Source organism: Nicotiana tabacum, chromosome 16, assembly GCF_000715075.1.
Source record: "Nicotiana tabacum cultivar K326 chromosome 16, ASM71507v2, whole genome shotgun sequence".
Classification (NCBI taxonomy): Eukaryota; Viridiplantae; Streptophyta; class Magnoliopsida; order Solanales; family Solanaceae; genus Nicotiana; species Nicotiana tabacum.
In genome coordinates this window covers 110,181,044-110,253,132 of record NC_134095.1, presented here as the reverse complement: position 1 = coordinate 110,253,132, position 72,089 = coordinate 110,181,044, and the positions used below count along the sequence as shown (strand labels likewise).

At 38.9% G+C, this 72,089-nt stretch overlaps 1 protein-coding gene and 1 long non-coding RNA gene across 2 annotated transcripts; both read right to left on the bottom strand.

Moving 5' to 3' along the window:
* Positions 1-36,433: 36,433 nt before the first annotated feature.
* LOC107764448 (F-box protein PP2-B10-like) lies at positions 36,434-40,390 on the bottom strand. The gene is made up of 3 exons (XM_016583010.2): positions 40,035-40,390; positions 37,486-37,604; positions 36,434-37,384 (listed from the first exon to the last, which is right to left on the bottom strand). The coding sequence occupies exons 1-3, from the start codon at positions 40,281-40,283 to the stop codon at positions 36,847-36,849; spliced, it is 906 nt and encodes a 301-aa protein (XP_016438496.2). The 5' UTR covers positions 40,284-40,390; the 3' UTR covers positions 36,434-36,846.
* Positions 40,391-51,075: 10,685 nt separating this feature from the next.
* LOC107799212 (uncharacterized) lies at positions 51,076-58,930 on the bottom strand. Its single transcript, XR_001651085.2, has 2 exons — positions 58,463-58,930; positions 51,076-51,834 (listed from the first exon to the last, which is right to left on the bottom strand). It is a non-coding gene; the product is annotated as an uncharacterized LOC107799212 (long non-coding RNA).
* Between the last annotated feature and the right edge of the window lie 13,159 nt (positions 58,931-72,089).

The window sequence follows — 72,089 nt, the reverse complement described above, 5'->3', positions numbered from 1 at the left end:
AATTCCTTCCTTGAGGATCATACAGGAAGAAGAACTCGACAATGCAGAATGGGTGAAGAATCATTATGAGCAACTAGCTCTTATAGATGGAAAGAGAATGGATGTAGTTTGCCACGGTAAACTTTATCAGAACAGGATGTCCAGAGCCTTCAACAAAAGAGTCAAGCCGAGACAGTTCTCACCGGGGCAGCTGGTGTTAAAGAAAAACTTTCCACATCAAGATGAAGCCAAAGGGAAATTCTCTCCCAACTGGCAGGGTTTGTACATGGTTCACCAGGTTCTAACAGGAGGAGCCCTCATACTCATAGAAATGGACGGAGAAGTCTGGACAAAGTCGATCAATTCAGACGCAATCAAGCGATACTATGTGTCACCTTTATGCTTTCTTTTATGATGTAATTTGAACTATGCCTAACCTGATTCCCGTTTAAGAGAGGATACGTAGGCAGCCCTATGGGTTCAGTCATAATTCAATAAAATTTCCATTTCCCCCGCTATTTGAAACTGGGGCAGAATTTTAAGGAGGACCCTCAAAATTCTGAAGTCGATTCCAGCCATTTATCATTAACAGCCGTCAGGAGCAGCAGCCCAGTAAACTAGGGCAGAATTTTGTGGAGGACCCTCAAAATTCCGGAGTAAGCGAAGTTGCAATGTCGCAGTCGTCGGTTCATCAAAAGAAAATTATTCTTAATTATGCACTTATATTATGCTTTTACTAAATCATGCATGTTCATTACTAAAATTGCCTTGTTTAGCAATGCTACCCCAATGATAAACACAGTATCACCGCAACAGAGGTAAGCAAGTCAAGCAGAGCCAACGGGAATACGAACTAACCTCCCCCTTTTACAAAACTCACGATTTACTTTGGTTGCGGGCACTCGAGTTGCAAAATCATCAAATATACTATTTACTCACAAGACTCACATTACTCGGAAATACTACTCTCAGAAATGTTGCACTTACTCACAGCTGCTATCCGCACATAGTGTCCCTAGTAGACATAGTATCCCCAGAAGTCGCAATATCGCAATCCGCTATCAGCTAAGAAAACTCTATTGCCATTTGCTATTTTACTTCCTGCATAAGGCTACCATTCTGCCTTCCGAGGTTAAGCTCTACCTCCATCTGCATTCTCTGCATTGCATAAGGCTACCATTCTGCCTTCCGAGACTAAGCTTTGTCTCCATCTGCATTCTCTGTATTGCATAAGGCTACCATTCTGCCTTCTGAGACTAAGCTTTGCCTCCATATGCATTCTCTACATTGCATATGGCTACCATTCTGCCTTCCGAGGTTAAGCTCTACCTCCATCTGCATTTTCTGCATTGCATAAGGCTACCATTCTGCCTTCCGAGACTAAGCTCTGTCTTCATCTACATTCTCTGCATTGCATAAGGCTACCATTCTGCCTTCCGAGGTTAAGCTCTACCTCCATCTGCATACTTTGCATCGTATAAGGCTACCATTCTGCCTTCTGAGGTTAAGCTCTACCTCCATCTGTATTCTCTGCATTGTATAAGGCTATCATTCTGCCTTCCGAGACTAAGCTCTGTCTCCATCTACATTCTCTGCATTGCATAAGGCTACCATTCTGCCTTCCGAGACTAAGCTATGTCTCCATATGCATTCTCTGCATTGCATAAGGCTACCATTCTTCCCTCCGAGACTAAGCTCTGTCTCCATCTGCATTCTCTGCATTGCATAAGGCTACCATTCTGCCTTCCAAGACTAAGCTTTGTCTCCATCTGCATTCTCTGCATTCCATAAGGCTACAATTCTGCCATCAGAGACTAAGCTCTGTCTCCATCTGCATTCTCTGCATTGCATAAGGCTACCATTTTGTCTTCCGAGGTTAAGCTCTACCTCCATCTGCTTGGCTGAAATATTGCCACTTCATTTACACCTTGCATCGGCTGAAAGATCGCCACTTCATTTACATCAGTATGGTTGAAATATCGCCTCTTAATTTATACCTTGCATCGGCTGAAAGATCGCTGCTTTATTTACATCTGCATGGCTGAAAGATCGCCGCTTTATTTACATCTGCATGGCTGAAATATCGCCGCTTCATTTATACCTTGCATCGGCTGAAAGATCGCCGCTTTATTTGCATTTGCATGGCTGAAATATTGCCGCTTCATTTATACCTTGCATCGGCTGAAAGATCGCCACTTACTGCATTTCATCGGCTGATAGACCGCCCCTTTATTTATACCTTGCATCGGCTGAAAGATCGCCACTTATTGCATTTCATTGGCTGAAAGATTGCCACCTAATGCATCTCATGCGCGGAAAGATCTCCAAATTGTCCAAAGGCATCATTATTCAGAGTCTCCATTTTCATAGCCCGAGAACGCTATTTCATGGCCAGAGGACCCCTTTTATCTTTTGCATATCATTATTCAAAGGCATCATGGTTCGGAGGCATCATTCTCATAGCCCGAGAACATCATTTCATGGCCTGCGAATCCTTATCATACGCTTCATGGCCCAGGACGTCATGGTCTCAGGATGTCATCCTAACCGTCCAAAGACAGCATTCATTTTCCGACGGGAACCTGCATCATGTTTAATTCTTCGCACAACATACACTTGTGTTGCTTATTTGTAGGTAAACCAGCTAGAAACAGTCGTTTCAGCAGGATCGATCTCGCTCCAGTTCCCGCAGCCCTGTTAGACTTTAAACATCCATCCCAACCTAAATATCGCGTCTGTCTTTGAAGAAATCTCCATCGGCATATTCTGCCGACGGATCCTGAACTACATATGGCCTGATTCCTATAAGACCATGGATATGTAGGCAGCTGAGGAACAAAATCACGGTCAAGTTCTTCAAACCGATTCGTTCGGTCAAATTGGTCATCATATCTTTACCCAACAACTCGTTCATCTTTCCCGGGCAAAGATGGGCAGTTGTTGATACCCAATTTTTTCTATGTATTTTTACATGCAAATACTTTCAAAATAGCATATATGTGCATATATAAGTATGTCCAAGTGTTTCAATAATTTTCCTAATTTCTAAAATATTTTTAAACTGATTTATTGCCCATTTTAGCAGTACCAAAACCAATAATTATTCCCAAAATTATCATTTTGGTGAAAACTTACTTTATTCTCATATTTATATCAAAATATAGCTAGGTTAATTTTTATACATGTTTTACAAATTTATTTGGTATTTTAAAAGCTAAATTGCATATAATTGCAATTTTAGCCTATTTTAAGATTAATAACGTTTTATAATTATGAAATTGGTTCCAATATTTTAAAACTAATATTTATACATCATTAATAGACTCAGAACCTTTAATTTATTTTCAGAAGTCATTTTACTATTTTTAACAAAATAAAAAGGGAAAAGAGGCTATTTAAAATCTGGCCCATTTTGTTTCAATTATAGCCAAAAATTGGTTCTCCTAATTGACCCAATTTCAAACCCAATTTTGGACCATCCCAATTCCATTTAACCCAACCCTTAATCCATTTAAAACTACCCGACCCAAACCCCTTTTAATTTAGGTCGTTGATCAATCTGATCAATGGCCACGATTTCCCCTTTCCTTTTTTAATCTGTCCACATCCCTAACCATAATTCATTTCATTCTATCAGCCGCCTCTGAATACCCCCCCCCCTTCAAACTCTCTTGAAGGTTGTTGAAACCCTAATCATCTTCTACTGTCTTCTACCGTCAGCTCACCAGAATCCATAGCCTCTCAGGCCATGGATGGCTTAAACTCATCTCCCTTTGCTCTGAAAAACTTGGTGTTCGAAGTTTCGAGGTCTGACCTCAATGGTGTCCGTTCAGATCCTCTCTAATTCAAGGTTTTATGGCCTCTCCGGCCTTGCTCCGGCATATCCAAGCATTATGAGCCTAATTCTGACTTATCCGACTGGGGTCGGACCTTTTCCAAGCCTTTCTCGCTTTAGGGTTCCTCAAAAACCCTAGCTATTCGAGGTTTTCTCTGATTGTTTTCTTAAATATGTTCTATATTTGTGATCTACTTGAGTTTTTAAAAGTTTTCCCTAATTTTTCTTTCAGAAATTACTTCTTTCCGATTTAGGGTTTTTCTGAAAAGCTTAAAATGTTTCTCTGACTTTTTTTCTTCTTTTCTTTGTGTGTATTTGTCTATACTATATTCTTATGTTTTCTTTTCTACCACACATGTTCTTCTACTATGTTCTTATGTTTTCCTTTATCATGCATGTTCTTCTGTGCTTTGTTTTTCTACTGTGTTTTGTACCATGCTCGCATGTTTATCTTGCTGTATTTTCCTATATGCTCTTTTGCTATGCTTTTCCGGTATTTTTGTGTTATTCTACTATATGTATTTTCTACTAAGTTCTTAAGTTTTGTTTGCCTTCTACTGAACTCTGTTTAAGTCCCTTCTAAAAGGTTTTCTTAAACACGTTTCTTTTACTGTCGTGACTATTCTCTCATTATGCTCCTACGCTCTGTCTGCTTTGAATATTATTTGTATTTTCCTGTCTTCTCATGAGATTCTGAAAGGAAATCTCTGAGCTTGTTGCCTCCTCATATTTGTATTTGACTCGACTCGGAAACCCTAGAATTTGGGATTTTCCTCCGAGTTTGGTCATATGATCAAACTAGGGTTCTGTTTGAGGACCCTTGACTCTTTCAGACTTTTTTCTGGGTCTATGAACTAAGTGTGAACTTCTTTTGTTTGCACACAATTCTAATTTTCCTACAATAGACTCTTCTATTGAATAGCATGACAAATTTCTTCATGTTTAACGTGTCTGTGTGCTTTTATATATGAGGAATCTTTCTTCAAAATGGTTTTCCAACTTGTGATTGATTCAGAATTCTTTTAAATAAGTTTAATTGATTGGTACTGATTTTCCTTAAGTCGAAATACTTCCCATCTTTCTGACCTGGTTCATTCATACGAAATCCTCAATTTCTGATTTACTAGCTGTTAACTCGTTTCCTTTCCTTATTTGCACAAACCGTGTACTATCAAGACTTTGTCCTTAAATAAACCTCTATGTATTTACCCCTCTTGTAATGCTCTAGAAAACTATTTGATTGACCCTTTTCCTTAATTATTTTGCCCGTTTGAAATCAGAATCCCTTAATTAATGGGAGACTTTGTGTAATTGATTTCCAAACTATTTTTCTTACCTATTTCTACTTGCTTTCTGCAGTATAAAAAGGCACGACCCTTCTGCACTTTATGACACCTTCAATTCAATACTTCTACACTTCACACTTCACAATTCTCTTCTAAACTCATAGCATTCTGATTGCTCGTTTGCACTTTGGCTTTACAAGACTACTAGTTTCTCTTTGTTTGTTTTCTCTAAAACAGGTATGTCCTAATTTTAGTTTCAGCATCACCCTAATGTGTTTACTTAAAGTTTTTATATCCATGGCTACCTTACTGCTTATGTAGAGTTTAATATTTAACTTAATATGCCTATGTTCTACTGCCTGCTTCTACTGTGAATCTGCTCCCTACCCTATTACCCCTAAGTGTTTGTAAGTGGTGACTTAGGGCATGGCAATATGAATTGTTGCCCATGACTTGAGTTCTGAACCAGTGAGGTCCTAACCTCTAACAGGCTGGAGGGTGTGCCAGCATATCCCATTGCTGAGTATGCCCATCAGCCTGCTTCTCTTGTGTTCTTGCAAATTCCCTACTCCTCTATACCCCTATATGCACTGATTTTTAAGTTGTTCCCTTTTCCCCCCTTTCCCCTTTCAGAATTTCACTTCTGCACTTGCACTCTGTCCTAGCATCTAGGTTATGCCCCCCTCTTGTGAGCCTTGCCTTGGGACCTTGAGTTCCCTCTGAACTTGGACACTTGAGGGCTGGCCTTTCCACACTGCACTATATTGTTAATCTGGTACATCTGAGTGTGAGCACTGCCAGGGTCCATATAAGGCTCTTAGGGAATTCTGACACATCCAAAGATGAGAGAAAGGCTTTGGATCATGATCTTCAGAGTTGGTTCATCTCATATTTCAGACATGGAGTCTGAATTAGGCTCCCCTTGGTTGTACTTTTAATTTTGCTTTTCTTATTTCATTCCGGGCTGTAATAAATTGTAATAACTATTGGGGATGGCTAGTGAAAAGGGAGGGAATCATGCCTGCAAAGGGGTAGATATCATGTTCATGGGGAATCATTATACTTCTGCACTTCTGCATTTCATATAGATATCATGTTCATAGGGAATCATTATACTTCTGCACTTCTGCATTTCATATAGATATCATGTTCATAGGGAATTATTATACTTCTGCACTTCTGCATTTCATATAGATACTATGTTTATAGGTTTCTGCACTTCCGCATTATATAGAGACCATGTCTATAGGTTTATGCACTTCTGTATTATATAGAGACCATGTCCATAAGTCATTTCTGAAATTCTACATATCATATAGATAATATGCCTATAGGACTTCCTACAATTTGCATGTGCATCTGTCATTAGGCAAACCTGTTTATCGGAGTTAAATAACTAATTGTATATAGATGACTTGCCTATAGGATTTCTGCATGTCAATAACAATGTTTTTAAAGTCAACATCGCCTAGAAAGCATACCTATAGGAATTAACAAACTAGTATGAAACGTTTTCGTTCACCTATAAGTCTAAAATCAGCAATATCATTGTCCAACATCTGCAGAATCTTTTGTCAGAACTTGTCTTCCCTAAATAACTGACGACCTCTTCTAAAATTAGTACACTTCATCTTTTCTGAAACCAGTAGATATCATGCCTATAGGTTTCGTCTAATACTTAATCAAGCCTTAGGATAAAAGTTATGACTGCACCAGTTTTTTTGTTAATTATGACCAGTGGGCAGGTCTAATTCGGACTTCTTATCTGAAAATATGTGATAAATCAGCCTGCTTTCCCCTTTTAAGTTTTAATCAGACCCTAATAAGTACATGCAAGACATGCTAAACTAGATGTTTTTCTTTGATTTGAGGAGGTTTATTTGAGTCGTACCTGTTTATGTGTTTTCCCAATACTTGCTATACATATTTTGTTTGTCGCCTTAGTATTTTTACCTTTTGAAACCACAAATAAGCAAACTTTTCCACCATTATAGGATTAGTAATCCCAAGCAGCTCCGGAGCTGATAGAATTGGGGCGGGTAATAACATGCAATAAGTAAATGAGACTATTCCGCACTTTAACACCTTAACGGGATGGGAAAGGGTAGATATGGATGTGATGACCACGCGATAATGTCACATGTAACCCCTCGTCGAGGAGCGATTACCGGACATTGTGTGGGGTGATCCATATTATTTATAAACTTAGGACCCCCTTCCCCCTTTCCTTTACTTGTTTATTTCGTTGTTTACCTTTCAAAATTTTAAACCGTTTTTCTCAAATTTCAGCTTGCCTTTCACTTCTTTTAATTTTATCTATTTGCAACCCTTATGTGAAAACCCCCTCATATTTGAAACTCTTATTTGCTTACTTAAAGTCACAATAATAGTATGACCGGGAACCACACTAGTGGATCCTGAGAGGTGCCTAACACCTTCCCTTCGGGATAATTTCAAGCCCTTACTCGATCTCTGGTTTTCCTAAATCAAATTCTTCTTAGTGTCCTAATTCACTTTAATTATTAGGTGGCGACTCTTCTCTTTTAATACCCATTAAAAGAGTTGTCAATGTCATAAACCCTATTCCGCGAGAAAAAAAGGGGGCGCAATAGTTGGGCATTGCGTGAGATCACATCCAGGAGGATTGGCTCTGGTGCATCCTCAGAGTTTTGCGGTGGTACAGCGATTCCTAAGACAGCTACGCCATTCTCTCCATGGTCCTCAAGACCGTTGTTTTCATGTGCAATCACTGAGTTAGACATTTTGACCTGAAATTAAAGATTCTTGGACAAGAAAAAGTGTGAAGAATAACTTAAGTTTTTCAGTAAACCAGCACTAAAATAATCACTATTATTTTTAGCTCCACGGCGTTGTAGATAGATCCCGGATGAGGGACTCCCCGGGTTTAGATGGTACCTTGAGGCCAAGCCCATATGAGTGGAGTTTTAAGTGCTTGTCTTCTTCTTGACAGGAGCCCTCGAAATCAGGTATCATCCCGAGTCTTGTAATGACATCGATAGCCCCTTAGAGAGATCCCCGAAATCAGGTACCATCTTGGGACTGGCGATGATGCCAAAGGCTTCCTGGAGCCTAACTTCTTTTTTATGGAGGTCCTCGAGATCGGGTACCATCTCGGGAATTGTAGTGATAATAATGGCTTCTTGGAGCTTTTTTTCTTTTTGGTGGAGGTCCTTGAGATCGGGTACCATCTTGGGACTGGCAATGATGCCAAAGGCTTCGTAGAGCCTAACTTCTTTTTTATGGAGGTCCTCGAGATCGGGTACCATCTTGGGACTAGTGATGATGCCAAAGGCTTTCTGGAACCTAACTTCTTTTTTATGGAGGTCCTCGAGATCGGGTACCATCTCGGGATTTGTTTGGTACGGGGGTCTCCGACCCTGAAACGTCATACGACGTTCGTCAAATGGATGACACGGCTACAAAGTGACCGAGGCGATCCCACCGAAGGTCTCTGAGGTAGGCGGATCTTCGCCGCTTTTTCCATATATAGGGTTGCTTCAGCCCTTTTGGAGATTCCACCATTCTGAGAAGTTACCCTTTTTTCTTGCATTAGGCCTTTCATTATTTCAGTATTGATGCTTTGGCCTAAATTCCTGTTCTAGCTCCCTAATTTTGTTGTAGTCATGATTGTTACACCAGGATCCATTCGGCAGAGAGGATAGAGTTCCGCCTCCGGTTCTTGCCTTGTTGGCTCGGGGTATTTTGCTTCGAGAGGGGACTTTTCATCAAAAAAGTGCCTCGATGCTCAAGACCAATGAGAGCATACCTTGATGTTGAATTCTATGATAGGAGAGGGAAACCTTGAGTCGGTGAGGAAAGATTGTGGATGGGGGAAAAGGTAGTACTGCAGGTACCCTCCCCGGATGAGAATATTACTGATCGTGCCAAGGGGTTTCTGAATGTGTACACGTTCCTTTCACACTGGGCCCCATTGATGGGGTTGTGCTCAACCTCTGTCAAAAATACCAGGTTACCTTGGCGCAGATTCACCCGACATTTTGGCGGATAGTGTTGATGATGAGGTTTTTTGTGGAGAAGGCAGGGCTTGAATTTATGCTTAGCCATCTTATTAGGCTATACCGGACTTTTCATCATCGAGGCCTGCTAACCTTACGATGTCGGTCGACTACGCCTTTCATCGTTGATGATGAAGAAGACGAAGATCGAGAGTGGATGAGTTGGTTCGTCTGAGTACAGACCGTTAATATTATCCCCATGGAGTTTATGTCATTCCCTGATGAATGGAATTATATACGTAAGTGGTACACTTGTTCCTTCTTAGTTTTGTTTATGGTGAAGGCTAGCTTAGTAAATGGGCTTTCTTTTATTTTTCTGCAGCAACCTCGTGGATGCCAGGTGAGGCTCCCGATCTACCAGATTGGGTTTGGAAGTTGGTGACCCACTCGACTTACAATGAGCGTAAGTGGTCAGCTTTATCTAAGGATAGGTGGGAGGCAAAACACCACGGTACGTGCTATGTGATTCACTCCCCCTTTTTCCTCTCAGAAGGGAACTTTTTCTTTTTGCATACTAACTTTGTCATCGTAGGAATTGGGGAGAAAGCAAAGTCGTGCCCTTTAGGAGAGGGAGAAAGATTGCCAGCTTCTGGGACAAAGAATGATATCAATAAGCAAGAGGTACCTTTGTAGGGCGACGGTGCTCAAAATAAAGCGAACCTGGACCGGGGCCCGGAGTGGAAGTATTGATTGAACCCGATCTGCCGGATTGGGTTCGGAAGTTGGCGACCCACTCGATTTACAATGAGCATAAGTGGCGATCTTTATCTAAGGATAGGTGGGAGGCGAAACACTACAGTACGTGCTATGTGATTCGCTCCCCCCCCCCTCTCTTTTTCCTCTCGGAAGGGCACTTTTTCTTTCTGCATACTAACTTTGTCAGCGCAGGCATTGGGGAGTCCCGCAAAGCAAAGTCGCGCCCTTTAGGAGAGGGAGAAAGATTTCCATCTTTCGGGCCAAAGAATGATATCAATAAGCAAGAGGTACCTTTGCAGGGCAACGAAGCTCAAAATAAAGCGAACCTGGACTGGGGCCCGGAGTGGAAGTATTTACTAAACCTACCGTGCTCGTGATTCCTGGTCTCGGAAAGGCAGTTTTTGTTCCACTGCCATCTTCTTTTCCCGTCGAAGGTACTTGGATAGATACTCGAAATGCGGGGTTGTATGCACCGAGCGATCGTGCCTCGGTCGGGGTCGACTCTTTTGGAGCCGAAGGAGATAGGTTAGAAGATGTGCCCTCGACCTTCGAGGAAGCACAACGGCTTCATTTTGTGGTGAGTTTTTGGCACAGGCCTTTCGAGTTTCGCGTATTCCCTTCCTTACTGAGTTTTCTTCTGCAGGCCTTTGACAAACTTAAGTCCGAGCTGCTTCGTCGTGAGGCTAGGCTGCGGAATGCTCTGCATAAGGAGAAATCCCTGAGGCTCATTTGCGATGAAAGGTAAGTCGAGTTGGCATAATTACGGTATAAGGCGAGTCGGAGCTCAAATTATGAGAGCTACTTGAAGGAGTAGGTAGTTTTTGTTACGAGCGAGTGTGCATTCCAACTTCTAGCTCCTAAGGCTAACATTTTGTTTATTTCAGTTGTAGAAAAAAGAAGAGGGCTGAGAGCACCTTCGGGACGAGGTTGACTGAGCCAAGCGTAAACATGATGAGTTAAAGGCTCAGGCGGACGCTTAGGCTTCGACGGAGAAGGATGCTTTGGCTAAAGCTTCCGCCCTTTAGGTTCACCTTTGCTTAGCTCGTGATAATAGCTTGGTTCAAACAAATATGATTAAGAAGCTCGAGACTGAGCTCTTGAAGATAAAGGCCGAGGTTGTGGATGCCCGAGCCGAAGCCGTAATAAGCCGAACTAAGGCTGACCAGAAAGTGACGGTCTATTTGAAGGACGTTATAAATGCTCAAGCTAAACTAAGAAAGATCCTCGATCGTGAATATAGGATCAAAGAATATGCTCGATGTAAGTCTTGGAGGAAAACCCTCGAGGAGATCCGTGCTCAAGGATTTGACCTCTCGGAAGAGTTGGCACAGGCTAAGGCGGACAAGCGTGGTGCTTGGTTACTTCTGTCCAACGCCGAGAATAGCGAAGATGAGGCCGAAGGGCCATATCCCCAGGGGGGATGTAGATTTTTCTTTCTGAATCTGTATATAGCATTTTTAAAGCACGTTTGTAAATGGAGCTTGTATATTTCCGCATATATGTATAAAGAGGAAACCTCGCGGTTTTGTTTTTCCTGCATTTCTTTTTGCCTTGATTTTAGCCAGGTAAACTGGTCTTTGAGTTGAGGGGAATCCTTAGATTCACAGTATGGCTTTGAGGCTCATCGGGCTAGTCCGTAGGCTTTTACGCGCTTGGTCGATGCAACCTTTACGTATAAGCTGGCGACAATGGCTCTTACGTTTTTGCTCTTAGTCATATTTAGGTAAACTATTTTGGGATCGGTTCCCCAGTAGGGCATGGACTCGAGCTCATATGACCCTCAAGTTATTGAATTTAAGGTTGGCGACAGTGGCTCTTACGCTTTTGGTTGATGCAACCTTTTAGTGTAAGTTGGCATTTAAACTCTTATGCTTTTGCTTTTAGGCATATATAGTTAACTGTTTTGGGTTCAATCTTCGAATCGGGTTTCGACTTGGGCTCATTCAACCCTCAAGTTTTTTAATTGCAAGCTGGCCCTTAGGCTCTTATGCATTGGGTTGGTATGACCTTTTGTGTGGGCGGGCGACAATGGCTCTTACGCCTTGGGTCAATGAGACCTTTTATGTGGGCTGGCTGCAATGGCTCTTACACCTTGGGTCGATAAGACCTTTTATGTAGGTTGGCGACAGTGGCTCTTATGCCTTGGGTTGATGCGACCTTTTATATAGGCTTTATTTTTCCCTCGATAAGGATTGTTTGAAATAGTGTTTCCTTGACTCTTCGACGGTTTAATACAAAACCTCAATTGTGAGTCATTATATGGCGATGATTGAGCACCTCGGGATGTTTGGCTTGAAGGCTGAGTATCACAAAGCTATTGTTTAGGAGTTGACATGGTCGAAGCTTTTTTGCCTACGTCGAGGGTAGACTATTTAACTGGTTCTTTCCGAAGTATATTCGAAGTAATTGAAGGCCTGTGATTTATAGCAAACAGCCGGGCATCCACGAGTCGTATTAGTTTGGCTGGTACAACCTTGTGACCAGAGTCATTTGTGTTTTGGTCGGAGCCTTTATGTCCCGAGTGAAGTAGTTTCGGCGTCTATATCGAGGGTGTTCCTTTTTAGGGGTCTTACAAGTTTGATATATAGACGAAACTTTGATATCGGGTTTATGCCTTTAGTAAGGTCTTAAAAGTTTTACATGCCTTTGATGTCTTATAGTTTTACATGCCTTTGAGGTCTTACAGTTTTGGATACTTGGTACAAGTATGGTTCATGTCTTGCTTGAGATCTTACAAATATTATTGTTGCTCTAACAGGTCTTACGAGACCAAGGTTTCCCGCATGTGGTCTTACGGCCTCGGGTTTTGATAAGTCAATGGAGATGGCAATTGACGGCAGTCCCTGAGTCATTGAGGGTATCTCAGCTCGGGAGCCATTACTTGTGAACTTGGTATTGCCTCATTCAGGGCTTGCAATTTTGGAGTTTCCTACCCGGAGGTCGTGTATCCTTGAGTTTTTGACGCCAGTCCGAGAATGTTCAAGGTTTTTTTGGCTTTGGAACCACTTTTTGGTCTTGATGTTGCCTCACTGAGGGCTTGCGAGTTAGGAGCTACGACCCAGGGGTCGCATTGTTTTGAGTTGTTGACGCTAGTCCACGAGTATTCGGGTCATTTTTTGGCTCTAGGCCATTTTTTACAAAAATATCGAGCTTCCTTGAGATGCAAAATGCTTTTGGGAAGTATTCTTTGATTACTTGGTACAAGTATACATGTTTTTGCTGTTGCAGACTCGATTGTTTTATGCGGACATGGTTCGTTCGACCGTTTGGCCCGGTACATTATTTTCCTACCGAGAGCCCACTTAGCGCATCTTATATTCTCTGAGTAGGTGACCTTCCAGGGAGATGCCCCCCAGTGTTCGAGGTTGACTGCAAAAAAAGCCTTGAATACTTGTTGAGTTTTCCTTAGGCAGCATATGGATGTTGCCTCATTAAAAACCTCGCTGGTAAAACTCTTTTTGGGATAAAAAACCTGGTTGAAGGAAAAGAGTGCAACACATGCTTTTAAAACCCGGTTGAAGGACGCGGTACGGTACCCTACTTTGTTTAGTCGGGAATAACTGAGAGTGTAGCTTGTTAGCGCTATTTTACTGTTTGTTTATCCTTCAGCTCTTCCGGAGGTGGAGGTACCGGTGTCGGGGCCACATCGTGCACTGCGAACATTTCTCTTGCCGCGTGTTGTTCCCCGTAGACGGTCTTAATCCCAATTTTTGTGGGGAATTTCTTCATTTGATGGAGGGTGGATGGTACTGCTCTCATGCAGTGTATCCATGGCCTTCCGAGCAAGGCATTGTACATCATGTCTCCCTCGATGACATGGAATTTGGCATTTGGTTCGTGCCAGCCACGTTGACAGGAAGGATGATTTCCCCTTTTGTTGTTTTGCTCGCCATGATGAATTCGTTGAGGACTCGATAGGCGGACACAATTTGGTCTAGAAGTCCTCTACCACCCTCGACCTGATAATATTGGCCGAGCTACCTGGATCCACAAGTACATGTTTAATTTGAAATGTATTTATGAGAAAAGAGATTACTGTCGCGCCCCCTTTTTCCTTCGCGAAATCGGGTTCATGACATTTTTGGTTATGAAAACTCTTTCCTTTTGGAAAGGGGGTTTGCAATTTTGAAGAGTCACCACCTAACGATTTAAGGTGCGTTAGGGCACCTATAGGGTTCATTTATAAGGACGTATGGTAACCAGAGATAGGGTAAGGGCTTGAAATTATCCTAAGGTGAAGATGTTAGGCACCCCTCAGGATCTACTAGTGTGGTTCCCGGCCAAACAGTTTTTGTGAATTTGTACTAGTAGCAAACAAATAAGTATTACTCAAATAGTAGGGGAATTTAAGTTTAGACACACAAGTGTTTGAAAAGGGACAAATAAAAGGCAAGATTTTGAAAAGAATTGCAATCTAAACATACTTGGGAATGTAAAGGGGGGATGTCCTAGGTTTGCTTATAATATGGATCACATCAATGCAATACCCGGTATGACACCTCCTCAGAGAGGGGCTACACGTGGTATTAACGCACCGGTCATCATATCTATATCTACCCTTTCCCGCCCCGTGAAGGTAATTAAAGCGAGGGTTGGTCTCGACCCCTATTGCATGTTGTTACCCGTCCCTTCCTATCAGTCCCGAAGGAATTTAGGACTCATATCCTATAAAAGGGGGAAGTTCTAGGCAGACCCTTAAGTTTAAAGGAAAAATACTAAGCCTACATATAATAACAAATAGGACTTCAATTAATGGGAGCATGGAAGATAAACGAAAGGCTCATATATACCTCCACATACAGTGCACATAAATAGCATGACTCATACACAATTAAGGTCTAAATTCAGATCATATGCATGATATCTAAGTAACAACAACAGAATCAGATTTATTACATGACTTAGAAAAGAAGTTCGAATCAGGCATACCTACTAATTTTAATAGTTGATAAAGCAGCATAAAGAAACATGTTTCCAGTTTTGACAAATTTAGCACCTAAGGCTTGCCTAGGTGTAAAACAGTGTTCCAGTTATCAGTTTTGACAAAATGCAGAATAATGTATATGCAGGACCTGAGCAGGATTTCTAAATGCATAAATATTACATACTTTCAGAATATGCAGAAGATATGACATGTTTATTAGCGTTGTTTTTATCCTAAGGCAGGATCTCTAAGTGTACATGGCAGCGCATAACATAATGGTAAAGTGCTAGATATTAGCAGATTTTAACACATGATTTTGTAAGTATGCACATGCTGAAACAATAAACATAAAGACCTAAGAGCATGATTTCTAATGCGTGTATGAATCCTAAGCATGGTTTCTATTGGCGCAGTTAGGAATATAAACCTAATAACATATTTTCTACCCTTAGCAACTGTAGCATGCATATTTACCCTATCCTTTTTTACTAGCCACCACAATACTTGTTTATAACAGGTTATTACAGACCAACATTGAAATCAATTACATAAGTAGAAATAAAAAAAGAAGTTACACTATAGGGAGCCTGATTAGGACTTCCTCCCTGAGTTAAGTAATAAATCACTTCAAGTGGCAAGATTGTTCCATAGTCTTTCTCATATCCGGATGTGTTAGAGTTCCCTAAGGACCTCAAAGGATTCCAGGCAGTGCTCACACCCAGATTTCATAGCCAAGACAGAGTAAGTGCAGTGTGGAAAGGCCAGCTTTTATGTATCCAAGTTCAGAGGGAGCTCAAGGGTCCGAAGGCAAGGCTCACACAAAAGGGGCAACACCTAGTGGTCTAAGAGTACATGTGAGAGTGCTTGGCATAGTTTTAAAAGGGTTGAGTTGGAAACAGTTTTGTCAAAGCATGTTTGAAATAAGTTTACTAAACAACAGAAGAGTTGCCTAGGGGAAACAATTTTGAATGGAGAAGGGGATAGGAACAACAACAACTTGGAACAAGCCATCACACACAGAACAAATTCAAAGAATAGTATCATCTCAACATTCACAAGCAGGGAAGTAGGGGGTTGGGGACATAGAGGGCCCAAATCAGAAACACATAAACATGGCTGAGAAGAGATGTATATAGACCAACAAGTACAAAGAAAGAGTAGGAACTGATTGGCCTTCAGAACATAAACAATTACTACTTCAAAGTGTTAACAAGGGAATCATGCTTGAAATTAGAATATTAATAAGACATAGTAGTCATGTTGAGGACAGGGGTCTACATTTAGTCATGCCACTTAGTGTTAATCAAGTACATTAGGAGTCTATGATACTAACATGGAATACTAGTTGAGGGAAATAAACAAAACTCAATTAGACATGATGATTACACTTGAACAAGAGAGGGTAAAACTTAAGCATGCTGAATAAAGCAATAAACAAGAAGGGCAATTAAACACATGAGCCATTAAGTTAGTTCAGAAGGAGACATGGATTAACAGACAAGGAGCACATAGAGTTGAGTTTCAGAATTGAACTAGGAACATACCAGTTAAGGAAGCAAAGTGCAGAAAGTAAAGCAAGTAGTGTTCCATAGTCTAGCCTTGGCTTTCAGCCAGCTAGACAAGCAGTTAGCACAAGTAGTAGAGAAGGAAGAGAAAGTATAAGTGTGTGTGTGTGTGTGTATTCTGAACTAATTGTCAGTGCATTGAGAGGTAAAACAAGAGTGTATATATAGAACTTTAGGAGTAGAACTAATAAGGTAAAGAATCAGAAACCAGTTAATTAGGGACAATCACAAAAATTACAGAATCAAATCACCTAAAGGGGTTCGGAATAGACCCCCTTAATTGGAGTAATTGATTAACGGTAACAACAGGGATTTAATTAAGGCAAGGAGTCCAAATCATACCAAATAAGGAATCAGTAAGAATCCTAAAATTATATAGGCAATCAATTAAGGCAGAGATGATCAATTAAAGTCATAAACAAGGAAATAAATATAATCTATGCACACGAATCTTAATAGAGTAAAGTAATCAGCAAAACCTTCAGAAGAATAGTGATTTCTGAAGAGAATTACTCAAATCCCATAGAATAGAGATTAAACCGAGTAAGGCCTCAAAGGAAATACAGTACTTAGCCAGAAAAGCAGGTTCGAACTCTAACAAAGATCAATTAGGGCAACACCACAAAAATACCGGATTTAACAAGAAAAGATATTTAAGTCCAAAGATAGAGTAAACTAACACGACCGGTTCCACAAAAATACCCAAAATCGAAGAAACGATTTAAGGAAATCACATAGAATCAACTAGGGTTTCATATTCTTGCACAAATCAGTCACGAAGACGAAAGGGTAATTAATCAAACACTTAGAAGCCAGAAAAACCCTTGAAAAACAACTTGGGATGAACCCTGGTTTAGGTGGAGTGATTAAAAATTTGAAATAGTTAGTTAAAATAGGAGGTTTTAAAAGAAAAACGCTTAATAATACTCGAATCACCTCAGATCTAAAAAGATCTGAATAGAATCGAACAATAGCGAATCTAGGGGTTTTCGCAAAATAGTAGAGATTAAGAAAAATCTATTTAAAACTCATGGATATACCTAGATCTAAGACAGATCTAAAGAAAGTTGGAAAATCTCAAGAGTTAGGGTTTCAGAGAACCCAAAGAAGATGAGAGGACCTTAAAACGTCACCGCTTATAGCCAAAAAAAGTCATAGACCTTACTCGAACAACCATGGATGGCCGGAAAATGGCATGAAAAACCATGGATAAGAGTTGAACCGCTCCAGGTTCACCTGAGGACCTCAGGGTAGTGTCAAACCGGCATGGAGTGAAGCAGGGTCCAGGAGGTAATGAGAGGCCATGGTTTCCAGCGAGGGAGGTGGCCGGAGAAGGGTGGATAGTGATTAGGGTTTGAGGGTGTCTAAGAGAAAAGGTAGGAGGGAGAGGATTCAGTGGCAGCTCAAATGAAAAATAGGGTAGGGTTTGGAGGTTGTTTGATTAAAAAAAGGAAAGAAACGGTGTGTGGACCGTTGATCTGAGAGATCAACTATCGAGATTAAATAGGGTAGGTGGGTTCCGGGTTTGGGTATAGGTAAATAGGGTGTGGGTCGGGTTTTTTAATTGTAAATTGGGCTAGGAATTAGGGGTCCGATTTGGCTATAATTGAAAGCCAATTTGGCTATAATTTAAATAGCTAGTTTTTCCCTTTTTAATTTATAACAAATAGTAAATAAATTATGGAAAAATAATTATAATTCTGAAATGATTAATAATATATAATTATTAATTTAAAAATATAGGACCCAATTTTATGCATATAAAATATAATTAAATCTTAAAAACGGCTAATATTGCAATTATGTGCAATTTAACTTTAAAAATACTAAATGTAATTATAAAAATATGTAAAAATTACATTATCCATATTTTGGCATAAATATAGAAATCCAATAGATGAATTATCAAAACAATAATTTTTAAAATAATTATTGAGAATTTTATGAATAAAAAAGGGAGAAAATAAATCAATTTAAATCCTTAATATTATGGGAAAAATAATAAAAACCTTGGACATGCTTTTATATATATATATACTATTTTGAAGGAAGTTTGCATATTTAAAAATATTTAGGGAAAATTGGGTAACAACAACTGCCCCTCTTTACCCGGGAATAATGAAAGAGTTTCCGGGTAAAGAAATGATGGTCAATTTTGACCGAGCGAAATGGTTTGAAGAGGTTAGTCCGCACCCTGGCTTATGAGCTGCCTACATATCTGTGGTTTTACAGGAATCAGGTCGTATGTAGTTCCGGATTCATCGACGGAGTATACTAATGAAGCAATTTCAAGAACGGACGCAACATCTAGGGCTGGGTGAGTTGACGGTTTACGGGATGGGTTAGGTTTGATATGGCTGAGGGAAATGGAGCGGGATCTCTCCTGCTAGGATAGTCGTTGCTCACCAGCTTACCTGCAAATAGAAACAATACAAGCATATATTGTTCATAAATTTAAACATGATGCAAATTCTAGTCGGACCGTGAAAGTTGTCTTCGGATGATGAGAATGATGTCCTTAGACCATGATGTACTGGGCCATGAAGCGTATGATAAGGGATTCGCAGGCCATAAAATGATGTTCTCGGGCTCTAAGGATAGTGCCTCTGAACCATGGCGCCTTTGAATAATGATATGCAAAAGATTGAAAGAGATCCTCAGGACATGATATGGTGTTCTCGGGCTATGAAGATGGTGCCTCCGAGCGATGACGCCATTGGATGAGTTGGCGATATTTCAGCCCATGAAAGATGCAGTAGCATGATGCGGAGAAGACATAGCTTAGTTTCGCGAATTGAAGGGCAGAGCTTAGCTAGTAAGAGAAGCAAGATAAATAGTGTTTGGTATAGTGCTTAGTTTCGAAGAAAATTGGAGGCAGAGCTTAGCCTTGGAAGGCAGAATGGTAGCCTTATGCAGCAGAATAGTAGCCTTATGCAATGCGAATTCAGATAGAGGTAGAGTTTAACCTCGGAAGACAGAATAGTAGCCTTATGCAAGAATGCAGATGGAGACAGCATTTAGTCTCGGAAGGCAGAATGGTAGCTTTAAGCAAGAATGTGGATGGAGATAGTGTTTAGTCTCAGAAGGCAGAATGGTAGCCTTATGCAAGAATACAGATGAAAATAGAGGTAGAGCTTAACCTCAGAAGGCAAAATGGTAGCGTTATGCAAGAATGCGGATGGAGATAGCGTTTAGTCTCAGAAGGCAGAATGGTAGCCTTATAGAAGAATGCAGAAGTAGATAGAGGTAGAGCTTAACCTCGGAAGGCAGAATGGTAGCCTTATGCAAATTGGAAGGCAGAATAGTAGACTTATGCAATGCAGATGCAGATGGAGACAGCGTTTAGTCTCGGAAGCCAGAATGGTAGCCTTATGGAAGTTGGAAGGCAGAATGGTAGCCTTGTGCAATGTAGGTGCAGATAGAGCCTTGTGCAATGTAGGTGTAGATGGAGACAACATTTAGTCTCAGAAGGAAGAATGGTAGTCTTATGCAATGCAGATGCAGGTGAAGGTAGAGCTTAACCTCGGAAAGCAGAATGGTAGCCTTATGCAATACAGATGCAGAGGGAGATAACGTTTAGTCTCGGAAGGCAGAATAGTAGCCTTATGCAAGAAACAAAATAACAAATGACAGTGGAGTCTTTCTTAGCTGATAGCAGATTGCCGTGTTGTGATTACTGGGAGCATTGTGACATACGGGACATCACTGATGTGTGCTGATAGCAAATGTTAGCGAGTGCAAAGGTTCTGAGAATTGTATTCTTGAACAATGTTTATCCTATAGGCGTACAGTATGTTTAATGATTTCGCAATCCTAGTGCCTGCATCCAAAGAAAAATCGTGAGTTTTGTAGGGGGAGGTTAGTTTGCATCCCCACTGGCTTTGCTTGACTCGTTCGGCTTTGATCTGGTGATACTGTCTGTATCATTGGGGTAGTTTCATTAACAATCATGCATGATTTTGTAAATGTATGACATAAATGTATAATTAAAAATAGCTTTTAGATGAATCGATGACTGTGACGTAGTTCAAGACATTGCAACCTCTCCTGCTATGGAATTTTGAGGGTCCTCCTCATAATTCTGCCCCAGTTTCCAATTGCAGGGGGAAATGAAATTTTTATTGAATTGCGATCGAACCCATAGTGATGCCTACGTATCCCCTCTTAAACAGGAATCGGGTCATGTGTAGTTCAATTACATCATATAAGGAAAGCATAAAGTTTACACATAGTAACGCTTGACTTCATCTGAATTGATCGGCTTTGGACAGACTTCTCCATCCATTTCTGCAAGTATAAGGGCTTCTCCTATAAAAACCTAGTGAATCATGTATGGGCCCTGCCAGTTGGGAGAGAACTTCCCTTTGGCTTCATCTTGATGCGGAAAACTTTTCTTTAACACCAGCTTCCCCGGTGTGAACTATATTGTCTTGACTCTTTTATTGAAGGCTCTGGTCATTCTGTTCTGATAGAGTTGACCATGGAAAAGTGCATTCATTCTCTTTCCGTCTATAAGGGCTAGTTGCTCATAACGACTTTTTACCCACTCTTCGTCGTCGAGCTCAGCTTCTTGTATGATCCTTAGGGAAGGAATTTCTACCTCTGCGGGAATGACAACCTCTGTACCGTAAAACAGCATATAGAGGGTTGCCCCGGTTGATGTGCAGATTGTGGTGCGATACCCCAGTAGAGGAAATAATAACTTCTCGTGCCACTGCTTATGCTTCTCTATCATTTTCCTTAATATCTTCTTGATATTCTTGTTAGCTGCTTCTACAGTTCCATTCATCTGAGGCCTGTAGGCTGTGGAATTCTTGTCTTTGATTTTGAAAGTTTTGCACATAGATTTTATCAAGTCGATGTTGAGATTAGAGCCATTATCAGTAATGATCGATCTGGAATTCCGAATCGGCAAAAAATGCGGTCGCGGACAAAGTCTGCCACGACTTTCTTAGTCACTACTTTGTAAGATGCTACTTCGACCCATTTGGTGAAATAGTCGATGGCTACCAAGATAAACTTGTGTCTGTTGGAAGCAGTAGGCTTGATTGGTCCAATAACATCCATTCTCCAGCCGGCGAACAGCCATGGTGAGCTTGTTGTGTTAAGCTTGCTTGAATGTACCTTTATCATGTCTGCATGTATCTGACAGCGGTGGCATTTCGGGACATACTGGACAGTCCGTTTCCATAGTCATCCAAAACTAACCAGCCCGGAGTATCTTCTTTGCTAAGACAAAACTGTTCATATGTGGACTGCAGGTCCCGGCATGAATTTCCTCTAGTAACATGGATGCTTCCTTTGCGTCGACACATCTTAATAATCCTAAATCGGGAGTCCTCCTATATAGGATTACTCCACTGTGAAAGAAGTTATTGGACAATCTCCGAAGTGTGCATTTTTTAGTAGTATTAGCAAGCTCCGGGTACTCTCCTTTTGCCAAATATTCCTTGATATCATGAAACCAAGGCTTTCCATCTGCTTCTTCTTTGACATGGGCACAGTAAGTTTGATGATTATGGATTTTCACTGGAATGAGATCATTGAAATTCTTGTCTGGATGTTGTATCATAGATGATAGGGTAGCCAATGCATCAGCGAACTCATTTTGGATTCTGGGAACATGCTGGAATTCCATCGTAGTGAACCTCTTTCTCAATTCATATACATGATGTAGATACGGGAGTATCTTGGAGTTCTTGGTCGTCCATTCTCCTCGTACCTGATGTATAAGCAAGTCTGAAACTCCAATCACTAGCAGCTCTTGATCGTTCATGTCAATGGCCATTTTGAGTCCTAAGATGCAGGCTTCATATTCGGCCATATTGTTGGTGTAGGGGAACCTGGGTTTGCCCGACACCAGATAATGCTGACCGGTTTTTGATATTAGGACTGCTCCTATGCCAACTCCTTTGAAGTTTGCCACTCCATTGAAGAATATTCTCCAACCGTCATAGGATTCTACAATGTCTTCTCCTATGAATTATACCTCTTCATTAGGAAAATACATTTTCAGAGGTTCGTATCCTCCATCCACGGGGTTTTAAGCAAGGTGGTCTGCCAGTTCCTGTCCCTTGACCGCTTTCTGAGTTACGTAAACAATGTCGAACTCACTCAACAGGATTTGCCACTTGGCTAGCTTGCCGGTGGGCATGGGCTTCTAAAAGATGTACTTCAGGGGATCCATTCTCTATATGAGATATGTAGTATAGGCGCAGAAGTAATGTCTCAGCTTCTGAGCTACCCAAGTCAAAGCACAACAGGTGCATTCTAATAGAGAATATCGGGCCTCGTACGGGGTGAACTTCTTACTGAGATAATAAATGGCTTTCTCCTTCCTCCCTGTTTCATCGTGCTGCCCCAAAATGCAACTGAAAGCCCCATCTAACACTGCAAGGTAGAGTAATAAAGGTCTACCTGGCTCGGGCGGGACTAAGACTGGTGATGTTGACCGGTACTCTTTGATTTTGTCGAAGGCCTTCTGGCAGTCATTGGTCCATTTGGTGGTGGCGTCCTTCTGTAACATCTTAAAGATTGGCTCACAGATAACTGTAGAATGTGCTATGAATCGGCTGATGTAGTTAAGCCTTCCTAAGAAACTCATCACATCCTTCTTGTTCTTTGGCGGTGGTAGCTCTTGAATGGCTTTGACTTTCGATGGATCCAGTTCTACTCCTTAGTGACTCACAATAAACCCAAGCAATTTCCTAGTAGGAACCCCAAACGCGCACTTTGCGAGGTTTAGTTTCAGGTTGTATCTCCGCAGTCTATTGAAGAACTTCCTCAGATCTTCTATGTGGTCAGTTCCCTTCTTGGATTTGATAATAACATCATCCACATATGCCTCTATCTCCTTGTGTATCATATGATGAAAGATGGTGGTCATGGCCCTCATGTAGCTGGCCTCTACATTCTTCAGGCCGAATGGCATCATCTTGTAACAGTACACTCCCTATGGCATAATGAAAGTCGTTTTCTCAGCATATTCCTCATCCATCCAGATCTGATGATAACCAGCGAAGCAATCTACGAATGATTGTAGCTCATGCTTGGCGTAATTGTCAATCAGGATGTGTATATTTGGCAAAGGAAAGTCGTCTTTTGGACTGGCCCGGTTGAGATCCCGATAGTCGACATAGACTCTGACCTTCCCATCCTTCTTTGGGACTGGCACAATGTTGGCTAACCATGTCGGGTATTCTACTACCCTAAGAACCTTAGCGTTGATCTACTTGGTAACTTCTTCCTTGATTTCCAAACTCATATCAGGCTTGAACTTTTTGAGCTTTTGCTTTATCAATGGACACATTAGATCGATTGACAATTTGTGGTCCACAATAGACGTACTCAGACCAGTCATGTCATCATATGACCAGGCAAATATGTCCTTATACTCCTTTAAAAATTCTGTGTATTTTTTCTTCTCTAATGGCGATAGGTGAATGTTGATTCATGTTTTCTTGACATTTTCTGCATCTCCCAGGTTGACAATTTCGGTCTCGTCCAGGTTGGACTTAGGTCTGTTGTCAAAGTTCTCAACTTTTTTGACAATCTCGTCAGGTATGTCATCTTCCTCTGAATCCATGTCCGTTTGTTGTGTTATCTCATTGCATGTCATAATCATTGGTTCATCAAGACAAGTAATAGTAATGTTGTATTGGTAAAGCAAAGAGAGAAAACGATAGCAATAAATATTAATTCATAAGAAAAATCAAAATGCTTTTGATAAGTTGAATAACTGTTTTGAACATCGAAGATCTTATTGCGGAAATTGAAAAATGTGAACAGAAAATCATTTAGTAAAAACAGTGAATAATGCTTGTTTTAGCCTTGCTACCCTGAGGCTCGTCGGGCTTTGGTTGTCCTGATGGTCCAATTTTTGAGATGTCCCCTCTGCTCACACCTGTATGGAAGGGCCTTCCTCCCCCTCCTCCTCGAGAATAACGCAACAGTCCATATCACTGTCCTCTAGAATCAAGTTCTTCACTGCTGCAAGTGCTTCTTCTTCATCTGACCCATAAATAATGTCGGCATGTTTGAAGGTCTAGTCTATATGCGATATTGGCTGCTCTAGTGGATAGTAAGGACCGCGCTATGGTGGCAACCAGTTATTGAATTCTTCCCAGGTGTATTCATATCCCAAACCGAAGGTAGTACCATGTTTCTTGAGTTTTATGAGTTTAGAGATTCCTTGGAGGTTCTTGCTGAGCCCTTTGCTGGGTTTGTACCCACTCCAACTTAGTATACTTTCGATTTTACTATCCCACTATTTGTCTTTGTCGACAGCATTGACCCGCTCAATGTGTTGGTAAGTTTCTCCTCCCAGCTTCCTTCTTCACTCGGTCGCCGGAATGGTCTGATGACTGTATATAGGGTTGCTACCGTCACCGTGAATGATCACTTCCTGGTGATTCCATTCGAACTTTACTACCTGATGCAGCGTTGATGCTACGGCCCCAGAAGCAGGTTGTAAGACGCCGGTACATCTATCGCCTGGAAATTGACCTCGAACCAGGTTGGTCCCATCTGCAGGTATAGGCTAATCTTACCAATGGTGGACCTCTGAGAACCATCGAAGGCTTTCACATTGATTACTCCATCCTTTATCTCATGCAGCCCTTTACCCAACTTCTTGAGTGTTACCAGTGGACAAATGTTAAGACTGGAACCTCCATCGATCAGGATTATGGTGATGAAATGAGGCGCGGGATGATTCTGCTATTTTGGGATATTTTGAGGAGTTGTAGGGTTTTGAGTGTTGGGGAAGTTGATATCTGGGGTGCTGAGGGAAAATGACAGGCTTTCCAGATTTCGAACCTGATCGAGCTCTTCCTGGAATTTCAACAGTTTCTGTTCAAGTTGTGACACATTTTCGTTATGAACTCGAATACCCTGGCCATCAGTAGCCTGTACACATTCAGTTGTGTTCTCCTTCCTGATGTTGTTTAAGTCTTCCATCTTGCCTTTAAAGGGACTAAGAGGAGGAGTGGGTGGAGGGCCCCTGGATCTTGTGAAATAAGATGATGATGCTAGAGTGCACGAACTAACCTTTGGGAGGGGAATAATAAAAACAAAAATAAAAACAAAGGTAATTAAGTCAGTGAGCATTATAAAAAGTATTGTAATATTTAAACACATAGTGCGGGAATGTAAAACGTGTCCTAATTTGGGAACCTCTTTATGACCGAGGTAGGCCTAGCGACAAATAGACTTGGAGAACTTTGAATGCCAATAAATGCTTCATTTCATAATATAAAAATAGATGAATCCCAAAACAATACTAAGATAATAATAAGTCACTACTGGCACTTGGCCTTATTACATTTGGAAAGTGAGTAAACCTAATCTATTTGTCCTCAGAAGGACCTTCCTCAGGTTGAATGCTCTCGTTGATCAAATCCTCCAGTTCGCGTAGGTTCACCATAAAAATGCCTTTGCCAGGTGTTCTCCTTCGTTTCCCTCAGTGTTCTGGCAGCCGGTGACTCTCTTCCTCACTTTCTTTCCAATTCCAGCTGACTATATTCCAGATATTCCAACTTTTCGCTAGCTTCGGCGGCCCTCTCTTTCCACTCATTGATTTGGTCATTCGATGGAAGACTCCTCCACCAATCTAACAAGAGTGGGGGCGTGCTAACCATACCGAAACTGGGGACCTTGTGCCTCATTTTCTGCAAAACAAAAAGGGTTAAACCTTACCCCCACCAGACTCGACTATTTATACATTTATGATCCGCACATCGACATTTAGTTCTCCAAATAAATGCATAGAATGTGATGATATCCGTTTGGGTTTAGGGAAACCCAGTGGACTTTCGGACAAGTCTATCTTAAAGGATCATTACGTGGACAATGTAACTGACCCGGCTAGGTTTGACCATGATGCATGTGCAATTTAAACAGAGTAAGGTTTCTATGGGGTTTTAGACTGGTACCCTTGAGCGGACAACTCAAGGGGGAAGGCATGGAACTGTCGATTGCACCGCTGATCAACTAGTTTTACCGCAAATAAGTCTTTCCGAATTTAGGGGGTAATGATATAGGAAGGTTGCAACCACTCATCAAGCGTTGCTATAGTATTTGTTTGGATCGAGTGGAGTATGATTTTGAGCATGATTATGCAATAATTAAAAGCGTGTTGACATGTATTTGCACGTTAAGAAAGTGATAAATAGAGCAGTTTCATAATTTAAAGCAGTTATAAAGGAAGGAAACAAGAAAGATATGTTAGTTTTGCTTTTGAAAGAGAAATTAAATGATTAAAGGAATTAAACAAATAATTGCACATTGGGAGGGTACAAATTCACAAAAATGATATGAAATGGTAAAAGCCTAAATGTCCCTCAGCAGAGTCGCCATGCTGTCGCGCCCCCTTTTTCCTTCGCAGAATCGGGTTCATGACATTTTTTGTTATGACAACTCTTTCCTTTTGGAAAGGGGGTTTACAATTTTGAAGAGTCGTCACCTAACAATTTAATGTTTGTTAGGGCACCTATAGGGTTCATTTATAACTACGTTTGGTAACCAAAGATAGGGTAAGGGATTAAAATTATACTAAGGGGAAGGTTTTAGGCACCCCTCAGAATCTACTAGTGTAGTTCCCGGCCAAACACTTTTGTGAATTTGTACAAGTAGCAAACAAACAATTATGGCTCAAATAGTAGGGGGATTTAAGTTTAGACACACAAGTGTTTGAAAAAGGACAAATAAAAGGCAAAATTTTGAAAAGAATTGCAATCTAAACATACTTGGGAATGTAAAGGGGTGTCCTAGGCTTGCTTATAATATGGATCACATCAATGCAATACCTGATATGACACTCCTCAGAGAGGGGCTACATATGGTATTAACGCACCGGTCATCATATCCGTATCTACCCTTCCCTGCCCCGTGAAGGTAATTAAAGTGAGGGTTGGTCAAGACCCCTATTGCATGTTGTTACTCGTCCCTTCCTATCAGTCCCGGAGGAATTTAGGACTCCTATCCTGTAAAAGGGAGAAGTTCTAGGTAGACCCTTAAGTTTAAAGGCAAAATACTAAGGCGGCATATAATAACAAGTAGGACTTCAATTAAAGGGAGCATGGAAGACAAACGAAAGACTCAAATATACCTCCACATACAGTGCACATAAACAGCATGACTCATACACAATTAAGGTCTAAATTCAGATCTTATGCATGATATCTAAGTGACAACAACAGAATTAGATTTATAACATGACTCAGAAAAGAAGTCTGAATCAGGCTTGCCTACTGATTTTAACAGTTGATAAAGCAGCATAAAGAAGCATGTTTCCAATTTTGACAAATTTAGCACCTAAGGCTTGCCTAGGTGTAAATCAGTGTTCCAGTTATCAGGGTAAATTAGGGAAGGCCGTTTGAATTGTATTACTAAACATGTAGTTCCAAATGTTCAGAATTCTTGAATTATTACCAGCACTAGAGATGCCTAAGCGGATGTGAATGCGATCCTAAAGGCATGATATCTAATGCACAAAAATGCAGAATAATGTATATGCAGGACCTGAGAAGGATTTCTAAATACATAAGTATTACATACTTTCAGAATATGCAGAAGATATGACCTGTTTATTAGCGTTGTTTTTATCCTAAGGTAGGATCTCTAAGTGTACATGGCAGCGCATAACATAATTGTAAAGTGCTAGTTATTAAAAGATTTTAACACATGATTCTGTAAGAATGCACATGCTGAAACAATAAACATGGAGACGTAAGAGCATGATTTCTAATGTGTGTATGAATCCTAAGCATGGTTTCTATCGAGCAGTTAGGAATATAAATGAATCCTAAGCATGGTTTCTATCGAGCAGTTAGGAATATAAACCTAATAACATGTTTTCTACCCTTAGCAACTATAGCATGCATATTTACCCTATCCCTTTTCACTTGCCACCCAATACTTATATACAACAGGTTATTACAGACCAACATTGAAATGAATTACATAAGTAGAAATGAAAAACAAGAAGTTATACTATAGGGAGCCTAATTAGGACTTCCTCCCCGAGTTTAGTAATAAATCACTTCAAGTGCCAAGATTGTTCCAAAGTCATTCATATATCAGGGTGTGTCAGAGTTCCCTAAGGACCTCAAGGGATCCCTAGCAGTGCTCACACCCAGATTTCATAGCTAAGACAGAGTAAGTGAAGTGTGGAAAGGCCAGCTTTTATGTGTCCAAGTTCAGAGGGAGATCAAGGGTCCCAAGGCAAGGCTCACACAAAAGGGGCAGAATCTAGTGGTCTAAGAGTACATGTGAGAGTGCTTGGAATAGTTTTAAAAGGGTTGAGTTGAAAACAGTTTTGTCAAAGCATGTTTGAAATAAGTTTGCAAAACAACAGAAGATTTGCCTAGGGGAAACAGTTTTGAAAGGAGAATGGGATAGGAACAACAACAACTTGGAACAAGCCAGCACACACAGAACAAATTTAAAGAATAGTATCATCTCAACATTCACAAGCAGGGAAGTAATGGGTTGGGGACATAGAGGGCCCAAATCATAAACACATAAACATGGTTGAGAAGAGATGCATATAGACCAGCAAGTACAAAGAATAAGTAGGAACTAATTGGCCTTCATAACACAAACAATTACTACTTCAAAGTGTTAACAAGGGAATCATGCTTGAAATTAGAATAGTAATAAGACATAGTAGTCATGTTGAGGACAAGGGTCTACATAATTAGTCATGCCACTTAGTGTTAATCAAGTACATTAGGAGTCTATGATACTAACATGGCATACTAGTTGAGGGAAATAAATAAAACTCAATTAGACATGCTGATTACACTTGAACAAGAGAGGGCAAAACTTAAGCATGCTGAATAAAACAGTAAATAAGAAAAACAATTAAACACATGAGCCATTAAGTTAGTGTAGAAAGAGACATGGATTAACAGACAAGGAGCACAAAGAGTTGAGTTTCATAATTGAACTAGGAACATACCAGTTAAGGAAGCAAAGTGCAGAAAGTAAAGCAAGTAGTGTTCCATAGTCTAGCCTTGGCTTTCAGCCGGCTAGACAAGCAGTTAGCGCAAGTAGTAGAGAAGGAAGAGAGAGTTTGAGTATGTGTGTATGTGTGTGTATTTTAATCTAATTGTCTGTGTGTTGAGAGGTAAAACAAGAGTGTATATATATCACTTTAGGAGTATAACTAATAAGGTAAAGAATCAGAAGCCAGTCAATTAGGGACAATCACAAAAATTACAGAATAAAATCACCTAAAGGGGTTCGGAATAGACCCCCTTAATTGGGGTAATTGATTAATGGTAACAACAGGAGTTTAATTAAGGCAAGGAGTCCAAATCATACCAAATAAGGAATCAGTAAGAATCCTAAAATTATACAGGCAATCAATTAAGGCAGAGATGATCAATTAAAGTCATAAACAAAGAAATAAATATAATCTATGCACACGAATCTTAATAGAGTAAAGTAATTAGCAAAACCTTCAAAAGAATAGTGATTTTTGGAGAGAATTACTCAAATCCCATAGAATAGAGATTAAACCGAGTAAGGCCTCAAAGATAATACAGTACTTAGCCGGAAAAGCAGGTTCGAACTCTAACAAAGATCAATTAGGGCAAAACCACAAAAATACCAGATTTAACAAGGAAAAATGTTTAAGTCCAAAGATAGAGTAAACTAACATGACTGGTACCACAAAAATACCCAAAATCGAAGCAAAGATTCAAGGAATCACATAGAATCAAGTAGGGTTTCATATTCTTGCACATATCAGTCACGAAGACGAAAGGGTAATTAATCAAACACTTAGAAGTCAGAAAAACCCTTGAAAAACAACTTGGGATGAACCCTGGTTTAGGTGGAGTGATTAAAAATTTGAAATAGTTAGTTAAAATAGGAGGTTTTACAAGAAAAACGCTTAATAATACTCGAATCACCTCAGATCTAAAAAGATCTGAATAGAATCGAACAATAGCGAATCTAGGGGTTTTCACAAAATAGTAGAGATTAAGAAAAATCTATTTAAAACTCATGGATATACCTAGATCTAAGACAGATCTAAAGAAAGGTGGAAAATCTCAAGAGTTAGGGTTTCAGAGAACCCAAAGAAGATGAGAGGACCTTAAAACGTCACCGCTTATAGCCAAAAAAAGTCATAGACCTTACTCGAACAACCATGGATGGCCGGAAAATGGCATGAAAAACCATGGATAAGAGTTGAACCGCTCCAGGTTCACTTGAGGACCTCAGGGTAGTGTCAAACCGGCATGGAGTGAAGCAGGGTCCAGGAGGTGATGAGAGGCCATGGTTTCCGGCGAGGGAGGTGGCCGGAGAAGGGTGGACAGTGATTAGGGTTTGAGGGTGTCTAAGAGAAAAGGTAGGAGGGAGAGGATTCAGTGGCAGCTCAAATGAAAAATAGGGTAGGGTTTGGAGGTTGTTTGATTAAAAAAAGGAAAGAAACGGTGTGTGGACCGTTGATCTGAGAGATCAACTATCGAGATTAAATAGGGTAGGTGGGTTCCGGGTTTGGGTATAGGTAAATAGGGTGTGGGTCGGGTTTTTTAATTGTAAATTGGGCTAGGAATTAGGGGTCCGATTTGGCTATAATTGAAAGCCAATTTGGCTATAATTTAAATAGCTAGTTTTTCCCTTTTTAATTTATAACAAATAGTAAATAAATTATGGAAAAATAATTATAATTCTGAAATGATTAATAATATATAATTATTAATTTAAAAATATAGGACCCAATTTTATGCATATAAAATATAATTAAATCTTAAAAACGGCTAATATTGCAATTATGTGCAATTTAACTTTAAAAATACTAAATGTAATTATAAAAATATGTAAAAATTACATTAGCCATATTTTGGCATAAATATAGAAATCCAATAGATGAACTATCAAAAAAATAATTTTGAAAATAATTATTGGGGATTTTATGAATAAAAAAGTGAGAAAATAAATCAATTTAAAACCTTAAAATTATGGAAAAAATAATAAAAACATTGGACATGCTTATATATGCATATATATGCTACTTTGAAGGTATTTTGCATATTTAAAAATATATACTGAAAAATTAGGTATCAACAATTACCAGTGCGTCGTTGTGAGGTTGAGACAAGATCTCGATGTCCTCATCGCTGAATGTGAGGGCATCCTTGGGTATGTAATCATGAGTTCGCTTTTCTCTGGTGATGGATATTTTTGTTCTTCTCATCATGGGCTTCTGTGGGGCATCGATGCCTCCCAAGATCATGTGGATGACTTGTTGTGGCTCATTTGTTTCATTCTTCTTGGCCGCCTCTCTTTCCCGGAACTGATTTTTGGCCCGATCGCTGAGGAACTCTCGGAGGTGCCCTTTACTAAGAAGTCTTGCTACTTCTTCTCGGATTTGGTGAAAATCCTCAGTCTAGTGGTTGTGCGTGTTGTGGAATTCACACACTAAGTTATGATTTCTTTGCAAAGGATCTGATTGCACGGGCCTGGGCCCACCTGGCATCTCTGATTTTACTGATGGCGAACACGATATCTGATACATCGACATTGAAGTTGTATTCCGACAAGCGAGGTGCCTCCATCGACCCTATGTACCTATCAAACCCGACTCTGCTGACAGGTCCCCGAAGGTTCTGGCTTCGGTCTATTCTTCGATCATTGCAGGGTATGTTACGCCTCCGGGCATTTCTTTTGTCCTCGGTGTATGGATGGTACCTTTCTTTGTTTGGCTTTTGCTCCTTCTCCAGAAGCCTGCTTGGGTATACCGAGCCCAAGGGGGCTCCTAGTTGGTTTTCCTCGACCTTGATCTTTGATTGGTATCGGTTGTGGACGTCCGACCAAGTCACAGGAGGATATTCGACCAGGTTCTGTTTCAGCTGCTTCAAAGCCACTGAGCTTCACTCATTTAGACTTTGAGTGAAGGCTTGTACTGCCCAGTCATCGGTAAGGATGTATTGTGGTCCGGGGCCACGTCAAACGGGCCTTAACGGGTCGGGCTTTGGCGATCCCGGGCCAAACGGTCCCGGGATTCACGGTTCCAATGTGTGGAACCGGCCCACGGTGGTCCTAAGCCCACATGGTCCCGGGCTAAATGGGTCGGGCCGGCGGGCCTAACGGGCTTTTTCTTTCCGGGCTATTTTTTTAATTTTTTTTATCTAAGGCACTTTCTTGTAAACTATATATGTATATAGTACTATAAATTGCTTATCTATAGCTATATAAATATATATAGTATGTATAGTATGTATATATAACGGTGTATTATGTGTATATATAATTAAATATTGCCTTATGTAATTAAATGTCTATTAAAAATAGCAGACTTATCATCAAATCTCTTGATGACTTAGCAAATCTTCTTGATAAGAAACTTTCTGGTTTAAATGTTAGACCAATTGATTTATCAAAAAACTTTGCTGATAAAATTGAGACTGTTTCTGATTATAAAACTGAAACGTAGTCAGAGCTTAATAAGCTCAAGGGTAAATCTACCGTTAAAATGTTCTAGAATCGTAAGGATTGATAAAATTGAGACTGTTTCTGATTATAAAACTGAAACGTGGTCAGAGCTTGTGCTTGAGGAGGGTATATAGCTTTAACAATATTATATATAGTTTATATTATATATAGTTTATATGTATTATATATATATACATATAAAAGCTATTGATATATATATAGATATATAGATATATATATATATAAGCTATAGATATAGTTCAAATTAAAGTTTACATTTAATACTTTAAATTAAAGTTCAATACCTTCAACATAATACTTCAAATTAATCTAACAAACTAGAACATTAAGCATAATAAGTCTAATAATTTTAAATAACACAAATTGTCTCAAATCAACTTAAAATCTTAAATACGAATGTTTGGAGAACGCACAAGACAACTCTTTATATGCCTCCTTAAAGAGCATGTGCGTTCCTTTCAACGACGAGTGTAGACTCGACCACAGTCCTTGCACTTTATTATGCAAACTTCTTCATTTTATTCTACCACATTAAAGTGTTCCAAAACAAATGGGTGCAATGTAGAATCATCGGACATGATTTAACTTGAATTAAGAATTTGAGTTTGAGAAATGAGAGATGAGTGAAGACTTGAATACTTCAATTTGAGTTTGAGAAATGAGAGAGATTGATGAATTTATGAGTAAAAATGAAAGAATGAGGGGGTATTTATAGTTGAGAATTGGGAAAAAGTGTAATTATAAAAAGTTTGGGGTTAAAATAAAGTTTGGTGGCCAAATGACTATTTTTTAAAGGGCCCAACGGATAAATTTTGAAGGCCAACGGCTAGATTTTAAAAATCCGACCATTGGTCTTTTTTTTAAAATTAGCTGTTGGAGCCCATTGGGCCCGGTTGAACCGGCCCAGGCCCGCCTGCCGGTCCCGGGCTCATGGGCTATTTGTGTTGAACCGGCCCACCACGGGCTTTTGCACCACTAGAGCCTAGGCCCGCTTGAACCGGCCCGTTTGGCCCGCGGTTCTGGGCCGGTCCCGGACCACAATACAACCTTAGTCATCAGAGACTAGTGGTAGTTCCATTTGAAAGCGAGATACGAACTTTCGCACCATCTCGTTCTCCCTCTGCTTGATCTTGAAGACGTCAGATTTCCTTGTTGCTACTTTGATGGCACCAGTATGTGCCTTTATGAAAGAATCCGCCAGCATGTCAAATGAGTCTATGGAGTTAGGAGCTAGGTTGTGATACCACATCATCACCCCTTTAGAAAGCATTTCTCCGAATTTCTTCAATAGGACAGACATCTCGTCATCCTTTAGGTCGTTGCCCTTTACTACACAAATGTAGGGATTGACGTGCTTGTTGGGGTCTGAGGTTCCGTTGTACTTTGGAAGCTCGGGTATTTTCAACTTCTTTGGAATGGATTTTGGAGCCGCTTCCTCCGAGAATGGACTTTGTGTGAACTTCTTCGAATCCACACCTTTCAAGATCGGGGTTGCTCCCGAAATTTGGTCGACCCTGGAGTTGTAGGTCTTGACCTTTTGTCATGGGCTTCTATCTTCTTCTCGCCCGATTTGATCCTCTTTGTGAGTCCTCGAGATTCTTTACGATGGCGTGGTCGGCTACCTACCCATTGTTGCTTGATCTCTCTGGTACCTGCTCGGCTGGGGGAGCCGTGCCCGGTGCTACCGTACTGGGAGTTTTCTGGTGACTTTGCAGTTGAGCAATCGCTAGTTGTTGTGCCTGCAACATTTCAAAAATAACGTGAAGTCTAACCTCCCGTTCTTCCCTAGTCGGGGTTTTCTAAGCTTCTTGTTGGTCTCCTTGGTGCACACTCCTATTAGTGTGGGAGCTTGCGTCGACGTGTTGGGCATCGCGTGAGACTATGTCCACGGAAATTGGTTCTGGTGCATTCTCAAGGTTCAGTGGTGGCACACCAACACCTGGAACATCCACATCATTCTCTCCGTGGTTCTCGAGATTGTTATTTACTGAGTCAGACATTTTGATCTGAAATCAAAAGATCTTGGCTAAGAAAAAGTGTGAAAGATAACTTGCGTTGTGTATAAAAACCAACAAGAAAATAATCACTATTATTTTTAGCCCCACGGTGGGCGCTAAACTGTTTACCGTGAAAATAGTAATAACAATTAAATTTGATTTAGTGGTTCTAAAAATACGTGATCTATTTTTACGCTAGTTGTTAGGCAGTTGATGCTACGTGAAAGACTTAGAAGCGAGATAAGAGCTTAACAACGAGATAATAATCAAACCGAATCGCTGTCGATCAGGGCCTCGAGCTTGCCTATTCGAGGACCTCGAGGTCGAGTTTGAAGCTCGACTGGGAGCTATCGAAGGTGGTCGAGGGAGATTAACAGTTATGAATAAATCAAAGACGGCTTTTTATGGCTAATAATAAGCAATAAATGATGAACAATGAGTAGAACACAATAAATATGAGCAATAAATGAGATAACGAGACCAAGAGAATGTGTTAGAGAGCAAAGAGAATGTTCTAGTATATTTAGTATGGAGCAACACATGTTTACAAAATGACAAGGATCTCCTTTATATAAGAGGGGAATCCCAACATGGTACAAGTGCATTTATTACAAAGATATGAAGATGGGACACTTAGCTAATGCTACGATACGAGCTCAGACTAGCCTAACAGATTTTGTCGGCTTTAGCTTCACGCCTCGGGAACTCCCCATCTTCTTCTCATAACCGTCAGTCTCATACTGTCTCGAGGTCGAGCGTCGATGGCCCTCGAGGGATGAAACTCGACCGTGATTTCGAGCCTTCGAGGCGTCATAACGATGGAAAATTGGACCCTCCGATTTTATCATATACAAGAGAAAAAACACGAAGAGTGATGCCGTGCAATTTGATAATTTCATTATATTTACCTGATACTTTAATTGTGAATTTAACTTGGCGGTTTCGTTACATATTTCGGAAGGAGACTTATTTGGTGATTCTTTACTACTTGTTCCTACTGTTACCCCCATCCCATTTAGTACCTTTAATATTTTACTTGTTATTTTTGTTGCTTCATATCCTAGTCAGTACCTCGTCGGGATTAGGCGCGACATTTACTGAGTATATAGGGTCGGTTGTACTCATACTACACTAGTGTACTTTTTGTGAAAATTTTGACATCGGTACTAGCGGAGTCTCGAGAGGCACTTAGCAGATACCCGTCAATGATTCGAGGTAGAGCTGCATTTTGTTGGCAAGCCTTGGAGTCACTTTCCTATTTTTTGTACTTTTCCATTTTTATTTTGGACAGTGATGTATTTCTTTCAAACCTTGCATTTAGTCGAATCAAGACACTCATGTACCTGTGACACCAAATCTTGGGGTGGTTGATATTATGTTATCGTTCAATTGTTAGATATTTATTGCTCTTCTTTCCATATTATCTTGTTGTATTGGCTTGCAGTGTTAGGTACCATCACGGTCCCGAGGTTGAAATTTCGGGACGTGGCACATGGGATTTCCATGTGGGATTTGCACAGTGACGCATATGGGTACAATGGAACAAAAATCTGTATAATTTAAATATCAAAGCATAGGGCAGTTAATTTCTTATTAATCGCTCTTTAGTAAAAAGATCACTTGGAAGAGACCAGCTTATGCTTGAGCTAGAATGCAATTCAAAAAATTTACAGCAAAAGGGAAATATTTTTAAGGATTCATATTCAATTATGTACACACTAACCAATCCAGCTAGATACAGCACGAAAACAACAGCTTATTTATAGCCTGTTTGGCCAAGCTTATTTTTGGCCAAAAGCACTTTTGGCCTCAATTTGGGGTGTTTGGCCAAACTTCTGGAAGGAAAAAAAGTGTTTTTAAAGAGAAGCAAAAGTAGTTTTGGAGAAACAGAAAAAAGTAGTTTTAGAGAAACAGAAAAAAGTAGTTTCTTTCCAAAAGCACTTTTTTGAGAACTATTTTTGAGAAAAATACACTTAGAAGCAGTTTTTTAAAGCTTGGCCAAACACTAATTGCTGCTCAGAAGTGTTTTTCAAACTAATTAGTCAAACACAAACTGTTTCTCACCAAAAGTACTTTTGATAAAAACACTTTTGAAAAAAAGCAGCACTTCTCAAAATAAGTTGATTTTTGCAGCCAAACGGGCTATTAGTTTTATACGATTGGGGGCGAAACTCAATTCCTCCGACAATAAGGCCACTCTTGTCACGAAGGCGTTCAATCTCCATAGATCTTGCTTCTACTTGTCCATCATCACCTCCCTTATTATAGAACTTTCCCAATTGTATTTCTATCCATCCATCAACTCTTATCTGTGCACAATTTTCATACAGTGGGCCAGTTTTATTCTTGAAAAATAATCTTGACGTACTCGGAATATACACATTTGTTGCTCGTTTTACAGCTTCACTTTCACTCTCATGGTTGACAAATCTAACCACTGCATTCAACAATTTAATGCCATATGCATCATTCACCAATTTGAATACAAGATACGCTGCATAGTGTGTCTCTGGAGACAGCATTATAGTTCTTATCTTCCCTCGAATGTCCAACCAACGTGCAGATTTAAGAATTGCCACTTCCGACAATCTATAATATCTGTTGGAATAAATATTTGTAAGAATATATATTGTTTTTTTTTTTACAAACATTTGAACCTTGTAAAATAATCAAACACATGAAATGAGAAAGACTAAAACCTTGAGTTAGGACGAATTGTCCATTCCCATTGTCGTGGGTTGTCAATCCCTGCAATACTAAGTTCCTTTGGTGCCACCATGAAACATTTGTCTCCACTCCACCTATCAAGTGAGAAACTCTGCAATATTATACGGTTAAAATAAGAACATTAGGTAAAATTTTGTGGTAATAAAGTAAAAATTGTTGTTGACTGATCACAAGTTAGCACGTAAGTCTTGCTGCTTAAACGGGGCAGGACGAGGCAAAATTTTATTTTTGAAACTTTTAAATGAGACAGGACAAGTGGTTGGTCAGGCTTCAGACCCACATTGGGCAGCTGGTATGGAAATGTGAGCCTTTTGCTGCTTTTGAAGCTCAGATTAGTCCTTGCGTTTCGTTATCAGTTACTTTCTCGTCCTAAATTTGGGTAAAGTTTTTTTTTTTCTTTTCATTTTCTGATAAACTTTTTGAATTTTTTCTACTGATAATATGACTACGTGGCTAAGGATCAAAGATTGAACAATTTTTGTCTCAAACCTCTATCACTACCTCCATATAATTTATTTTATAAAATATTGATTGTATAACGAGGATAAAATAATTTATTTTTGTAGTTTAATTTTCAAAAAAGTTTTATCAATTTGCTAAGTTGGCAGATTACATGCTTCAGAATAGGTTCTTACAAAAGGATATGCAAATTATTTCATATCTTAGGACGTGAATCTGCCACTAATACGAAGATCTTGTGATTCACCTTACAAGCTAAAGTATACCCCGTTCCAGTTTATGTGAACCTATTTACTTTTTGGTCAATTTTAAAAAGAATGACCCATTTCTAAATTTGAAAATAATTTAACTTAAACTTTCAATTCTACCATTAATGAGAAGTTTTTATAGTCACACGAATACACTGGACTCCTTTTTGACTTGTTTAAGACCACAAATTTCAAAAATATTTATTTTTTCTTAAACTTCGTACCCAATCAAACAGATTCACATAAATTGAAACTTCGTACCCAATCAAACAGATTCACATAAATTGAAACAGATCGAGTATCTTATATTAATTGGAATTTAACTGATTATTCAATTTAATGAGGCAAATATTATATTCTATTCTAGTCTTGCCGTGATTTAATAGTAACAGACAATAAGATAATACTCCATGGTTTATGTTTTAATAATAAGAAATCAAGCAGCATTCACTAATGCTCATCGTTTCTGTTTTAAAAATATAAACGTGTACTTTGTTTAAAAGATTAAATAGAGCACCCACAAAGGAAAAAGTAAAAAACGAATTCAAAGGACACTTAAATGGGGTAGGGCAACATTCTTAAAAAGATGCTAAATTGGGTGGGCAGGTCAAAATATTAGCACATCAAGACTTACCCTATCCCGCGGTCCTGATTTACATCCCTATTAAGATCTACTAAATTTTTTAAGCTAATTGCTTTAGACGGTGGAAGCCCCTTGAAACGTTTAGTTTATATATTTTCTGGAAAAAAAATAGTAACATTTGAAAAGTTAAAAAGTATTAAAGATATGTTAGAACTTGTATAAAGTTCAAGAGAAAAATGAAGAAAAAAGATTATATATAATAGAGAGAGTCAAATATTTCTATAACAGTCTCGTTTGTTTCAGATATTTTAGATGTTATAGCGAAGTGCTGCTATAAAAAAAATATTATAACAGAACATGAAATTTGGTTCCGAAAAAACTTGACTTTTATAGTGAAGTGTTGTTATATATACAGAGAGGTTTGACGGTATATATATAGAGAGAGTGGGGGAGGTGCACAATAATATTAGCCTAAATCACCAATTTGTTATTATAAAATGCCATATTATATAAGTTCGTGTGAAATATGTAAAGAAATTAAAATATAAAAATTTAATGAATATGATGAAATTATGAATCATGTATCTTGCTTGTCCTACGAAACAAAATAGTCTCCACACATCTGTGCGTATACGTTAGGAGCGAAGGTACTAATACCGAATAACTTTCACTAAGCAATTTTAATATTTTTTAAGATACTGACATTTTGAGTAGGTTTTCTGAACATTTAATGCCATATCTTTTGTGGCCAGTCGATCAATTTGATATTTGGGTGGAGTTTCAACTACACGTGTACGATTGCAGAAGCTTAAGAATTACGGAACAGTGCATATCCTTGAGTTCTTTAATGAAAGTTCAAAGTCTCATGCACGGCGTTTTACGACTGCCTTGCCCTAGGATAAGTTTTCAAATGAGTCGGATTCAAGATCTGAACATTGATATATTCAATTATTCTTAACAGTTTTTTTTTGTACTGAACTTATTTTATTTTTAAAACTATGAGTTCCGTTTGAAAATAAAAAAATAATAATTATAGTTTCAAAATATAATACTTATTTTTTAAAATCTTTCAGATTAGTTTTCATATTTTGCGTTGAAAGTATTGAATTAGTTATATATAAGCTACACCCACAGGTTTGAGCAAGTCCCAACTTTTCTTTTAAAACATGATTACCACAAATGAAAAAAACCAAACATGATTGGATTACAACTTGGGATTTACGTTACGTACCAATTTGCCTCCATCAAGGAGGATATGTGAGTGAGAGAGGCTAAGGAAGAGCTCTTTTTTGGAGGCGCAAATGGGAGGAGAGGAGATCATAATTTGAGCTTGATGAAGAAATCTGTCCCAAACAACATCTGATTCGGCGGCGGACTTGAATCCCTTGGATACAGCCGATGATGTTGCTGCAGCTGCAGGATTTGTCAGTGAAAGAATTGCTGATATGCAGTCCTCCGGCAACTTCAAGAAATGGTTCATTGCTACTTGGTAGCAAATCACATCATATGTGACGAATGGATGCTAGCTATCTAGGAGAATATATAGATATTTTTTGTTTTTGGTTGTTGAGTGTTGACCATTAACATTTGTCTCATGATTTTCATGTTGATATTCTCTCTCTCTCCAATAGTTTATAGAAGGTAAACATTAATTTCTAACCTAGCATGTTGCATAAAATTAGTAAGGTAGTTTGAGCAAATAAAACAATTAAGTCAATTAGGTATGCTTCTCTAAGCTAGCAGTAAGCTTAAATTGCAAGTAGTATAGACAGGAAAAGAATTATAGTTAATTAATGAAAACAGGATTTTTCAATAATTAGCACAAGTACGCACTCGTCACCTCACGTACAAGGCATTTCAAATATCAACAATACCAAATCCTAAGGGGAGTTCCCCCACACAAGGTTAGGCAAACCACTTACCTCGAACTGGCTCAAATAATCAACCTGAAACCACGCTCTGGCCACGAGTACTCAACTCCAAATGGCCCAAATTTATTCAAATCAATTGCATAATGTAAATATAACTTCAAGTAACTGATTCCACTAATTAATTCTAAGCTAATACGTGAAATTAGGAAAAATGACCAAAACGCCCTCGGGCTCACGTCTCGAAATCGGGTAAAATTTACAAATTTATAATCCTCACACTCTCACGAGTTTAGTCATACCAAAAGTACCAAAATAAAACCTCAAATGATCCCTCAAATCACTACTCAAAGCTCTCCAATTAACCAAGCCCTAACCCCCAATTTACCACTGATTTTCCTTCAAATTTCATGCTTAGAACGATAAATATCACTATAATAACGAGCTTAGGAACCAAAGACCTTACCTCAATGAATCCCTCTGAAAATTTCCCTTGAAATGGCTCCCAAAAGCTGCACCTCGAATGAAATATTGAGAAAAATGGCCAAAAATCGCGAAGGGTGAAATATATACCTTCTAACCTAGGGATTCCACACCTGCGGTCAATTCCCGCTTCTGCGGTATAACCCACCGCACCTGCGATTTTCACTTAAAGGTCTGGGACCGCGCCTGCGATCACTCTCTCGCACCTGCGCCATCGCAGATGCGTCAAGATGTCCGCTTCTGCGGCTCCACCTGACTCACCTTTTAGCCACTTCTGCGGCTTTCTTCTGCATCTGTGGGAGTCGCACCTGCGGCCTCCCAACTGCAGATGCGGTTTTGACAACAACCATAAAATTTCAGCTGCCAAACTCAACTCCAAACTTCCCGTTAACCACCCGAAATCATCCCGAGGCCCCCGGGACCTCAACCAAAAGCACGGACAAGTCATATACCAATATCCAAACTTATACAAATCTTCAAAATACCTCAAACAACATCGAATCAACCAATTAACATCAGATTAAAGCCTAAGAACTTCAAAAACTCTCAAATTACGCTTTCGATAAAAAAGTCTATCAAACCTCGTCCGAATGACCTGAAATTTTGCACACACTTCACATTCAACACTACATAGCTACTCCAACTTCCGAAATTCCATTCCGACCCTTAGATCAAAATCACACTATCGAACCGGAAACTTTAAAAATTTAACTTTCGGCATTTCAAGCCTAAATAATCTACGAACCTCCAAAATACGAACCGAACACGCCCCTAAGGCGGAAATCACCCAACGGAGCTAACAGAATTGACGAAATTCTATTCCGATGCCGTCTTCACACTGCTCCGACTACGGTCCAAATTCTAAAAGTTAAACTCTCATTTAGGGACTAAGTGTCCCAAAATTCTTCGAAACTCCAAATAAATCCTCCCGTCAACTCACAATAGCGGAAACAAACACAGGAAAAACAGTTAATAGGGGATCGGGGTGTTAATTCTTAAAACGACCGGCCGGGTCGTTATATCCTCCTATACTTAAACATTCGTTCATCCTCGAACGAGCATAGAGACATACCTGAAGTAGTGAAAAGATGAGGTAACGGCTGCGCATATCATGCTCAATCTCCTAGGTCGCCTCCTCGACCGGCTGACCCCGCTATTGAACCTTTACTGATGCAATGTTCTTTCACCTCAGTTTTCGAACCTGCCTGACCAATATCGCCACTGGCTCTTCAACATAAGATAGATCCTTGTCCAACTGGACTGAACTAAAATCCAACACGTGCGACGGATCACCGTGATACCTCCGGAGCATCGAAACATGGAATACCGGATGAACTTCTACCAAGCTGGGAGGTAAGGAAAGCTCATAAGCAACCTCCCCAACACGCCGCAATATCTCAAAAGGACCATAAACCTCAGACTCAACTTCCCTTTCTTCCCAAATATCATAATGCCCTTCATAGGCGAAACCCAAAGCAGAACCCGCTCTCAAACCAGATAGGAAACATGATGAACTTTCCAATCCGCGTAACTCTTCTGTCTGGACTGGGCTGTACGGAGTCTATCCTGAATTACCTTAACCTTCTCCAAAGAATCCTGAACCAAGTCTATGCCCAATAATCTAGCCTCACCCGGCTCAAACCAACCCATCGGAGAGCTACACCGTCTACCATATAAAGCCTCGTCGGTGCCATCTGAATGCTGGACTGATAGCTGTTGTTGTAGGAAAACTCCACCAATGGCAAGAACTGATCCTAAGACCCTCCAAACTCAATCACACACGCACTGAGCATATCCTCAAGAATCTGAATAGTGCACTCAGACTGTCCGTCCGTCTGAGGGTGAAATGCTATACTCAACTCCACCTGAGTACCCAACTCATGCTGTACGGCCCTCCAGAATCATGATGTGAACTGAGTACCTCTATCTGAAATGATGGAAACTGGAATACCATGCAGACGTACAATCTCCCGGATATAAATCTCCTCCAGTTGCTCCAAAGAATAGGTAGTACACACAGGAATAAAGTGTGCGGACTTGGTCAGCCGATCCACAATCACCCAAATGGAATCGAACTTCCTCAAAGTCTGTGGGAGTCCGGCTACGAAGTCCATGGTGATCCGCTCCCACTTCCACTCCAGAATCTCTATCTGCTGAAGCAACCCACCCGGTCTCTGGTGCTCATACTTCACCTGCTAATAATTGAGGCACCGAGCTACAAACCCAACTATATCTTTCTTCATTCGCATCCACCAATAGTGCTGCCTCAAATTCTGATACATCTTCGCGTAACCCGGATGAATGGAATACCACGAACTATGGGCCTCCTCTAGAATCAACTCCCGAAGCCCATCAACATTGGGTACACAAACTTGAACCTGCATCCTCAATACCCCATCATTGCCAATAGTCACATATCTGGCATCACCGTGCTGAACCTTGTCCTAGGACAAGCAAATGAGGGTAATCAAACTGATGCTCTCTGATACGATCAAATAAGGAAGACCGAGAAACCACGCAAGCTAGAAACCGACTGGGCTCCGAAAGATCCAATCTCACAAACTGGCTGGCTAAGGCCTTAACATCCATCACCATGGGCCTCTCGGCTGTTTGTAAATAAGCCAAACTCCTCAAACTCTCCGCCCGACGACTCAAAGCATCAGCCACCATATTGTCCTTGCCCGGGTAATATAAAATAGTGATATCATAGTCCTTCAGCAGTTCTAACCACCTCTTATAGCGCAAATTAATGTCATTCTGCTTGAACAGACATTAAGTAATCTGGATAAGTTTAACTTTGAGAAGTGACGTTGTTATTAATTAATTAACAAGTTTCGTCTTGTCATCTTTTCTATCTCGTAGAAGTAAGGTAAAGTCAGCCCAACCATACCCAGGCTAATTTGACAAGTTTAATTCCGTCTCATTTTATACAGTAACAGTTCGAATATTCCACAAAGTATAAAATGTTATTGACTTATGTATGACTACTATGTTAAGGGTCGTTTGATAGGAGGTATAAGAATAATGTTGAAATTAGTAATGCTGGCATTAGTTATGTTAAGATTATTTCTTATTCAATATTTGGTTTGGTGTATTAAAGTATTATATTATTTTTTAGTTATTTACAAAAATATCCTTCATATTTTTTAACTTTGTAACCTATTTTTATTGCAAACGTTTTATTACTCTCTATACTTTACTCTTTCTAAAGCAAACTTTTTTTTAAAGGGGAGGAAAATTAAAAGGGAAAACTAATTGAAATATCAAAGTTAATAGAGAAGAAAAATTTAATTGATATGACATATAAGACAAAATACCAATTATTAAAAAAGCGGAAAAGGGCCTAAACTACCCCTATTGTTTGCTAAATGGTTTATAAATACCCTCCGTCCATCTATCCGTTCAAAAAAAAATACACGACGTTAATTCTATTAACAAAAATACCCCCCGCGACTAACGACAGAATTGGTGAGTCTTTTATTTAATGACCTGGCAATTTTATGTCCTAATTAAAATAAAAATTATTGCACGTTATCCACTAAGACTGCTTTAATAGTAAATTTTAAATAAATGTTTCATTTAAATGTATTTATTTATTAACTTTTGTTATATCTTTATTAATAATCTATAATTTTTTATAATTATTTTCCTAAATTATTTTTTTACGTTTACGAGATATAATACTTATTAATTTAATAGCTCAGTATTAGCTAGTAACTATTTACAAATAATTAGTTATCATGGTATAGTATGGTGAATTACGTGTCATTTTATTAACTTATTGAAACTTAAAAATAAATGATGCTAGAGAATCATATTTAAATTTTGAATTATATTTTTATATAAATTCATTTTCAAATAGAAAGCATATTAAATAAAAGAAGTATTTAAAAAATAATCAAATAATAATATCGAAATTCTTTCAAGATTCATTACTCCTTATGAGATACATATAAGATTTCGCATCGAATATATTACTTTTGATGTTTGAGTTGTAACGACGTTGTAACTAATTTGCATATTATAATAATGTCATACTTTTCGTATTCTTCATAGTTGAATTATAATTTATAAATATTTTAAATTGATTATTTGATTTTAATGTATTTTTTATAATTATTTTTATTTTATACTATCTTAAAATTCTTAAAATTAGTAAAATTTAAAGATCTGTGGGACTTACGCCCCATGTCTCAACCCCCACCTTTTAAAACATTGATTGCAATAAGGAGGGAAACAACAAGTGCAGTAGAACACCAAAATAAGCACACAGAAGAGGGAACAGAAACACAACCCAAATCCGAAATCATAAATACGGTAAAGACAAGTGTTAACTCAGCAACTATGACAGTTTTCACATCAGGTCTTAGCCAACAAACTCCGATCAATTAGTCAAATCCTTCAAGTATAAATCTTTCACCCATAAGTTCTCGAATAGAAATCTTTAGAATATAATCCTTCCAAATAAAGATATTTCAAAATATACTTCCTTCAATTCCAAACATAGTTCTTTCAAAATAAATACCTTTCGAATATAATCTTTTCAAATAAGTATCCTTCGAATATAAGTCACCCTGTGATACATCGTCTTATAATCACACACGAGTCTCAATTCCTTAACCCAAACACTTGGCATCATATGCCCTCATCACATGTCATAACCGTACTGACGACTCACGTGCCAAATAGAGTCATTCTCACATGAAAGGAAATATACTCAGCAATATCAAGAAAACCTTTTATCTGATAAGGGTGTTTAGCTATGTGTATGCCTATGCAAATGTCCTAATATAGTTCGTACCAGCCAGTAAGTATAAGGAAAAGAATGGACAACATGTAGAATGTTTAAAAGAATGTAAACATAGAAGATCAGTAGCTCAGAACATAGATATAACAACATGGGATCTCCCAGGATACCGTCCCGTAGTCCCAAATATAAATGTGCAAGGGGATCTCCCGGAATACCGTTTCGTATTCCCAAAGTAAATATGTAGTGCTGAGGGATCTCCTAGAATACCGTTCCATAGTCCCAAAGTAAATATGCATGGGGATCTACAGTAATACCGTTCTGTAGTCCTAAAGTAAATACGCAGCGCAACCAATAGAGATAAACAGTTATAACACATCAGAAACCTCGTGCATCACCACAACGAGTACAACAACAACAATGACAATAATACAAGTACGACAAGTGAATCAACTTAAGAACTTTAAATCACAAAGAAATGGTAGAACTCATTCACAAGGAACAACCACAGTAAAGAATGCTAGGCATAAAGAGAGCAGATCAACAAGGCAGTAACTAATATGCCACAATGATTCCACAATGTGCAGTTCGACGACAAGGAAAAACTAACACGAGTCAAATAGTTCCAAATAAGGGCAAGTCAACTAAACATAAGCTATCTAGACTTCTTTTAAAGGTTGGGCAATTACAAAGAATATTCAACAATTCAATTAAAGATAGATAGCAGAAAGGTAATCATTACCTCAATTAACACTAAGCAATTATAGGAGGAGATGATGATAATTTCAAATAAATATAAGCATTTATGAAGAGATAGCATAAAAATAGAAGAGTTAAAATCTTCAGTTAAGTCAAATAAGAGTTAAATTTGCAATAAGAGTGAATCCTAAAGCGATTAATTCTAATTTAAGCATGTTGATGTGAAATAGGAACTCAGTCATATCAAGAACAACTTCATACAGAGTTAATATAAGAACCTAAGAACCCTAAAAGGCCAATTTTCCACAAATAAGTCCGAGCACGCACTCGTCACCTCGTGTACACGAACTACAATCAACATAGAAGACTCAAATCCTAAGGGGAAATCCTCCACATAAGGTTAGGCAAGATACTTACCTCAAAGAAGATAAACCAAAACTCTAAAATGAACTTCTCGGGTGAAATGACCTCCGGATGGCTCCAATCTAACCAAAATAACTTCAAAGCACAAATAAAACTCATAACAAACTATTCCGGATAATAAAGTCTCAATCTTTAACAAAATCCAAAAATCGGTCAAAACGTCGACCCCCTGGCCCACACCTCGGAACCTGACAAATTTTACAAAAATCGAATGCCCATTCCGATACGAGTTCAACCATACAAAATTTATCAAATTCCTATACCATTTAGTCCCTCAAATCATGATTTTTCATTTTAGAAATGTTCTTCAAAAACCAACATCTTCCTCAACCCAAAACACAAATTAAATGAAAAAAATGAAGATAAAATCATGGAATATACTAAATTCTAGGTAAAGAACACTTACCCAATCGAATTTCTTGAAAACCCCACAAAGAATCGCTCAAAACCGAGCTCCACAAGTCAAAATATGATAAAAATGGTCTAACCCTCGATTTGGGAATATATTGTGCCTACCCAGGTATTTGTGCATCGCGAACGCGGAAGAACAATCGCGTTCCCGGAGAAGGAAAATGAAAGCTGCGCAGTTGTGCTTCATGGATGCAACAACATGATCGCGAACGCGAAGAGGAAAAATGTGATGGTCCAACAACTGCCCTTCACGAATACTTGAAGTGGTATGCGAACGCGAAGAGCGAAATGACCTAACTACGCGAAAATGATGGAATATATACGAACGCGAAGAGGAAAGTGATCAGCAGCGCCCAGGGCCTGGTTCTGCTACGCGAACGCAGAAGTGAGGATGCGAACGCGATGAATGCGATGATCAGGGCTTCGTGATCGTGAAGAAGGATATTGGACACCAGAAACCAGCAATCCAAAAATAGAGGAAATTGGCCCGAAGACCACCCGAAACACACCCGAGGCCCCCGGGACCCCGTCTAAACAAACAAACAAGTTATATATCCTAACACGGACTCACTCGGGGTCTCAAATCACATCAAACAATGTCGAAAATACCAATTGCGCCACGAATCGAACTATGAACTTCAAAATCTTCCAACTTCGAAAACTCGTGCCGAACCAATCAAACAAATCTGGAATGATGCCAAATTTTGTAGACTAGATCCAAATGACACGACGGAGCTGTTCCAACTCTTGGAATTGCATTCCGACCCCGGCATCAGAAAAGTCAAATATGGGTCAAACTTCTCCATTTTCAAAACTTTAACTTTTTCCAACTTTTGCCGAAATGACTCAAACTACCCTACGGACCTCCAAATCTGTATCCAGATGCGCGCCTAAGTCCAAAATCACCATACGAAGCTGTTGAGATCATCCATAACCCATTTTGGAGCCGTTTACTCAAAAGTCCAATTCCGATCAAATTCTCACCGCTTAAGCTTCCAAAACTAGATTCCTTCTTCCAATTCGACTTCGAATCCTCCGGTAACTGAATTCAACCTTGCATGCAAGTCGATACACATAATATGAAGTTGTTCAAGACCTTACGCCGTCGAAGGAGCTTAAATACTCAAAATGACCGGCCGGTTCGTTACAGTATGTCGCATTTGCATGGAGTTGGTAGAAGGTGCATCACATTTGCAGTGGAGGCATTGCGTTTGTGAAGTGTAGCGGGGGGATGGAGACTATTTGGCCTTCACGATCGCGAAGAATACTACTGGGCATAGTATAGAAGTTGCCTTTTTTTGGGTTTTTACCCATTCTTTCATATTTTGAGCCCTAGACTTCGAAATGAAGAGATTTTCAAGAGCAATTTCACTACTACATTGGAGGTAAGGAATTTTCACTTGGATTTGGTTTTATACATTGATTCTCCATGGATTTATACACCTAAAACTTAGAATTTTAAAATGAAATTTGGTGTTTTGTCTACAACTTAAGAGTGTGTATTTTGAGGATAGATTTGGACTCGGTTTTGGAATCTAATCATATAACTGGACTCGTGGGGTTATGGGTAATCAGGACTTACCCATTTACTTGGATTTTGACCATGTGGGTCCTGGATGAGTATTGTTGACTTTTAGAAATTTTATTACACAATAAAGATTTATTGTTTGGAATTTATTCCTATGGCTTTGTTTGACGTTATTGAAATTTATTTGACTAGATTTGAGTCATTTTGTGTTGATTGTTGTTGATTTGTAAGACCCCGTAAAATTTTACCCAGGACTCGAGGTTTTGGGGGTGACGAGGTAGTCTAGCATGTTGGAATGTCCGCGGTACCGACTTTTTGGGTTGTGCAAAGCATTGAGGAGTTGGTGGAAGAAATTGGCAAAATAAGGCATTTTTGCGGTCCCTTATACGGCCACGGAACTACTCCGTGGGCCGCAGAAACACCGTAGAGTTAATCAGGAGAAGCTTAATTTTGGAGGTTATTTTGCGGTCAATTATGCGGCCGCATAAAAGTTTCGCGAACCGCACTTCCATCGCAAAATCAACACGAAAAATTCCGAAGGGAGGTTTTGCGGTCGCAGAAGTGATCTGCGGACCGTAGATCTGCCGCAGACCAGACCAGGCCAACCTAGGTTTTCGGAGGTCATTTTGTGGTCCATTCTGCAGATCGCATACATGTTTCACGATCGCATTTGCAATCGTAGATCCAGTTCAAATGGTCCATTTTGTATTTTTATAACCTGATCCCATTTTAATAAAAAAATTTAAGGGGGTTATTTGGGAGCAAAAGTGTGATATTTTTAGAGAGGGGGAAGGAACTAGAGAGAGGAGGAAGAATCTCCACCCACTCTACTTAACCATCTTGCTCAATCTTGAAGAATCAAGGAAGCCATTTGCTAAGCCATCGCCTTTTCGGGTATGTTCTTGTTCTCAATCTTCCATGCAAGTTTGTTACAGGTCTAAAAAGGTCAGGGAGTGGAAGATATGGCATGCATGTATCGATAGAAAGGTCTTGGAGGTTGTTGAATTACCCGGGATGAATTGTTGGTTGATTTTGGTTGTGGGGTGAAAGAAATCCCATAGGAGAACCTTGTAGTAAAATTGCACACCTAGTGTTTGATGAAATGCTTAAATGAGATGGACCCATAGACCCTTTCCTAATTATGATTCAATTTCGTCATATCTCCAATAGATTAAAGTCGCTAGAAGTTTCGGAATATTGTAATAATCTAAGGAAGGCTCAAACAAGGTATGTTGGCTAAACTCTTTCCGTAGAATCCACTTCCTCGAAATTCTCGTAAACTTCGATTATGGGTTCATCAAGTTCCTATTTCCATCATGTTCCAAATGCCTATATTTTGATTCATATTCCGATTGTATAATGTTATACTCCTCTTTTATGCTTATCCCCAATGTGTTTTGAATTCCTACATGCCTATGAGCTGAAGATATGATTTTTTTCAAAGGTAATGAAAGAAAGAAAGTGTGAATTGTAAAATGCGGCCATCGTGCCAAGAATGATAATTTACAATTGTGGCCAAGAGTGCCATTAAAATGAAAGAAAGTATGAAAGGCAATGAAACGAATGTGATTTCATTTGTATGATTGATGTTTTTGGGAGTATAGTTAGGCCACCGAGGAAGGCTGGGGCATAAACACCCAAGCCTGAAACTACACGTGCTGGTGTAGGGATTGATTGAGGGATAAATTACCATTATATTATATTGAGATTATTCCCCTTAAATGGGATGAGTTTAATTGAGAGCTAGCAAAGACGATGTTGACCCACACGACATTGTGGTGAGACGGCTTAGCCGATCGGGCAGAGATCGGACGTTATGCCGCGCACATAGTGGTGTTGTGGGTCAATATTGAGTCTCATACATTAGGGTGAGACGGCTTAGCCGATCGGACAGAGATCGGTCTCCGTGTCATAATCATGGTGGTGTATCGGTGCTAAAGATCTCCCAACCTAAAACATTGATTTTACTTGAAGATTTACCCCACTCTTGACTTGGTATTATATTATTATGTGGTTTTTCTTATTGATTTCATGTTCCTCTCATTTCCTAGTGGCTAAGTTATATATATATAATTAATCCCAAATAGGGTCCATATTTTACAAATTGTTCAACTACTACCAATTGATCTAACCTCCTATAAGGAATAAATATTGTCACACAATTAAACTACCAATTACATAAGCATCAGACGAATACTTCAATAGGAATATGGTGTATGTAACTTCACAAGCCAAGTGCAAACACCCCACAGTAGCACCTATAAATCTCTCACCAGGCTCCAAGTTTTGCATTCCAAAGGACAAGAAAAATGTGAAACTCCAACGTCTACACCACTCCTTAGAAGCCGTCTAAAAGACTCTGCCCATATATGTGTAGTATGTAGCCTTTGCTAATGAGATCACGTGATCTCGAACTAACCTCACTTCAATTTGACAATGTGCAGTCACGAACCTCACCTCCAGCATGTTATAAATTTTCCAATACTTGTACCAATACGTAGTAATCCAGTTATCTTGAATGCCACTTGCATGACTGCATGTGTGAAGACGTACACGTACCAGTATGTGACTTTGTGTACTCACATATGCAATAGAAGAAGGTCTCCTACCTGCTGTAATTGCTTCGTACATTGAAGAGCCACCATCAGATTAAGCATGTAACCATGCTAATACCACTAGCAAGCAACTCCACAACATACAAAGTCTAGTTAAGATAGCCAAGGCAGGCAATGTTAAAGTATCAACTAGCATCAACCCGTTTCTTTTCTTTTTGCTATCCTAACCCTAAGGTTAGGTAAGTGAGCCTTGTCAATGTTAAGTAGTCTACTTCCTGCACTTGGCAGTTTAGAGAAAGAGTGAAACTCAATTGTACCTGCAAAAGAAAACACAAGGTTAGTTAAAAGATCTGCCACTATGTTGCCTTCTTAGAGAACATGCTGGAATAGCACGTTGAAGTGCTCCTTCTATTACACCTCATGTTTTCGTACTTGAAAGTACACTATAAATAAATTGATGAAAGCTCGAAAATGAGATGTACATCCCGCATTTTCGTACATTAAAGTTTCGTCGTAAGTTAATCGATGTAAGTTCGGAAATGAGATTATTTTGAGATTATAAGTATTATGCTTTTTGAAATAAGTGATAAATAAATTCGTGAAGGTGAAAGGGCGAGTGAATCGAAGGAAATGAGTTTCGTCGAAGTTTGACATTTTGGGATAAAATACGGTCTAAGCTATAATGCCCGATATTTATGGACTTGTACCATACAAGGTACCACATGACCATGATAGTAAAGCATATAATGTGTATTAAAAGTGAGTAGTATTGTAAGTAATTTGAGATAATTCTTAATTATGTGAATAATTGGGTAATTATTAATTTTACGTGGGAGATTAACTAATTAATTAAAATCTTTGGATAAAATTTAATGCACCCCAACGTGGCAGCAAGTGCCATTTTTGATCAACCAAACAATGACTCTTTGAATTAAGAGATTAGGTGGCATATTTAGAAGAAATTGTTGGCCAAGTCATCTTACAAAGTGGGGCCCACAACCCACAAGTTATAAAAAATATTCCTAAGTTATTAAGTGAGATGCTTGTATTTGCTAAGTGATGGATGATGCTACAAAAGGTAATAGCAACGAGAATTGCGATTCTAAGAGAGCACAGTATAATCTTTCTCAAGAATATCACATGGATTATTTCTTACTTTGATCTGACGTTATATGTTTTGTCGCGTTTGACATGTGTTGGAAGGATTTTCAAGAGAATCGGTTCAGGTATGTTAAGGTTATCCCTTCTTTCCTTTTGGCATTATCCATACGATACATACGGAACGAGCAAATGCATAACTTTCATAAATGACTCTATTCATAGAAGTACTAGGAGTGCATATGTTCTTGATTCCCCATGTGTCATATTATTCTATCATCTATTCATGGGTCTCAGAAAATGCGTAAGTTGATAAAGTTTATTTCATAATATTAATCAAATGCATATTGATCTCATGACATTCTGAGAAATCTTGTTAACGTACTTTTTATGCATTTCATTCATGTATACATGTACATTTGACCCATGAATAGATGGCGTTATATACGCGTATATTATATGTATATGGGATATGGGAAAAGGTTACGGCGTTATATACGTACCACCACCTGATCAGCTGGTATACGTTGATGATTTTGCCTACAATGGCTGAGATGATATGATGGGATGCCCTCAGAGGCTAGATGATGTTATGTACCCAAATACTTATGTATCATATGACATTTATACGCATATGCATGACATTATAAATATTAAATGATTCACAGAGCTATTCATACTTACATGTTGAGTCTTTTACTCCATGTTTCTCTTATGTGTATTATTTACTGATTTGCATTCATTATATACTCGGTACATTATTTGTATTGATGTCCATTTTGCTTGGGGACATTGCGTTTCATGCCCTCAGGTCTCGATAGACAGGTTGAGAGTCCTCCAAGTAGGCTATCAACTCAGCGGAAGGTGTTGGTGCACTCCATTTGCTCTGGAGTTGCTTATTTGATTAGTATGCTTTGGACATGTATTGATTGATATGTCAGGGTCCTGTCCCGACCTTGTGACAGTTATGTATTCTTAGAGGCTTATAGACATATGTCATGTCTATGAAAGATTGTATGGCCTTGTCGGCCTATGTTTAGTATATGAGTGATTATTTTGGCCTTATAGGCCCGTACGTTATATGTATAAGTCAGTATATCATGTTGGATCATCTTATGTCAAACATTCCCTCATGGTTTATTCTAGTTATCTTATGACCGCCTTTCTGGGTTATTTACCTATGATAGAGTGATACGAAAGATATGTTACGTTGGTACTCAGTTGAGTAAGGCACCAGGTGCCAATCACGGCCCATTGGTTTGGGTCTGACAAAAGTGATATCAGAGAATTTAGGAATGTCACTCTTTCTTCTTACTCTAGATCGTGTGGTAGAGCTCAGTCGTAGAAATTCAAATTCCTAAATTCAATTTTATTTGTAATAAGATGATACCTACATCCAAAAGACAGTTGGTAAGAGATTGAATATGGCTGTGGAAGAGTTAACCCAGAGGAACTCGATTTTGCATCATGTTTGTGATGAATAAATATGAGGTCTTCAGCAAATCATGTGTGTACTAAGACGTGTAAGCTTCTTGATAAGGAGCCTTAAGGAAATAATATCTATCCACCAATATGGTGAGAAGCAATGAGAGATTCAGAAGCTAGATACAAGTTTCAACAAGCAAAAGAAGCAAGGTGAAAAAGGGTATGAGGTACCCAGTTAATGAAGATTATCAGTATTTACAAATTAGGCAGAGAAATATAAGCATTTTGAGTTACCTTCAACAGTTAACAGAGGTATGTACAAATGGCCAGACCTATCGATGTTATGCTATATGGGAGCTAACATATATGGTTTAAGAGAAGGACGGGATATTAAAATCCGGTTGGGGTTAGAGTAACCCAAAATGATGAATGGATTGCTTGAGACACCCAGCTGGTGCACTCTAGAATAGTAAAGCTAGATAAGAATACTAGAATGTTCAAAAAAAAAAACTATGAAGATAGGTACTGGAAGCCTAGAAAGGAGAAATAATTACCTTAATATGGCTCCATCGGCCCTAGTAGAGGGAGAATGTTAGGCAACCCGAAGAGCCAGTGGATGGAGCAAGGGGAGCTAAAAGCAAAAGAATGTCTTGTCGAAGTTTTCAGAATAAAGTGATAGACAGAAATGTTAGCTGGAAATAAGAAAAGAGTTAATGAAGCATTATGAGTAAGATGTGATACATGGATGACAACGGTAGATCATAAAAATGATAGCATTACAGAGTCTATAGTCAAAGGAAGGAAAAAAATGAGGTGACAGACCTTGAGACAACAAAAGAGTATAGGCCATAAAGTCATATCCTTATTTTAGAAATAAGTTCGTGACTCTAACATGATCACCAGAAGGAAAAGTTAGACCTCTGAGTAATAAAAATCAGTATGGGCTAGTGTATAAGGTAAACTTAACATTAAGTAGGGATCGAGTGATTTGATAATAGTCGGCATTGTGAGAATTTCAGAGATTACGTTCCGGCAATAATAGAATGGACGACAGAAGAATAACCTTTAAAGGTCATTCAGGAAGACGCTTCCCTAAAGTAAGCAATGTGAGCAAAGCTAAGCGTAAGGGACTATGTGTGCCAGTTATACTAGGTGTCACCCTCGTGAGTAAGGAATTTTGTTATCCTTTGTACAGAAGGATTTCCGCAAGGCGAGTAAGGGTCACCGATGATGTGAAAAGATGCCAAAGATAAAGAGGTAAAACATCTATACGTAGATCATTATAGCACTAAATCTTAGTACTCCCCTACAGGGGGGAATATGGAGTGATGTGACATTAAGCCAGAATTAAGTGGTTCTAGTAACTATGGAATAGTAAAGAAAAATTGCGATAAAAAATTAAGAAAGGAATGAGATTGCACTTATCCAAATCCTACAGATATGCTACAATTCCAGAACATTATGCAAACACGACGTCAAGGAGAGGAAGTAAGGGTTCCTGCCCGAGATGTTATTGATAAATAAGGAGCCAGAGCAAGACGTAAGTTAAGACAAAGGAAATAACCCAAGAAAAATTCTGTGGATTATTGATATGAGAATGGGCCAATGAGTAGTTAGTAGTTGATTCAGGAAAAGCCTAGTTATGGCTAGACAAGAGGATGCAGACAAATAAATAGATCGTGCAAGATAAACATAGTGAACCCCAACATGGGGAATTTAGTCTCACCATAATCATGACCTTTGAAAAATATTCAAATAGGAGTTGGGGTAGTTAAAGGTACCGTATGAATGTTAAATAAATAAAAGAGAGTGCCACTGGGAAGACAGTCCAAATATCAGTACAGAAATAACCCTACAAGCACAAGGTCGTAGATGCAAGTAACTATGGATAATTATAGGCGAGGAAGGACATCAAAAATTTCGTCGAGTATACGATGTAATAAGCTCACAGCTTTACAAGAGTCAGAGGGTCCTCCCTAAGTACTACAATGAAAGACTAGCTGAGGAAATAAGGAGGAAGGCTTCAACCTAAACATAGTAACTTGAAGGAGAAATGGTCATGCAAAAATAGTCTCACTACAAAATTGTATGCACTCCAAAAGAAAGTGACACCTACCGTGGCTAATGAACGGGAGTAAAATCGAAAGTAATATTTGAGACCATATGAGTTGCACAAAAATTTCAGCATGCATGGGAACTAAATAAACTAAGTATGCATGTAACAAAAGGGTAGAAAGATCAGGAAAAGTAATTGCCTATGTTTAAAGACAACTGAGATGGAATGAAAGGAATTATTCGGTCAATGATCAAGAGTTAGTTACATTATGAACGCGCTTAAGACTTCAGAGTATTATCCATACAGCATATATTTTGACAATTATACAACCGTAGAAGACTCTGATATAAGTTAAAAAAAGAGAATGGAGTCCAGGTCATAGACAAAGGATTGAACTGTTAGAAGATTGTATCATGGATATTTATAACGTCCATGAAAGGCTAAGGTAATAACTAATACCATGAGCCGCAGATCGGAAGATAACTTAAGTCTACATAAAGGTTTATCAGAGGGAAGAAAAAACTAAAGAGTTATATGAACTAAGTAAACCAGGAGTCTGATTATTGGACCCAGAACATCATAGAAATCGTGATTGAGAACATATCAGATCACTCTTAATATCAGAGGTACAAAAGAGATAGCACAATAGCCATATTCTATAACGTCTCTACGATAAAGCCAGGAAGAAGAGTACCAGCCTCATAAGAAGTGAGTATGAAGCTCCCACCGGATTGTGTATGTCACACCTCCTTTTTACCACCACAAGAGGGGATATAAGGGAGTTTTTCCAATTAAAGTGACATTATTCCAAATGGGATTATTTATTTATTTTTCAGAGTCGCCACTAGAAATAATTTATCCGGTGTCCCAAGTCACCGGTTTATTTTAAAATCTCAAATCGAGGAAATTTTTGACTTTATTTAAAAGTCCGCGAATCAGAAATTCTAAATAAGGAATTCTGTTAACCCGGGAGAAGGTGTTAGGCATTTCCGGGTTCCATGGTTCTAGCACGGTTGCTTAAACTATTAAAGTTGGCCTATTATCCGATTTATTACATATTTTAACCTATTGTGCATTTTAGCTTTATAACCGCTTTTAATTAATTTAAACCACTTTTAGGAAGATTCAATATTATTTAAAACACGTCTTAAACCACGCTACATGAAATGCACGCGCGGTTCGCGATATGTTTGTTTTATTAACATTCGAAGTTGTTATGATCGGGTTACATGAAATGCACCCCCGATAGATATCATAATTATGTTACGGGAACCGTACCCATAGCCATAATAATTTATTATAAACGTGCCTAACACAAATTACGAATGTTCAAAGTGTTTTATACACTAGTTTTTTTTTATTTATGTGATGGCTATGGATTATAGGATTCATTTGTAGATGGCATGCCTCAATTCATTTTAAAAGATTTGTACTCAATTAAGGCAAACTATGGATGTTCATATGATTTACTAGATTAATATTGACAGTTGTGAATGGGCTAAATAGCTAAGTCCAAACATTTTGCTTCAAACACACAAATAGTTCCCAATGACCATAGTCTGTGACTTGCGTCAATTCTTTCGATAACAATCCTAAGCACACAGTACTTGAGGCAAATTCAAACCCCCCTCTACACAAAAAGTTCTCTGTATGGAACACTAAAGGGAATATTTTTCCTTCTCATTCATTACTAACAAATTGACGTAAATAAGAGTATACAAGATTCCAATAGAGAGGAAATCTGATTAAAATACGCAGGAAATGGCAAATATCAACAAATTACTGCCTAAAATTCTTCCTATTAACTAAAAAGTACGTAAATCCCACATAAACATACTAAATTAGTGTATTTCCTACGAGATAGAATTCTTCTAACTGTAGCCTTTTATTTTCACCACTTTTGCCTAGAAGTTTGGAAATTAAAATGCTCCTAAAGATTCGGTAGCAACACGCAACAACGTTTATATCAGGTTCCGCTAGCATCTTGACAATGAGAATCATAATGTTCATAAAAACAGTTAAACAGACCCAGAGTATAAATTTTGAGATTTACTCTATACTTTTGTTAAGTATCCTAGATGAATAATTATTTACAGTGGCCGAGAATTTAGACATGAGAGAAAGTTCAACTACACAGCCAAAACAATTCAGAATAATTCGTTGACTAAGCTTCAAGGCATTCCTAACAATCACTAATATCCAACTTAAATCTTTAAATTTAAACACTTAAACCAAACAAATCAGATGTAGAGGAATCTAGTAGCCAACCATAATGAACACACAAAAATCAAACATAGATTTAGCAAAACAGTTCAAGTCTTCATTCATACAATTAAGGGAAGATTACAAAGTGAGCAATCACATACCTAGCGGCAAGTGAAACAACTTCAAAAATCGAATAACAACCAAAATACTCCGAAGATGGAGCTCAGCAATACAGTGAATCAATAGTAGAGCAGCAGAATTTCAGACCCATGAAATCGACTTCCACATCTCGTACAAACCATAAAAAGAGGAATTGAATTTCGAAATTAATTTTTCTTCAAACTTCTTTTAGAAATCTCAGTTCTTCTTTGTTTTCAAGCTTTGTGATTTTCAGATCTTTCTTTGAATTTTCTTTTTTAGCTTTGCTTCAGTCATTTATGTGTGTGTATTTGAGCGACGAGAGTGTGGAGGTAAGGTTCCATTTTTTGGTTTGGAAATGAAAGGTCTATTTGGTGATGATGAAGAACGAAGGGGGGGGGGGGTCTATTTTTTTTGATTTTTCTGATAAGGTCTCCATTCGAGAAGAAGAGCAGCGCCGTTTTAGGGGTAATGGTTTTAGGGTAAAGTGTAGCCCTAGATTTTAGGAAAGTGGGGTTTTAAAGTGCCAATCCGGGTCACGGGCTGGCGGGTAGGTTTGGTTTTTGGGCTAGGTAGGAAAAATTGGGCCTAATTTGGGTACAAGGACTAGCCCAATATCCAATGAAATCTTTTCTTCAATTTCTTTTCTTATCTTTTTTCTTTTTCTTTTTCTTTAATTAAAAATACTAAAATTAAAATCCTAGATTATCTAAAAATGTGAAATTAAACTAATTAACTAATTACAGAAATTATAAAAGCTACTTAATCCTAAATTAAAAGAGAAAAATCAATAACCTAATAATAAAAGGAAAAGTGTAAAAATGAAGCATTTTTGTGATTTTCATTTTATAAAACAAATAATTACTAATTAATCCTAAAAACGTAAAAACAAATCGTAAATGTAATGCATGGTATTTTTCATGTTTTAAATAAAACTTAAACATGCACAAAAATGCAAACAATTAAAAAAAATTCTACAAAAATTCCTAAAATGGCAAATAATTAACAGAAAATCTATTTTCTTGGGATTTTATAGGAGTATTTCGTATAGGGCAAAAATTACATGCTCACAGCTGCCCCTCTTTGCTCGGAAACACGAAGAGTTTTTGGGCAAAGATAAAATGAGCAATTATGAGGAATTTTTACCGGTTCGAAACTCCATGAGAAGCATCTTTTGAAAGAGTCTGACCGAATCTTGCTTCAAAAGTTATCTACATATCCTTGGCTATAAAGGAATTAGGTCGGTGTAGTTCTGGAAGTTTTGGTAGCTGGGACTACCGAGAAGCTGTGATTTCACTGCTGTTGCTGCTTGTTTCTACTTGCTGGGTTTCTTATTACACCAAAATGAAAAATGAAAAATGAAAAACTAAACTAGCTAAGACTTTCAGCTACGAGTTACAAGATTCCTATCTATAAATCTTCTGAAGCTTGATCTTGAGTCTTGGATGGTTCTTCCTGTAGACTCTGATCTGAATCTTGATGCTCGTTAGCTGCAACTGCTGGTTTATTCTTCTTCAGCTTTTCGGATCAAGGCGGGACATGCGAAGCTTGTGACTTCAATCAAATTTTGAGTAGTCCGCATCTTTTCTCACCTTTTGCACCTTGAGTTCAACTTATTTTATTATTTCTTTTTATTTTATTTTATTTGGGTCGAGAATTCTTCTTTTGGTCATCTCAAACCTTGTGCACCAAAGCAAACAAACGAATGAAATTTTTCTGCCCCAGTTTTCACTAGAAAAATTTCGTGAGTTATTGTAACAAAATCTAAACTATTTCTTTATTGAAAGCAATAAAATCAGGATTGTGTATCCTTTGGAAAAAGAGAATAGGGAGTGGAACCCTACATCTATAATGAAATCAACTAGGAATCGGGGCCCTAAGTTGGAAAGATTACCAGGTTATGCTGGAAAAATGACCAGGTTATGCCGGAAAGAAAAAAGGTCCTCGGGTTATGCCGGGGAGGTCCAAGGGTTATGCCGGGAAAGTCATTAGGTTATGTCGGAAAAGAAAAAGATCCTCGGGTTATGCCGGGGAGGTCCACGGGTTATGCCGGGAAAGTCATCGGGTTATGCTGGAAAAGAAAAAGGTCCTCAGGTTATGCCGGGGAGGTCCACAGGTTACGCCAGGAAAGTCATCGGGTTATGCCGGAAAAGAAAAAGGTCCTCGGGTTATGCCTAAAAAGTTATCGAGTTATGCCGAAAAAGAAAAAGGCCCTCGGGTTATGCCGAGAATGTCATCAGGTTATGCTAGAAAAGAAAAAGGTCCTCGGGTTATGCCGGGTAGTTCCACGGGTTATGCCAGGAAAGTCATCGGGATATGGTGGAAAAGAAAATGGTCCTCGGGTTATGCCGATGAGGTGCACAGGTTATGCCGGGAAAGTCATCAGGTTATGCCAGAAAAGAAAAAGGTCCTCGGGTTATGCCGAGGAGGTCCATGGGTTATGCCGGGAAAGTCATCGGGTTATGCCGGGGAGGTCTAGGGGTTATGCAGGGAAAGTCCTGGGGTTATGACGGAAAATAAAAGGTCCTCGGGTTATGCCGGGGATCAACTAGGGAGTGTAACCCTATACTGAAAAGGACTACCAGGTTATGCTGCCAGTGACTAGGGAATGTGACCCTATGTGGGAAAACATTACCAGGTTATGCTGGCAAGGACTAAGGAATAAGACCTTATATTGGAAAAGACTACCAGGTTATGCTGGCAGCGACTAGGGAATAAGATCCTATGTTGGAATAACGTAGCTAGAGATTGGAGACCCTAGGCTACCATGATTTTGAATTTTTTTTTCTTCTTCTTCTTCTTCTTCTTCTTCTTCTTCTTCTTATTCTTCTTCTTCTTCTTTTAAAATGAGTAAAAATGTAGGAAAGAATTCGGAGGAGGATTCCCTTTTGGACTGATTATTGCTGCAAAACTATTTCTAGCCCTTGCGCAGTTTCTCTTTGGTTGCACCTGCTTCTTGCTTTGCTTTGGATTGTACCTGTTTCATGTTTTCAAACAAAGAACAATTGTTAGTTTGAAGCGGTGATTGGTTTTGTGGCCTTGACTGTTCCAATCACTTGATCTCAGCTCGACTTCCTTGATGAAGATCTCAACTGCAACTGCTTGTTCCCTGAGAACTGATTTTATTTCAGGCCCTGGAGAACCTCTGGTTTTTCCAAACTTTGCCACGACGGTTGGTCGGTGGAACTTCAACCTTATCGACTTTATTTTGCCTTCGTAGGCCTTTCCCTTTTCTTTTCTTTTTTATTTTTCATTTTCATCATTTTTTTCTCTTTTTTTTCTTTTTCTTTTCTTTTCTTCGGAGCATTGGGGAACTTTTTGCTCCTCAAACTTTGCTGCAACGGCTAGTCGCGTGGGACTTAACCTTTTCCAACTTTATTTTGCCCTTATAGGCCTTTCATTTCTGGCTTCTTTGTTCCAACTTCAATTACAGAGCATTTGGGTTACCTTGGCTTTTCAAACCTTTGCCAAGACGGTCAGCTACGTGGGACTCAACTTTTTTTTTTAATTTCATTTTGTTTTTGTGGGCATTTAACTTTGATTTCCCTTTTCAAGAGTTTTTCAATTTCAAAACATCAGTCACCATGGCAGGTCGAGATCGACTTGATTCTCCCAACGAGGTTGAGTGCCTTTTGCATATTAGCTTGTATCAAATGAGAATCCTATAAATCAGTCTTACCATCCTTTCCTTGTCTTAGTTTCGGAACAGAGTTAGACCGAAAGAGATTCAAAGAAAACAAACTATGGAATGGAGAATGAGTTTAAAACAAGAAGTGTCCCTTTCGGGGAAAGGATAGAAGGACTTATTTGGAGTACATGCGGACTTCAATGAACATGACATGCCTTTTGGACTGGATGTTTGATCTCTGTAAACCGTCCTACTCTCAGAAATTCATCACAACTTTTGCCTCAAAATTGAGAAACCTTGACAGGACTCTGTCGGTGCCGATGGCTGTGAAGATCCTCTTTTCGATCAGGGGTGCCCTTTGCGGCTTTTCACGAGCTGACCTTTGTCATTTCTTTTTTCACCATCGCCTTATAGTGCTCTTTGTGAGTTTTCACTAACAAGACCCTCTCATTTTTAATTTCTCTGCTTACTGTCGCCTTATGGTGCCCGTGTGGGTTTTCACCAATAAGACTCTCTCATTTTATTTCCCTCATTTTGGTTGTGTTGAATCCAAATATTTGTGTTATCTGATTCTTGAACATTCTCACTGATTGATCGGAATGACTTGAACAATATTTTGGGTAAAAAGAATTTGGATTGAATTACAACTTTGGAACCTTTCAGGCGAACCATCGCCGAACCATTATAACTTCTGCCCCAGTTTCACTTTTTGGGGAAATGTTGATTTTTATTTGGTGTGACTGAACCCCAGAGAGAGGATTCCTACGTATCCTTTCGGAATAAAGTCGAACGTAGTTCATGGAACTTTATTTTTTTGATTTTCTTTTGTTTTTTTGTTTTGTTTTTGTTTTATCTTTCTTTTTCCTCATTTTTTCTCTTTTTTCATTTCATTTTCTTTTTGCCTTTTCTTTCCCTTTTTTGTATCTTTTTTTTTTTCAATTTTCATTTCATTTTTGTTTTTCAATTTTGTTTTGTTTGTAACACTTTCTGGTTCCAAAGAGGGTAATCAAAGAAGAGTAACCGGCTCAAATGGTTTACAAAAAGGTTAATGGTATTTGGGTAGGGAGAATGAAAGCCTTCGTCATCCCAATCGGAGAATATTAATATTATATGGAGGATCAATCATTGTACCTTTTGGCTGCATTTGCATTGACAGTTGTTTCAGGACATTTCCTTCGATATTTTCCAGGTACAACGCTCTCTTTGGCAGTACCCTTATTTGTATGGGTCTTTCCAATCTGGAGCGAATTTTCTTTTAGTTGTTCTAACTCTTTGTTTTATTTCCTTAAACTTATGTTCATTGAAATCTAATTCTTGATTCATTATTTCGAAGTCTGACAGCGTTTTAGGATCTGAACATGAAGTCTGCAAGCATGTCATGTTGTTGAAATTTGCATTTAACAGAACTAAAGAGAGAATAAGAAAGAATAATGACAATATTAATAAAAGAGATATTCCTAGACAATGAAATATTAATTTCATTTGATTTTTGATTTTTTGATTTTTTTTCTTTTTCTTTCAATTTTTTGAAGATAGAAGGGTTTACACCAGAAAGTAAGACAATAAGGTAAAACATCTGGATCACACCCTGAGATAATCCGGACGTAGAAAGGATAACAAGACTGGCTACTAAGACTCCCGTCTGATGAGGAACTTTCATGCTTGGAGACCATTTTTTGGCTCTTCTTCTGTCTCGACAATGGCTGCAATGGCCTTCAATGCCGGATCAAATTCCTCAGCTTCACAAATCATTTCGACTATTGGCCCAGTGTTGTGGGCATGCAACAGATTGTTCATCATATCAGGAGCTTCTTCATCCCGGAAAACGATTCTTTCAGCTTCAATCAAATCTTCAACTACCCTTTTGAGGGTCAAACAGTCCTCTGTACTATGTCCCACTGCTCCAAAGTGGTATTCACATATAGCATTAGCTCGATGTGAGGGGGACTCGAGGTTCGGCCGGTTCGGGGCCACTGGCTGCAATAGATTTAGCTTGATTAGCTTTTGTAACAAGCTTGAATACGATTCACCAATAAGGGTGAACTGATTCTTTTTTAAAGGCTCTCTTGGGCGAGGATTGTTTTTGGGATCATTTGGTTAAGGATTATATGGAGCTTGGTAATGATGGGCATTTCTGGGAGTTGGAGCTCGATTTTGTGTATAATGTTGTGGCTGGGTGTAAGATTGTGCGCTCATAACCGCATAGGGAGGCAGTGCCATGGCATAAACATCATCTTGAAGGGGATAATAGTGTGGCGGGACCATAGAAAACACATATGACTGGCTGAATGGCCTGCAGGCTCCACTCGAACTTGAAACCATCATGGCTCCCTCCTCACTCCCATTTCGGTTCATCAAACCCTCCGAACCATTTTGAAGATCTGGTGATGTGTCTTTAAAAATAGTATGACTCAAGATTCGGCCCGTTCTTAGCCCACTTTCTACCATCTCCCCAATTTTGATAGCCTCAGCAAACAACTTTCCCATAGCGGACATCATGTTCTGGAAGTAGTCCGCCTCTTGGGCCTGTAGAAAGACCGTGACCATTTCAATTTCGTCCATTGGAGGCTTTACCCTGGCAGCTTGCTCACACCATTTGATAGTATATTCGCGAAAGCTTTTCGCGGTTTTCTTTTTCATATTGGACAAAGAGTTTCTGTCGGGAGTGATGTCCACATTATATTGGAACTGGCGGACAAAGTCTCGGGCCATATCGTCCCACACGTGCCAATGGGTAGTTTCTTGATCCGTATACCACTCAGAAGCGATTCCGGTGAGGCTTTCCCCAAAATAGGCCATTACCAGCTCCTCTTTTCCACCAACGCCTCTTAACTGGTTACAATATCATTTCAGGTGAGCGATTGGGGGGTCTCCATGCCCGTCGTACGTTTCAAATTTTGGTATCTTGAAGCCAGTTGGCAAGTGGACATGGGGAAACATACAGAGGTCAGAGTATGAGACACTCTTTTGGCCACTCAGACCTTGCATATTTTTTAGGCTTTGTTCCAGGCTCTTCATCTTCCGAGCCATTTCCTCTTGCTCGGGATTTTTAACAACCTTTTATAGTTCCATCGAGAGATCATATTGTAGAGGTTGAGTGAAAGAGTACGGGGTCACATATGTTATTTTTGGTTGAAGCTATGGACCCTGAAAGATGAACATTGGAGGCGGTTCCCTTGAAGCCGGTGCCTGGGGGTGAACCACAAAAGGCCTGCCAGGATCATTGGAGGGCATCGGAGAGTGCCCTCATGGGATGAGTGGGTTGGGCACAGGGGCGTTTGTAACCTCACCTGACCTGGGGATCAATTCAAGGAACCCAGGGATTGCACTTGGCGATTCCCTACCGTTAGACCAGGCGTCCCTCATTTTCAATATGGTGAGACGCAACATCTTATTCTCTTCAACAACTGCTGATTCTAGCAATAGAATAGCCGATGCCGGGCTATCCTCAGAACCGATGATTGGTAGATTGCTTGCGGAGGCCATCTGTGCCTTTGGATCTTGTGAAGGAGGGAAAGCTAAACAACCAACAAAACCAACCACCAAAACTTGGCTAGTTTGCACATCGAACAACCGTGTTAGTTTTGAGACGCTTAACAGATAGGAAATCGCATTTTTGGATACAATACGCCTAAACAGTTAAACATTTCTACCATGTGTTTCAACTGTTGCATGTTTCATCCCGCCCTTAACTAACCCTTTTCACTCTGTTCCTCTTTTCTTCATTTCTGCCTCTCTTTAATCACTCTTGATTTTTTCATCTCGTTTTTGCCGTTCTTTTATTTTTTGCACTCTCTTTTTCTCTTTTTGTTTGTCACTTTTTATTTCTTGTCGCTCTTTTTTTTCTCGCTCTTTTTCACTCAATCAATTTTTTTTTCTTTCTCTCTTTTTTTGTCAAATTATTTTTCACTCAGTTTTATTTTATAGTTATGATCGAATCCGATAGGGGATTGCCTACGTATCATGACGCCGCATGAATCAGATTTTGCGTAGTTCGGGAAGATCGAGAATGGAGTAAATAAACTAACTCTCTTTTTTTTTACTTTTTATAAAACTCAGACTATGAAAGCTTTAAGGCAAAAAAACACTTTTGATTTTTGATTTTTTTATTTCTTTTGGAATTTTCTAAAAAAATGCTTTAAAAGAAGAAAGGAAATATATTATTTTTTGATTTTTGATTTTGATCTTTCTTTTATTTTTTAAAGAAATACTTTTAAAAATTCCTTTTTTCTTGATTGGAACTTTGGGAATTTCAAAAGTAAAAGAAAAATAATTTTGTTTGAATTTTCATTTATTTTCTCTTTTTCTAAAGAAGAAAGAAAATATTTTAGGATTTTAGATGTTGCCTCTTAGTTTTCTAAAGAGGGACTTTTTAAGAAAAATAATTTGGATTTCTGAGAGTTTTTTTTCTCTTTTTTAATTTACGAAAGTACTTTCAAAGAAAAGCAAAAATATTTTTGGATTTTTATTTCTCAATTTTTATGGACATTTACAAAAGAAAAACTTCTAAAGAAGAAAAGAATATTTTTGGATTTCTGTTTCTGGTTTTATTTTTGGAAAAATACTTCAAAATGAAGGAAATCCGTATTTTGGACCTTGATTTTGTGATGACCCGGCCAGTCGTCTCATGAGTTACTGCTCTGTTTTCCCCATTTTTGCTTCTTTATGCTTCGTTTATCCGTTTTATGTGGTATCGGATTGGTCGGATCGAATCCGTAATGATTTTGGTAAGGTTTGAGCCACTTAGTCTCTTTTAAGGAAGCTTAAGTGGGAAAAGTCAACCGGATATTGACTTATGTGTTAGAGGGCTCGAATGTGAGTTTCGATGGTTCGGTTAGGATCGAGAGATAATTTATGACTTAGGAGCGTGATCAGAATGAGTTTTAAAGGTTCAGAATAGATTTAGGCTTGAATTGGCGAAGTTGATATTTTGGCGATTTTCGGTTGGTAGGTGATATTTTTATATAGAGGTCGGAATGAAATTCCGTGAGTTGCAGTAGTTCTATTGTGTCATTTGAGATATGTGTGCAAAATTTCAGGTCATTCGGACATGGTTTGGTTGGGTTTTTGATCAAAAGAGTAAATTAGAAGATTTTGGAATTCTTAGGCTTGAATCTGATATGAATTGGGTGTTTCGATGTTGAGCGTTCTGAATGTTGGAACAAGTTTGAATGAGGTTATGTGATATATTGGCATGTTTGGTTGAGGTCCCGAGGCCTCGGGTGAGTTTCGGGTGGTCAATTAGACCATTTTATGAAGTTTGGAATTGCAGAAATCTGCTGCTCAGTGTTGCAGACAAATACCTTTCGCGTTCGCGAGTGGGGAGCCACGATCACGAAGGGTTAGCTAGAGAAGGCTGAGTCCTTGGCCTTCACGTTCGTGAGGGAGCCTCTGCATTCGCGAAGGTATACAAAACAATTCATCGCGTTCGCGAGGACTGCTATGCATTTGCATAGAGGAAAATGGCCAGCTGGGTTTTTGAGGTGTTTTGTTCATCACGTTCGTTGGTGAGAGAGTGCATTTGCGAAGGGTCAAGCTGAGGATTCATTGCGTTCGCGATGGGCATGTCGCGTTCGCGTAGAGGATTTTTGGTCAAAGTCATTTTTGTGCTTCGTGAATGCGAGGCTTTGACCGCGTTCGTGATGAAGGAAATTAGGCCTAGGCAGAAGGTTTAAAAGGTTGTCTTGTCCGCGAATGTGGGGTTTATTTCTTCCATTGTTGGTCGTTTTTGGAGCCTTTTGAAGGGGATTGAAGAGGGATTCAAGGGGAATCATTTGGAGGTAAGATTCTTGGACTTAAAACTCGATCCTAATGTGAATTCCACCTAGTAAAATCATGGAAATTAAGTAAAAAATTGAAGAACTAGGGCATGGAAATTTAGACCTTTGATTGTGGATTTGAAGGACCATTTAAGGTCAGATTTCAGAACTTTTGATATGTATGAATTCGTGGGGAAATAAGGAATCTATTGATGTAAAAATTATCGAATTCCGAGACGTGGACCCGGGGGTCAGGTTTTGGTAATTTCGGGATTTGTGTCGTATTTTGATTATTTTCGCTTGCGCTTCGTTCCCTTAGCATATTTTGACGTCCTTGTTCTTATTTTGGATAGATGCAATGTGGTGGAGGCCGATTCGAGGGTCAAAGGCATTGCGAGCTAGAGATTTGATCGGTTCGAGGTGAGTAATGATTGTAAATGATGTTCTGAGGGTATGAAACCCCGGACTTACACATCGTAGTGCTATATTGAGGTGAGGCACACGCTTGATGACGAGCGTGGGGTCATGCACTATTGGGGATTGTGACTTAGTCCGTTCCGGATGACTATTTTATCGCGTATTTGACTGAAATCTATTTGCTATCATCATGATTTGGGCTGAATGCCATATTTGGGCCTTGTGCCAACTATTTGAACCCTTCCGGGATTTTTACTGGTATTTGCTCACTGTTTTGACTTTATACTTGAACTCAGTCATGTTATATTTCACTGTTTTCGTACTCAGCCATGTTTACTCTATTTTAATACTTAAATGATCTTTTAAATGATATTTTGGGTTGAGAAATATGTTTTACTACTGCCCGAGTGGCTTGTGAGGATTTTTGACTGAGTAAGGCCGAGAGCCTATGTTGTGAGGAAATATTTGATACTGATTATGGGGCTGAGGGCCTGAGATATGTATGCCACGAGATGGCTTGATTGATATGAGGCCGAGGGCCTAGTGATGATACCACGAGGTGGCTTGATATTGCGCTTGGGCCATAAGGGGCCCCTCTAGGAGTTTGTACACCCCTAGTGAGCGCGAGTACCCATTATGTTTTGAGATTGAGCTTGAGGGGCTGGTACTGTTCTGAGATTGAGCTTGAGGGCTGGTACTATTCTGAGATTGAGCCCGAGGGGTTGGTACTGTTCTAAGATTGAGCCCGAGGGGCTGGTACTGTTCTGAGATATTGCTCGAGGGGCGGATTTGTTGGTACTGTGCCCGAGGGGTGAACCTTTATGTGTTTATCTTTTTCTTAATTTCCTGTCAATTACCATGCGTAATTTTTGAAAAAGGCTTTTCATTAAGTAAATTTTGAGTTAAAGAATTTTACCTATCTTTCACTGGTTTACTGTTTTAAATGGTTTTACTACTTTATTATAGCATGCTTTGTGCCTTACGTGATTTCCTGCTTTCAGTCTTTATTTATGATTATTACTTACTGAGTTGGAGTACTCACTTTACTCCCTGCATCCTATGTTCAGATTTAGGTGTATCTAGTCCCGCTCCCGAGTGCTGATCATTTCCGGCTCAGGCGGATCCGAGGAGTCTCTAGGTAGCTGTTGGTGTTTGCAGCTCGGAGCTCTTCCCTATCTTTGTCCTTCATGTTCTTGGTTTTTTTGTATTAAACTCTGTAGTTATATTTGGAGTATTCCATTTTGCTAGATGCTCATGACTAGTGACACCTAGGTATCAGGCTGTGTTGGGTTATTTTCTGCGAATTATGCTATTATCTGTTAACTTTGGATTATCTTATCATGCTTTAGATTTATTTCTTATGGTTTAACTGTTAATAATTGGATATGGGAAGTGTCGGCTAGCCTTGTCTTCACGAGAGGCACTTCACGACCGGGTCCGAATTTAGGGTCGTGACAAAGTTTTTTCATTGTTTCACTTTTCTGTATGAAAGACTTCAGAAAGAAAGAAACAACTTTTTTGAGTTTAAAGAAAACTTCTTCTTTTTTTGCATTTTCTAAGGAAAGATTTCTAAAGAAGGAAATAAAGAAAAATATTTTTGGATTATTTTTTTGAAAATTGGGGTCGGAACCAACGAGGGTTGCCTACTTATCTCACATCCGGTGAGAATCAGATTCGGTTAGTTTTGACGGAACAGAGAAACATGACACTTGAATATTTTGGGTTCATTTTGAAATGACTTTTTTTTTCAAAATTTCGACAGAGTTTCAGAATTTTCTAAATACCTACCTCTCACTTTTTTTTGATTTTCTTTTTTTTTCTTTTTTCTTTTATTTTCTTGCTTTATTCTAGAAGTTGGTCAACATGCAAGTCGAATCAAACAAATGCGCAAGTAGCGCGTAAGATGCATTAGGATGGTCTTTTTAATTTGGGTACACTTATCCTAGACGGACCCAACCCCCCGTGTTGAGTCCCCAAAGTCAAATGCACGTGATGCAAATAAAAGTTCCTACTAGGGATCCGACATGAGGCTATGTTATACTAGGTTTAAAAATCTGGGTGTATTGTTCTAGACCTGGCTTAGCCGAGCAGACAGCTCGAGCCGGGGAGGGGGGGCAGCGTACCGGGAATACAGAAGCTTCACCGGCTTTGCAACTTGTCCGAACCTCGTTCTAAAATTGGGATATGACTCTAATAGAAAAGAAGTTACACGAAGTGCACACTTCCCAAATGATTTAGAAGACTCAGAGAGAAAAGGGTTTCGTACCAATTTATATTACAGTCCAAACAATATCAAAGCGGTAAAAGCGACATTTAGCAAATTAGGCTCAAACATGTAAAAATCAGATAAAAATAAAGCCAAGTATAACAATTATTCTAAGCTCGAATTCTTGAACCCTGAACCGGAAGTTCTGGGGTTTTTCCTCACCGGAGTCGCTAGAGCTGTCACACCTCCGTTTTACCACCCCGAGAGGGGATATAAGGGAGTTTTCCAATTAAAGTGACATTATTCTAAATGGGATTATTTATTTATTTTTCAGAGTCGCCACTTGGAATAATTTATTGGTGTCCCAATTCACCGGTTTATTTTAAAATCCCAAATCGAGGAAATTTTCGACTTAATTTAAAAGTCCGCGAACCAGAAATTCTAGGTAAGGAATTCTGTTAACCCGGGAGAAGGTGTTAAGCATAACCGGGTTCTGTGGTTCTAGCACGGTCGCTTAAACTATTAAAGTTGGCCTATTATCCGATTTATTACATGTTTTAACCTATTGTGCATTTTAGCTTTATAACCGCTTTTAATTAATTTAAACCGCTTTTAAGAAGATTCAATGTTATTTAAAACACATCTTAAACCATGCTACATAAAATACACTCGTGGTTCGCGATATGTTTATTTTATTAACATTAGAAGTTGTTATGATCGGGTTACATGAAATGCACCCCCGAATTTGGGAATTAGATGTCACAACTATGTCACGGGAACCGTATCCATAGTCACGATAATTTATTATAAACGTGCCTAACGCAAACTGCGAATGTTCAAAGTGTTTTATACACTAGTTTTGTATTTATGTGAGGGCCATGGATTATAGGATTCATTTGTAGATGGCATGCTTCAATTCATTTTAAAAGATTTGTACTCAATTAAGGAAAACTATGGATGTTCATACGATTCAGTAGCTTAATATTTACAGTTGTGAATGGGCTAAATAGTTAAGACCAAACATTCTGCTTCAAACACACAAATAGTTCCCCATGACCATATTCTGTGACTTGCGTCAATTCTTTCGATAACAATCCTAAGCACACTGTGCTTGAAGCAAATTCAAACCCCCCACTACACAAAAAGTTTTGTATATGGAACACTAAAGAGAACATTTTTCCTTCTCATTCATTACTAAAAAATTGACGTAAATAAGAGTATACACAATTCTAATAGAGAGGAAATCTAATTAAAATACACAGTAAATGGCAAATATCAACAAATTACTGCCTAAAGTTTTTCCTATTAACTAAAGAGCACGTAAATCCCACATAAACATACTAACTTAGTGCATTTCCTACGAGATAGAATTCTTCTAACTGTAGCCTTTTATTTTCACCACTTTTGCCTAGAAGTTTGGAAATTAAAATGCTCCTAAAGATTCGGTAGCAATAGGCAACAACGTTTATTTCAGGTTCTGCTAGAATCTTGACAATGATAATCATAATGTTCATAAAAATAGTCAAACAGACCCAGAATATAAATTTTGAGATTTACTCTAGACTTTTGTTAAGTATCCTAGAAGAATAATTATTTATAGCGGCCGAGAATTTAGACATGAGAGAAATTTCAAATACACA

What these genes read in the sequence shown, in the direction of transcription:
- LOC107764448 (XM_016583010.2), bottom strand. Translation starts at nt 40,283, where the DNA reads ATGAACCATTTCTTGAAGTTGCCGGAGGACTGCATATCAGCAATTCTT. An exon ending in TCCTTGATGGAGGCAAATTG is followed by an intron (nt 37,605 to 40,034) that starts GTACGTAACGTA and finishes ATAATATTGCAG; the next exon opens with AGTTTCTCACTTGATAGGTG. An exon ending in ACAATTCGTCCTAACTCAAG is followed by an intron (nt 37,385 to 37,485) that starts GTTTTAGTCTTT and finishes TTATTCCAACAG; the next exon opens with ATATTATAGATTGTCGGAAG.